The sequence below is a fragment of the Salmo salar genome, chromosome ssa06, assembly GCF_905237065.1.
Source record: "Salmo salar chromosome ssa06, Ssal_v3.1, whole genome shotgun sequence".
Taxonomy (NCBI): Eukaryota; Metazoa; Chordata; class Actinopteri; order Salmoniformes; family Salmonidae; genus Salmo; species Salmo salar.
In genome coordinates this window covers 66956625-67028713 of record NC_059447.1, presented here as the reverse complement: position 1 = coordinate 67028713, position 72089 = coordinate 66956625, and the positions used below count along the sequence as shown (strand labels likewise).

General features: G+C 41.5%; 4 protein-coding genes and 1 non-coding gene across 7 annotated transcripts; 4 read left to right on the top strand and 1 right to left on the bottom strand.

Moving 5' to 3' along the window:
* Positions 1-21481: 21481 nt before the first annotated feature.
* On the top strand, positions 21482-24066 carry LOC106607880 (alpha-1,6-mannosyl-glycoprotein 2-beta-N-acetylglucosaminyltransferase). Its single transcript, XM_014205344.2, has 2 exons — positions 21482-21599; positions 21706-24066. Exon 2 carries the CDS (start codon positions 21968-21970, stop codon positions 23210-23212), a length of 1245 nt encoding a protein of 414 aa, XP_014060819.1. The 5' UTR covers positions 21482-21599; positions 21706-21967; the 3' UTR covers positions 23213-24066.
* Positions 24067-24373: 307 nt separating this feature from the next.
* Positions 24374-39199, top strand: LOC123743479 (BRO1 domain-containing protein BROX). Of its 3 annotated transcripts, none has more exons than XM_045720893.1 (13): positions 24374-26057; positions 26745-26875; positions 32014-32120; positions 32292-32388; positions 34668-34763; positions 34924-34996; positions 35299-35404; positions 35614-35703; positions 35840-35925; positions 36026-36107; positions 36215-36365; positions 36460-36619; positions 36801-39199. In XM_045720893.1, exons 2-13 carry the CDS (start codon positions 26775-26777, stop codon positions 36885-36887), a joined length of 1236 nt encoding a protein of 411 aa, XP_045576849.1. In that variant the 5' UTR covers positions 24374-26057; positions 26745-26774; the 3' UTR covers positions 36888-39199. The 3 variants fall into 3 exon arrangements, with proteins under 3 accessions (XP_045576849.1, XP_045576850.1, XP_045576848.1); XM_045720892.1 differs by lacking the exon at positions 24374-26057 and adding an exon at positions 26064-26620; XM_045720894.1 differs by lacking the exon at positions 26745-26875.
* A 344-nt stretch (positions 39200-39543) lies between these two features.
* On the top strand, positions 39544-41731 carry cn024 (CN024 protein). Its single transcript, NM_001146434.1, is given in 5 exon segments — positions 39544-39661; positions 39971-40108; positions 40212-40266; positions 40346-40440; positions 40805-41731. Coding segments are annotated over 5 exon segments (495 nt in total). The 5' UTR covers positions 39544-39640; the 3' UTR covers positions 40991-41731.
* trnas-gcu (transfer RNA serine (anticodon GCU)) lies at positions 41473-41554 on the bottom strand. Its single transcript has one exon. It is a non-coding gene; the product is annotated as a tRNA-Ser (tRNA).
* Positions 41732-41985: 254 nt separating the features above from the next.
* LOC106607882 (uncharacterized) lies at positions 41986-43447 on the top strand. The gene is made up of 2 exons (XM_014205347.2): positions 41986-42396; positions 42785-43447. Exons 1-2 carry the CDS (start codon positions 42261-42263, stop codon positions 43282-43284), a joined length of 636 nt encoding a protein of 211 aa, XP_014060822.1. The 5' UTR covers positions 41986-42260; the 3' UTR covers positions 43285-43447.
* The last annotated feature ends 28642 nt before the right edge of the window (positions 43448-72089 follow it).

Below are 72089 nucleotides of genomic sequence, written 5' to 3'. Positions count from 1 at the left end.
TGCACAGATAATTAGAAGAGCAGATATAGACCCAGACATAACAGAGTTGCTGAAGGAGGATACAGATATAGACCCAGACATAGCAGAGTTGCTGAACTAGGATGAGGATGCAGATATAGACCCAGACATAGCAGAGTTGCTGAAGGAGGATGAGGATACAGATATAGACCCAGACATAGCAGAGTTGCTGAAGGAGGATGAGGATACAGATATAGACCCAGACATAGCAGAGTTGCTGAAGGAGGATGAGGATGCAGATATAGACCCAGACATAGCAGAGTTGCTGAAGGAGGATGAGGATGCAGATATAGACCCAGACATAACAGAGTTGCTGAAGGAGGATGAGGATGCAGACATAGACCCAGACATAGCAGAGTTGCTGAAGGAGGATGAGGATGCAGATATAGACCCAGACATAGCAGAGTTGCTGAAGGAGGATGAGGATGCAGATATAGACCCAGACATAGCAGAGTTGCTGAAGGAGGATGAGGATGCAGATATAGACCCAGACATAGCAGAGTTGCTGAAGGAGGATGAGGATACAGATATAGACCCAGACATAGCAGAGTTGCTGAAGGAGGATGAGGATGCAGATATAGACCCAGACATAACAGAGTTGCTGAAGGAGGATGAGGATGCCATCATAGACTAATGTATCCTTCGATGGCACTAGGCACAAGAGACAATTCACTTCCAACTACGGGATTGGTGTGTTTTTTATTTATTTTTATTTCACCTTTATTTAACCAGGTAGGCCAGTTGAGAACAAGTTTTCATTTAAAACTGCGACCTGGCCAAGATAAAGCAAAGCAGTTCGACACACAACAACACAGAGTTACACATGAAATAAACAAATATACAGTCAATAATACAGTATTGTGCATTGGTGCTGGTACCAGGGAACCATAGAAAATGGTAAAGATCCACCATGTCACAAAAACCTTGTAGGCCATACATTTTTTAATAGAGAGGTTGCACAGAACATGGTACCTGTATATCATAGAATGTGAAATGATAACGTCCTCAAAAGACTGTAGCACCCAGAATGAAAATGAATGTCTGAACTCTGTAGTATGGTCGCGATGCCCCAAAACTGTCTTCGTGGGCAAAAGCCGCATTGACGGAGCAGCCCGTATGGCAGTAGCCACGTTCAATGAGGGAGCCACTGCTATAACAAATGTGATGAACAAATTGTGTCTTGACACCACTTTGGTGACACTGGTGCAATCAGAGAGGAGTTGTGAGAGCTGATGCTGCTTCAACAGAGTGTGCCAAGCGTAGGTCCCATGACACAGTCAAGAAAGTAAAGTGTCACCAGCAACAACTCAGAGGGCCTTACATATGGGGCAGGCATAGCTGATGTAATGTTCTGCACATTTCAACAGCCAAACAAAATCCTTTTATGTGACAAATTGAGCAAAGTGATATGAGAATTTTGCCCAAAACTGCATATTTGCCCAACAGACCAGTATTCAAGCATATGCTCTATTGCTTGAAACAAATGTATTAAACGTGCTAATGTATTTGTAAAAGGTATATTTTATGTTTATTTGTCAGTTTCGAAGTGATATATGAATAAGAAATGAATTACTGTGATATAAATGGTCATATTTATGAAAATTACATTTTAATTGCATTAGCCCATCTTTACCGGCCATTTTCTGAAAATTACATTCCCGGTGCGCCAATTCATTTTTCTCAGTCTTCAAAGGACGTACTTTCCCATTATTCCACACACAGGTTCTTAGGTCTTATAGTCAGACTTATACTGAGGATTGTTTTTTATATCTTCTGTTGTTTTGATTTCAAGTGTAATTTTATCTGTAAATATACGCAAAATTGTCGTGACTTCCACCGAAGTTGGCTCCTCTCCTTGTTCGGGCGGCGTTCGGCGATCAACGTCACCGGCTTTCTAGCCATCGCCGCTCCATTTCTCATATTCCATTGGTTTTGTCTTGTTCCCATTACACACCTGGTTTTCATTCCATAATTACTGCATGCATTTAGTCCTCTGTTCCCCTCCATTGTCTTTGTGTGTAATTGTTTGTTTGTTATGTGGATTATTGTCAGGCGCTTTACTTTTGCTATGTTCCGTGTTTTTGGCACGTTATTGTTTTTATGTGCTGTCATTTTTGGAACGGAATTAAAGTGTGCCTGTTCACTACACTCTGCTCTCCTGCACCTGACTTCGCCTCCCGTACACACCCTTGACAAAAATATGCATCTGTCATACATGTGAATAGTGTTTTTTTTAAATAATTCCATGAAATGGCAATATTTTGATGAAAGAATCTATAAAAGTCTCTGACCATTGAGTGTCTTATCACAACAAAACAAAAAAAGAATTCTGCCTTGAAGAAATGTTTTGGAAAAACAGATTCTTGTAATATGCAAATTAGCACATATTTAAGGACGGTTTGCCACATTTGCATATTCAATTTTTTTAATAAATTGAACTTGTAATACAATAATATCTTGTATTTATGCATACTGTCAAGGGGTGAGTGTAGCTGGTGCATGGGAGTCAGGCGCAGGAGAGCAGAGATGAGTGAACAAAGCACTTTACTGAGGCAATCATAATAACAGAACGCAACCTCGTCACAAAACGAATGCCCAAAGAACAAGAGAGGCAGCACAAAGTACAAAATAACAAAGTACAAAGTACCGGCTGCCACAAAGCACAGGTGTAAAACAAAACCCGGCGCAAACCAGCCGGAAACGTGCCCACCTGACAATAAACAATTTCACACACAGACATGGGGGGGAACAGAGGTTTAAATACACGACAAGTAATGAGGGAAATGTAAACCAGGTGTGTGGGAAAACAAGACAAAACAAACGGAAAATGAAAGGTGGATCGGCAATGGCTAGAAGACCGGCGACGTCGACCGCCGAACGCCGCCCGAACAAGGAGAGGAATCGACTTCGGCGGAAGTCGTGACACATACTTTCAACTGGTAAAGTTTCAGTCTAACGAGAGTAAAGAAAAAAAAAAACCTGTTAGCCTGTGGTGCCTGTATCAAGCTCTTTATTTTGTTGAGATTGACATATTGGTAGTCAGCATTCATACAGTAGTTATAATTCCTTCCAGATTACTAAAGTCTATAATCAACTTGACCGTCAATTCATTTAAGTGAGTTTTCATAACCAAAACGAGCTTAGGGTTTTTGGATCCCCTCCAGATCATGATGAATTATGAGAGTGGAGCTGTTGATGTTCAGTAACCTTGGCTGGTCTGGAAAGAGATGGCCGCTGGCCTACCACGCTAGTGTTGTGTTCTCACACAAGCCATGCATGTTCTGTAGAAGCTGGCATTTCCTCAACAGGGCCAGATGCTTCCTTCAGGAATCGTCCATCATCTGTCTCCTGATTTGCTGTTGAAACATTTGGCAAAATATCAATCCTAGGAAAGAGCAACGAGTTTACCTTTGCATCCCATTAACTCAAAGTAAACTCTGTTGAAGTGCGCCATGTGATGACACTTCACAAACTTACTGAGAATTTGTATGTTTATGCATTTGGTTCCTCAGGCCAACTGCAAGGAGAAATCACAAACACATAATCCATAATGTATCCATAAAGGACACTTCTCTATATAAGGAAATAGAACACTATCTCAGGGTTAAAAGGTGGCCGGTCTTTGACTGTCTGGCACAGAGTGGTAGAAGCTGTAACTAACTATACACCGGCCAGGCCTATGTAGTGAAGCTCTCCCACATACATACTGTATCTTAAAGGACCATGGCACGATTCATTGTAGCTACCTCAGTTACTCCCTCTTTATCTAAAATATTGGCTAGATGGATGCAGAAAAAAAAGTCCCCCAAAACATACAATAGCCTGTCAAAATGAGACAAATTGACAAGTGTTCTATGAGGTGTTTTAAATCTGGTTAGTTTGAACTTTTCTGTTATGTAATGTGACAGGTTACTACACTCTAGGGAAAGTCTGTTTGCTTGCCTACCCATTGTGAGAGCAAAATTGCAAGATTATATCATAATGCTGCAATTGCATCAAATGGTTGTTTTCTGCAACATAATAGAGGGTTCTTATAACTCTATTGTGTCTGTGTGAACTGAAAGTGGGCCTCTGGGAGATTTAACACGGACAGGAGATTTACCATGTCTTTGGGTGATACCGCATTCCAGAGCATGAGTTAATGTTTCTTTACTGGGGTACCAGGGGGAGATGGCTCCAGTATGGAGTTGGGGGACCAGACCCTGGTCTCTACACAATGAGGACAGTTTTTACTGCAGATACTGTCTGCTGTGAATTATAAGTATCTTTCATAATACTTTTAACCTTGTGACCCATTCCATACATCTGTTTTTTGTCATGTAGACTGAAGGAGGATGGACTTTGCTATAAAATGCTGTGGCTCAAACCAGCTGGTTGAGTTCTCAGTGATCACCTCCAGGGGTGGTTACCGACCAGCTCCATTACTGCACTAATTAAATAATAAAGTTTGATTGTTTTGAAGAAATCTAAAAGTCTCTCCTTTTGATTACAATAATTCCACCACACCATCCACATCGCTCTGGCCAAACTGACGTTTCTTCTCCACAATGAGTCTGGATTTGCCTTCCTCCCCTTTTTACTCACATTGGCCAGAAGATCATGGCAGAGGAGTTGCATTTGAGACTGACAAAGTTTGAACACAGATAGTCTTGCGGCGTGCAGACTATGTTATCCCACTCCCACACAGAAGTAAAGCTTAAAGTTTCCAGGTCCAGACAAGGTGACCTATCACGTGTGGTTTACTGAACCAAAATGCTAATGTATTCATCATATTCAATATGTTCAACATGTTAATTGAATTGAATGTATTTAATAAATGTCTAAAACCACAGTTCTTATTGGTCCTTCATTATGCCATCTCTAGAGTCTAGACAAATACTCAGTATTTGTACAGTACACCTGGATGAAGCTGTGTAAACACACAACAAACAAACTACACTTCTGTTTAGCTGTTACCAAGGAGAGTAACCATGGTCAAATTTGTCTTCTGTGACATCCGTAAGTGGATCTTCTTCTCTCAAGATCTGCTGCTCTCAATCCCCAAAATGTAATGTTCTTGTTTTCTTCACATTAGTCACACTGCTCCTATCTTCTGGCTTTAAACATTCCTCTCCCTCTGTGACTCATAAGACTGGGTAATAATTCAACATTGCTGTCTCACAGCTGTAGTAGTTTTAGTACACCAAAGAAGACCCATCTTGACAACAAGCCTACATGGCCTCATGTAGAGAGAGGGAGCAAATTCAAACTACATGTACCATCTCCATAACTCAGTACTGTTCTCTCTCTCGCTCTCTCACCCCAATTATACCTGGTTCTAAAATGCGTCCTTTGTCTTGATCTTGTCCACGTTCAGATTTTTCATTAAATAGCTTGTTAAATATGCATATATTTGCATATAGCACAACTACATTTTTCTAGACACTGGATGAAGTCAACAAATTATTTATGCTAAGACCCTCAAGGACTGGATTTGTCCAGAGCAGATTGTGGATGAATACTTTTTTCATCTTTCTGAAGTAGGTAAAATGCAATTTTGGTGAATTATTTCAAAGAAAATATTATCTAGAATACACAATTGACAACATTAACATTTCTCTCTGGGCAAGTCTGGAAATATATTTAAAGATAACCACACAAAAGTTGATGAATACAGATGCTGTCACACCCTGATCTGTTTCACCTGTCCTTGTGATTGTCTCCACCCACTCCAGGTGGCGCTTATTTTCCCCAGTGTATTCATCCCTGTGTTTCCTGTCTCTCTGTGCCAGGTCATCTTGTATGTTTTCAAGTCAACCAGCGTGCTTTCCCGTACTCCTTTTCTATTCTCTTTTTGCTAGTCCTCCCGGTTTTGACCCTTGCCTGTTTTCTGGACTCCATTCCCGCCTGCCTGACCATTCTGCCTGCCCTGACCTCGAGCCTGTCTACCCTTTGGTACCTCCTGGACTCTGAACTGGTACACATTTTAAGATACACAAGACTACAATGTGTGAAGAATTTTTGAGTAACCTGTATTGGCTGGTTGACTTCCCCTGGGCCGACTCTAGAGGGTGGCAAAGCCAGGCATGGACCTCCCAGATAGAATTTGTGCCCCCCCAGTTTTGTTTCCCGATGACCATAACAAATGGTATATGAGTTACCCTGCCCCGTTTTGCCAATGTAACGCTGTCTGGCCTGCCAGTAACACAGACCAGGACAACGACTATTTGCCAGGTGTGCGTTCATGATCTGAGGAGGGGTGAGGGAGGGGGGATGTAATAATGTAATATTTAGTAGTTAAAATCCAAAAATGTATTTTGATTGGGCACCTAGCCATGCAATGTCATAAGGTACCGCCTTCATTACCTTGTTTAGGAAGTTCATTGGATTCCTAACTACAGGTGGTTTTCCTCACAGAGAAGGGATTTTTTTCTTCCCTTTTGCAGACAGCTACAGCTAGCAATAGGCTAGCTAGTATCTACTTGCTTCGTTAAGTTTTGGTAGCGACGCGCTGAATAATTATAGTTAGTTGGCTAACTTTGATTAGCATGGATATCCGAAAATGGCTGGGCACTGTCAAGATAAAAAAAACTGAGGACCACCATGTCAAGAGCGATGCCAAGCTCACCGACCTGCCTGCAGCCGGCCTGACCACCGAGGTTGAGGAGCCTAGCATCAAATGTAATAACCGCCCATCCCCCTCGCTGCCTGCTGACCAACCAGATGGAAAAGAGCCAGAGCCTAGCGTCAGCAGCACGAGGGTAACATCACAACAAGCACCTGCACCTCCATTACCCCAGCAACTAGCAACTGACGAACTGAACCAGTGGAAGCAGAGTTTATAGTGGCTCGCACATTCTTGCGAAGTGAAGCCAGCAACAACCACAGCCAGCAACAACAGAAGAACCCCACTCAGTGTTCTTCAAAGATACAACGGGCGTTTGTCAGCAATGCCAACTGTTCCATTGGCACTGAAACATGATTAACATTTTGGGGGCATCTACAGCAATGTGTGAAAATTCTTTCTCCACCATGAAGAATGTATTCAGTGAACACAGACTCTGAACACAGAGCATGTTACATCAACGAAAAGCGAAGCTTGTTCAGCTTGCATTTGAGAGGGACCTGACAAGTACATTTTGCCAGGAAAGAGAATGAAATCAGAAGCTTCTCATGAGGTTCAACACAGCATCGAGGAGGCTGCAACTCTTCTAAATAGTAAGCTACAACCTTTATGGCTGTGGCCGCCGTGACAGAATTATTTATTCATTGGTTTTCCCTCATGTAAGCCTACTGGTTGTTTGGCCAAAAAAATGTATGTAATGTATAGCCTTTGCTTTTTACTTAATAGATTTATCTGTGATTCTTAACGTCATTAGGCTTCTTGTTTTTACGGGTCTAATTGCCATTGATAGATATACAGCTTTGCTTTATTTGAAGAGTATAGGGACAATGACCAATGTAGCCTAATTAGTTGTGCTCTGAGGTGAGCCCTGGTGCAGTGCTTCTGTTGTTCTGACTGTCCACTCCGGTGGTGCTGAAATTGGAAAGGAAAGGGGGATACCTAGTCAGTTGTGCAACTGAATGCCTTCAACTGGAATGTGTCCTCTGCATTTAACCAAACCCCTCTGCCTTAATCAACATCCACATCTTCGGCACCTGGGGAACAGTGGGTTAACTTCCTTGCTCAAGGGCAGAACAACAGATTTTTTACCTTGTCAGCTCGGGGATTCCATCCATCAACCTTTCGGTTACTGGACCAACGCTCTAACCACTAGGTTACCTGCCGCAGTGCATCTAACGTTATACTTTCATCTGACTGGCGGTAGCCTTCTGTCCATGGTCATGAATCAATGGTTACGGTGTGTGGTGTGTGCTGTTTTAATGAGCTTATCTTGGACTACCAGTCTTAGTGGGGCTTCTCTTCAACATTGTGTGCTTTCTTGTGTGCAAAATGAAAAGTTGTTGTGTATATGGCTGAATTTCAGAAAGGCCTAAATTTGTATGCATTTTGTACGCCGCAGTAGTAGGACCAATGCCGTGTGGAGCCTACTAAAAGAAGTACGTAGGCAAACGTTCACTCTTTTATCATTAATTTGCATTACACATTAGTTGTGTGATAGGCTACTGTAAAAGTGATGTCAATACTATGAAAACGCCCCCTCCCTGCTCTCTCGGTATTACGTGCGTGTGTTTGTGTGTGTGAAACTCTCACACAGAAAATATTGTGCACCTGGAGAAGTGGCGGCTTGGTTACGCTTATTGCGTAGTGTCACAAATTCAACAGCAATGTACAGTAGTAGCCTATAGTTCTAATTAAAGTTTAAGCTATGAAGCCTGTACGAATCTTTGATAGCATGCAATAGAAAGTATGTGCATTGTTCAAAAGACCCTTGAGATGAACAAGAAAACATCCATCAACACTGTTATACACATTATGAGAATGACTTGCTCTTTACTCACGTTTCAGTTGCTCTCTGACGATATTAAAGTGATATCCCCACCTAAACACTGAACGTGCACACACACACACACACACACACACACACACACACACACACACACACACACACACACACACACACACACACACACACACACACACACACATTCCCCTTTCCCAATATCCTGGTGCAGGTACAGGGCAAGTGTCAGAAGGACACGTCTCCAGCTGTTTCAACTCAGCTCAGCTTTCCACCACCCCGCCGTTTTCCGTGTGGCTCGGTGCTACTCTGTGGCCCAGTTCCATCCACAGTTTTCTCTCTGGTTGGCTTGCTTAGAGACATTTCTGACTAGAAACAGCTGTTTAAGTCCAAAGAGAATGCCACACACTGTAGGATACGTTTGTGGTATTGTGCATGATGAGTTCGCCTCCATCACCATAAGGCCCTGTGGAAAATGTATTATTTGGAAAGACGATCCACCGCTGTGGCCTCTGGATCTATTAAAATCTTCCATTCACTCTTTCGGGGTTCACTCTTTTCAGGGTTACTGTAAATCCATTCATGTATAGTAAAATAGCTTGCCATGAGCTTGATGACATTACATTTAATGTGGTGATCTCTGAACTGTCCTTTTTTGCAATTGAATGATTATTTTACAAATACTATGTAATAACACTGTTGTTACTATAGTAATTACATGGTTACTACACAGGTATAAGAGCAACTAATATTGAAAAATATAGTGTCAATCAAAGCCAAATTTGTATATGATCAGAGGAATAACAGTCAGAGGAAATAACAGTCAAAGAGAATAATCAGTTCAGTTTGAAGTCGCGCATGACTGATCAGAACTCAATTCAAGTTACAATTAAAGAACTACCTGAATCAGCAGATGATAGTGTTGTTTCGGGACTAGCTAAAGCTGGATGTAAGGTGGTGGGGAGGGTGATGAGGTGCATGATAAGATACAAGGGTCAACTTACAAACTGCTCCAATGGAGATCGTTTTGTATATGTTGAAGCAGCACCCATCATTCCTATAACACGGTTTGTATAGATGGGCCCTCACTGGATCAAAGTATTTTATGTTGAACAAGGTCCTGCGTGTAGACAGGACTGGCTGACACAATCCCACGCTAGAGGGGGTCAGGAGATGGTAGAGTGCAGTCCTACTACACTGGACAACATAAGGTGCATAGAGGAAACGTTTTCACACTATGTACAGGACAACAGTTCGGTACCCATGAGTAATGCAGACGTATCACATATCTCAGCTGAAATGACTGAACGTGAGACTGAGATTGAAGAGGATAATTCCTTGGCTCCCAAGGACAAAGACGGAGAGAATGAAACATTGGAGTTGATACCTGGAGTCTGCAACAGTGACCTCTCATTCCAAGAAAAAAAATAAGAATAAGAGGAAAAATGCTAAAAATGAAGCTGGGAAAGTGGCTACTGAGACCAGTGACAATCATAACCCAATAGAAAACCTTGAGGTTAATAAGGGACCCCGAAGGCGGTGCAGCTCTCTGGGGAATACAAAAGAAGGCAGCCAAACATCAATGCTGGCCTTCATTCAAACAATCCGGAATCAACATACACCCAAGCGGCCCAGGGTACCAAGCTCCCCATCAGAGTCTGGAGTTAGGTCACCTGCAGAAAAAAAGGCTGATATGGAAGATGTACTGTAATTCTGGGAGAAGTGGAGAAAAGTCCCCCTAATTAGCCATCCAGACTGAAATCGTTGATGAACGATTGAAATCATCTATATTTGAGTAACCTATATTATCTGGTTCAGAGAAGGACATTCTGTGTATGTGAGCATAACTTCTGTCGCTAACATAGCTTTTCAAGAGAATGAGTGTCACGTCCTGACCATAGTAAGATGTTATTTTCTATTGTAGAGTAGGTCAGGGCGTGACGGGGTGTTTTGTGTTTTTCTATGTTTTCTATTTCTATGTTCCTAGGTTCTAGTTTTCGTATTTCTATGTTGGCTTATTTGGGATGATCTCCAATTGGAGGCAGCTGGTCCTCGTTGTCTCTAATTGGAGATCATATTTAAGTAGGGGTTTTTCTTCCTGGGTTTTGTGGGTGATTATTTTTGAGTAGTATTTTTTCTCCTCTGTGTCACGGTTTGTTGTTTTTGTCAAATTCAGTTATTGATGTATTGCATAAGTTTCACAGAGTAAATAAAATGTGGAACTATTCACACGCTGCACTTTGGTCCACTACTCCTTTCGACAGCCGTGACAGAATCACCCACCACCATCAAAGGACCAAGAAGTGTGCCCAGGAGCAACAGAACTGGACCTGGGAGGAAATCCTGGATGGGGCAGTACCCTGGACAAGGCCTGGGGAGTATCGCCGTCCGCAAGAGGAGATAGAGGCAGCAAAAGCAGAACGACGATACTATGAGGAACAAGCACAGCAACAACGGAAGCCCGAGGGGCACACGGGGAGATTGGCGGAGTCAGGGTGGAGACCTGAGCCAAATCCCCGTGCTTACCGTGGAGAGCCGAGGGGTAAACCAGAGCCAGTCAGGGAGCTCGACGCAAGATTCCAGAGAGAGCTGCTGGCGTGGAGAGCGCTGAGGAGCGGGCGTGCTGAGGAGTGTGACATCAGTCCGGTGCGTCCTGTGCTACCTCCCCGCACTCGCCCTGAGGTGCGTGTCATCAGCCCGGTGCCACCTGTACCGGTCCCACGCATCAGACCTCCAGTGCGCCTCCTCAGTCCAGTACGTACTGTGCCTGCTCCCAGCACTCGCCCTGGGGTGCGTGTTATTAGTCTGGCATCACGTGTGCCAGCCCCATGCATCAGGCCTCCGGCGACAGTTCCCAGTCCAGAGCTTCCGGCGACAGTTCCCAGTCCAGAGCTTCCGGCGACAGTTCCCAGTCCAGAGCTTCCGGCGACAGCTCCCAGTCCGGAACCTCCTGAGATGGCCTACAGCCCGGAACCTCCGGCGGCGGCCTGCAGCCCGGAACCTCCGGCGGCGGCCTGCAGCCCGGAACCTCCGGCGGCGGCCTGCAGCCCGGAACCTCCGGCGGCGGCCTGCAGCCCGGAACCTCCGGCGATGATCTACAGTCCGGTTCCTCCGACCACCATCCATGGTCCAGTGGTACAGAAGCAGAGGGATCTGCGGGCGGAGGTTACGCCCGGGCGGGGGTTACGCCCCGAACCGGAGCCGCCTCCTCTGCTGGAGGATCCGCTGGATAGTAAGTTTCTGTGTACTGCACCAGAGCCGCCATAGACAATTGTCACCCACCCTACCCTCTTGTTTTTTTGTTTTTTTGGGGGGGGGTTTGTTGTGTTTAGGTGCGGTCGGAGTCCGCACCTTTGGGGGGGTACTGTCACGTCCGGACCATAGTAAGATATTTTCTATTGTAGAGTAGGTCAGGGCGTGACAGGGGGTGCTTTGTGTTTTTCTATGTTCCTAGGTTCTAGTTTTTGTATTTCTATGTTGGCTTGTTTGGGATGATCTCCAATTGGAGGCAGCTGGTCCTCGTTGTTTCTAATTGGAGATCATATTTAAGTAGGGGTTTTTCTTCCTGGGTTTTGTGGGTGATTAGTTTTGAGTAGTGTTTGTTCTCCTCTGCGTCATGATTTGTTGTTTTTGTCAAATTCAGTTATTGATGTATTGCATAAGTTTCACAGAGTAAATAAAATGTGGAACTATTCACACGCTGCACTTTGGTCTGCTACTCCTTTCGACAGCTGTGACAATGAGCAATCAGCTGATAATTTAATTTTAATGCCACCTCTTGATACATGTCCCAAACAAACTCAGTTCCCTTAACCCAGATATTAGAAAACATTGTACCATTACACTTTTTCAAACCATTAATCAGGCTAAAATGATCTGGGACCCTCATTCCAAGGCTAGAGCAATATTGGGAGAACATCTGAATATTCGTTGCTGTCACGTCCTGACCAGTATAAGGGTTAATTGTTATTGTAGTTTGGTCAGGACGTGGCAGAGGGTATTTGTTTTATGTGGTTCGGGGTGGTGGTTTTTGTAGAAGGGCATTTGATTTAGGTATTCTGGGGTTTTTGGGCACTGTTTTATGTTTATGTATTTCTATGTTTAATCTAGTGAATCTGTTTCTATGTTTAGTTAATTGGGGTGGGGACTCTCAATTGAAGGCAGGTGTTGTCGATTTGCCTTTGATTGAGAGTCCCATATATTAGGGTGTGTTTGTAATTTGTGGGAGATTGTTTCTTGTTTAGCGTGTGTGAGCCTGACAAGACTGTTTTGTTGATCATGAGTTCGTTGTGTTTATTATTTTGGTGTTCACTTTTGAGTTAAAATAAACTTCAAGATGAGCATCCACATTTTGGTCCTCCTTTCCCGACGACAACCGTAACAGTTGCATTATTTCTAAGTGAACAGGTAGAACATTTATTGAACGACTCTAATCTGGATTTTTTCTGTTTCTCTGAGACATGGCTGAAGAAATCTTCTCCTATTTCTGCCCTTAATGTCTCTTGATATCCCATATTAAGGAGGGACTGAAGAGGGCAGAGGGGTTGGATTGCTTATGTACATGAAAGATAACTTTAAATGCAATCGTATCATATGGAAACATTTCAATGACATTGATTGTATTGGGCTGAATGTCTTCCTCTCCCCTCATATGTCTCTCACTATTATTGGATTATATCAACCACCAACATCTGATATCTCATTTTATGACCATCTACATGCCATGCTTAAAGAATGTGATCATAAGGAGATCATCTTCATGGGCGATTTCAATTATAACTGGGAAAATAAAACTTGCAGGAAAAAACTGAAAGATCACAGATGATTTTAACCTGACTCAAAAAAATACAAGGTTAAACCAGAGTTAGTCATCCCAGACTCAAATTGATCTGGTGTTTACTAACAGACCTGATCGAATAATTAAGTCCAGTAATTTATTAACTTTTTATCTGACCACAATGTTACATTGGTGGTTAGAAAGCTTACCAAAAAGAGATTTAAGAAGCATATTAATGTGTAACACTACGACAAAAAAGAAATCCAGAAAAGTGAGCAGAGTAACTATGATGCAGCTATAAGTTAAATTGACTGGTTTGATGTGTTAAGCAATGAAGACCCAGAGTCTGGATACAGAACATTTCTGTCAGCTATTGACAAAGTGGATGCCTCTTTTACTAGGAAATTTTTACGTAAGACGGAAAACCTCTCTACCATGGCTCAACGAGGACCTCTGGAAGCAGATGAGAGAATTAGATTTTTCCTTGAAAAATGCACAAGTCTGGTAAGAATGATGACAGATGTATATTTGCATCACTGAGAAATAAGGTGGTTAAGAATTAAAAAAAAAGCAAAAGCAGAGTTCTTTCTTTGAGTGAGCAATGAAGCTAAAGGGAATGGCAAAGTGATTTGGGAAAATCTCAACAAACAGGGAGAAGAGCTGAAAAGTTAAAAAAAAATCCTGAATTAACGGTTAGTGGGATTCTAATTCATATCTTTAACAATTTTTTTGTTGACTCTGTCAGGGAACTGGCTCAAAGATTTTCAACCAAGACCACAGTTCTCACTCCCATAGAAAATAAACCAACATTCAAAATTCTTAATCTCAACGTCAGCAGTGGACAGTATTATTAGCTTCTTCAGGACCTCTAGAACAAAATATGTATTTGGTCTAGACACTGTATTCCCGAAGAGACAAATATTCTCTGATTACCCCCATGGTACATCTAGTTAATCTGTCCATCAAATATGGGTTCTTCCCCAATGCTTGGAAGTCTGCTGCAGTGATACCTGTTTTAAAATCTGGTGACCCAACACTGGTGAAAAATTACCAACCTGTAAGCATTCTTCCAGTGCTATCAAAAGTAGCTGAAAGATGGGTGGCTGATCATCTGACAAACCTATCCAAAACTGTACACATGATTTATGTGGTTCCTCATATGTTAGACAACAGTTGATGATAGTGTTGTTGTTAGAATAATATATTCAATGTATTTGTATTTTGTGTTGTTTTAGTGAGTATTTGTATTGTGACTGTGTAATTGTCCTTAGCTGCCCTGGGACTACGGGTGCAAATGAGCTTTTAGCTAACCCCGGCACATTTACATGGATGTTGAATTATTGTAATATTGATTAATGTGCATTGTCCCCTATAAATAAAATGTCAAATGTTTGCTGATGTCATGGGTGTCATAAGGATTGGACCAAGGCGCAGCAGGTAAAGTGCTCATCTTCTTAATTTATTAAAGAAAACACTTAAACCAAAATACACAAACGACGGAAACAGTTCCATAACGCACACAGGCTATACAGAAGGTAACCACCCACAAAACACAAGTGAAAACAACCCCAACTAAATATGGCCTCCAATTAGAGACAATGACAACCAGCTGCCTCTAATTGGAGGTCATTGCCAAAAACCTAACATAGAAATAGAAAAACTAGATAAACACATAGAAATAGAGAACATAGAACATAACACCGAAACACACAAAACAAACACCCCCTGCCACACCCTAACCAAACTACAATGACAAATAACCCCTTTTACTGGTCAGGACGTGACAGCTGATCCTTACAACTTTGATCAGTTTGGGTTTTTATTACAAGCAGTTTACAGTCATGCACGTTTTAGACTATAGAAGCATTGTATTTCTACACTAGTGTTTGCCAGTAATGTCCTTGGCTCTCCAAACAATCATTACATTACAATAAAAACCTAAATGTTAACCAGTAAATGTTGAACATTATTTTAGTTTGTAAATAACAGCTCAATAATATTTTCCAAATGCTGGCAGTGGCAAGTTGTCACGTCCTGACCATAGAAAGCTTTTATTTTCTATGGTAGAGAAGGTCAGGGCGTGACAGGGGTTTTTGTTTAGTTGATTTATTTCTATGTTGGTTCTAGTTTCTTTTTTCTACGTTGGGTTTTTTGTATGATTCCCAATTAGAGGCAGCTGGTTATCATTGTCTCTAATTGGGGATCATATTTAAGTTGTTGTTTTTCCCACTAGGTTTTGTGGGAGATTATTTTGAGATAGTGTATGTTTCACCTCTTCGTCACGGTTTGTTATTTTGTTTAGTAGTTGATTTGTATGTCTTGCATAGTTTCACAGTTATAATAAAATGTTGAACGATACACACGCTGCGCCTTGGTCTCCTTCGTACAACAAACGTGACACAAGTGTTTTGTGCTTAAATGTTTCCAATCACTGCCTCTCAATTATTTACTGAAATACAGTATACTGCATTGGGTGTAGTTATAAAAATGCGTGTGTAGCTTAGAGCGGCCTTGAGGTGAGAAAGCATAAGTACTACTAGTAGAGAGAAGATCATATATATATATATGAATATTGCTGATCTGTTTTGTTTCAGTCCATGCATATCTGTAAACAAAAGAAAGACAGCAACATTTTGGGATAAAAGGCCTTCATTTGTTACCTTAAAATTGGGGTTTGGTTCAACTAAAAACGAAATGATCCAGAGAGCCTTTATACACAAAATTCTTAATGGTCATTAAGTATGATCTGTTTCATCTCTTGTCCGCACAATAGCAGAATGTGGCATTAATATAGGCATACAAGTGTTAGGATGTGTTTGGTTTGGAAAGATTAGCATAAAGAATGCTGGTGCCTCTGAGGATATCATGACACAAGGTGAGACCCAGATGCAGACAAACAGGGCAGATGGTTGGAGTCTAAGATGTTTAATAATCCAAAAAGGAGTAGGGAAGAGAATGGTCATGGACAGGCAAAAGCTCAAAACCAGTTCAGAGTCTAGGAGGTACAGAGTGGCAGGCAGGCTCGAGGTCAAGGCAGGCGGGTACAGAGTCCAGAAACAGGCAAGGGTCAAAACCGGGAGGACTAGAAAAAGGAGAATAGCAAAGACAGGAGAATGGGGGGAAAAAAACACTGCTTGACTTGGAACATACAAGACGAACTGGCACAGAGAGACAAGAAACACAGGGATAAATACACTGGGGAAAACAAGCGACACCTGGAGGGGGTGGAGACAATAACAAGGACAGGTGAAACAGATCAGGGTGTGACAGAGGAAAAAAATGCATTTGCAATTTGGCCCCAGAGTCAGTGAAACCATTGCTTCATACCCATGTAAATAGAGATACAGGATTACATAATTGGGAGAAAAAAATCCAACATAGATGTTTTCTCTTGATTAATGCTATGTTTATTTGCTTTGGGAGTTAGGAGGTGAAATCACATTTTTTGGCAGAAGGAAGTCGTGCATGATTGTGCCTTGTGGTGATTGTTCGATGTATTTTCTCAAAAAGTCACGGGATGGAACTGCCTTTTGAACAATGAAAACAGTTAAGCTGTTTCCAAAACATAAACTCAGAGAGAGATGTAGAGAGAGAGAGAGGTGGAGAGGGAGAGATAGAGAGAGAGACGTGGAGAGAGAGAGAAAGAGAGAGAGCGAGAGAGAGAAAGAGAGAGAGAGAGAGAGAGAGAGAGAGGGGACATTGTGTACTTATACACTTAGATGTTTGGAAGGTGGAACTAATCAAAAACAGGTTTTTAGAAATGTTTGCAAACCCCCCCCCGGAAATATAACATTTACATAAGTATTCAGACAAAGGGTACTTTGTAGAAGAACCTTTGGCAGCGATTACAGCTTTAAGTCTTCTTGGGTATGACGCTTCAAGCTTGGCACACCTGTGTTTGGGGAGTTTCTCCCATTCTTCTCTGCAGATCCTCTCAAGCTCTGTCAGGTTGGAGGGGGATCGTTGATGCACAGCTATTTTCAGGTCTCTCCAGAGATGTTAGATCGGGTTCAGGTCTGGGCTCTGGCTGGGCCACTCAAGGACATTCAGAGACTTTTCCCGAAGCCACTCCTGCGTTGTCTTGGCTGTGTGCTTAGGGTCATTGTCATGTTGGAATGTAAACTTTAACCCCGTCTGAGGTCCTGAGTGCTCTGGAGCAGGTCTTCATCAAGGATCTCTCTGAAACTTTGCTCTGTTGATCTTTCCCTCGATCCTGACTAGTCTCCCAGTCCCTGCCGTTGAAAAACATCCCTACAGCGTGATGCTGCCACCACAATGCTTCACCGTAGGGATGGTGCCAGGTTTCCCCCAGATGTGATGCTTGGAATTCATGCCAGAGTTCAATCTTGGTTTCTCATCAGACAAGTGAATCTTGTTTTTAATGGTCTGAGTCCTTTAGGTGCCTTTTGGCAAACTCCAAGCGGGCTGTCATGTGCCTTTTACTGAGTAGTGGCTTCCGTCTGGTCACTCTACTATAAAGGCCTGATTGGCAGAGATGGTTGTCCTTCTGGAAGGTTCTCCCATCTCCACAGAGGAACTCTGGAGCTCTGTCAGAGTGACCATCAGGTTCTTGGTCACCTCCCTGACCAAGGCCCTTCTCCCCCGATTTCTCAGTTTGGCGGGAGGCCAGCTCTAGGAAGAGCCTTGGTGGTTTCAAACTTCTTCCATTTAAGAATGATGAAGGCCACTGTGTTCCTGTCAACCTTCAATGCTGCAGACATTTTTTGGTACCCTTCCCCAGGTCTGTGCTTCAACACAATCCTGTCTCGGAGCTCTACGGACAATTCCTTCAACCTCATTGTTTGGTTTTTGCTCTGACATGCACTGTCAACTGTGGGACCTTATATAGACAGGTGTGTGCCTTTCCAAATCATGTCCAATCAATTGAATTTACCACAGCTGGACTCCAATCATCTCAAGGATGATCAATGGAAACAGGATGCAACTGAGCTCAATTTCGATTTTCATAGCAAACGGTCTGAACACTTATTTCTGTTTTTATTTTTAATACATTTCCAAAAATGTCTAAAAACCTGTCTTCGCTTTGTCATTATAGCATATTGTGTGTAGATTAAGGCTGTAATGTAACAAAAGTCAAGGGGTCTGAAAACTTTCCGAATGCATTGTATATCATTACAAATCATTACATTTTTATTGCAGAATCGATTCCTTACTGCTGTTTAACCAGCTAGGTATAACACATTTTTTCTGTTGGCTATGATAACCAATGCAGTTGATTCATGCACATGAATGAATGCTTATAATGAGAACAATAAGTCATAGTACAGAACACAAGGAGCTGGATCCCTGGTTAGAAACAAAAAGTAGAGTAATGGGGAAGTGGATAACAAAATGTGGTACAGCAATGTATAACGGGTCTAGGTACTGTACTTGCTGTCTACTGTTGCCATCTACAGGTGAAAGTTATGAACAAGTTTACTTAGCAACTTATGATTCATGTAAATGTTTTAGGCTTGAGTCTGACCCGGAAAGTTGGTTATATGGGCGAGGGCTGGTACCTCTGCTGTGTGACCATGCTGATTTGGTCTGGGTGGGGGAAAGAGACAAATGACAGCGGTGCCAGGTGGGGTTAGGCGTTAACAGATCCACCCCAGATCCCCTTTCTGTTATGGGATCCAAAACAAAACTCCATGTAAATGTTTGTGTGGTTATTATCAGATGGATATGGGTGTTTCTCTGCCCTCTGGAATGTCATCAAACTGTGGAGAGAATTTCACAGCCGCCTGGTGGAAAACCCTATGTAATAGACTAGGTAATAGACTAGTGTGGAAGGCTACAAGTGCACAATAGCATACATATACCATGACATAGTTGAATGTTGGATTGAATGCTTAAAGGTGCTTCTAGTTTGACGAGAGAAGCGTTTGTCTTTGGAACATTTCGTGACAGCTTAAACAGTTGTGTTTTCATTTTGTAACCCAAACAAGTATGTTTAGGCACCTAACTACTGTAATCAACAACCCATAACACATACATTCCATGTGGGTGTGGCACATGTCTCATTCATAACAGCCAGGCAGCTTTAACCAGTCCAACCTGATTGAAGAGATCCTTGTACAAGCCATAGCCTGGACTGGTGGCGACCTGTCATTTAGAGCATCACATATAAAAATTGGTGGGGAAGAGCCTGTTTTGAGCCCCACCTCTTTGGTTTGTTGTTGCCTATTTTGCATATTGTTTTGGCATTAATACGTGTCACATATCAGTTTGCAAACAATGTAAGAAATATATATATCATTGAGTTAATAAAGCTGCATACAAACATGGTCTCTTTTTTGTTTTCTTGAGTAAGTCAGCTCCAAAATGCAGGTGTTTCAGCCTTGTTCAGTGCTTTCTTTGGTGGTGGGGCAAGCCAGAAGAAAATACGGAGCGTTGCACTGTGATTGTCTCAGTGTTCTGTCACTCATGGGGACACTATGTCACCGCCTAAGGGTAGACCTTGAAAAGATTCTAGCCCCTTGGGTACTGCCATAAAGTTACAGTAGAAGTGTCCATCCAAGAAGGCTCAAGGTCATTGGCCACAGATAAAACAACGTCTAATCACGTTATATCTACAGTAGCTTTGATTGGACTGATCATGTCAACATCATACTTTCAAAATCTTAGCTATCAGTCATCATCATGAATCAAGTCGACAATCTGCTGGCAAATCCTTTTTAATCCTTGTCATATGAAAATAAATAATCAAGAGAAATTATAGATAAACCGTATCGGTGCTCATTGGCCATTCGACATAAACATTACACAACAAGTTGGAAATCGCAAATTCAACAATGAGTGGTTTGGAAGGAATCAGTGGCTAACTGCAAGCGTTGCAAAGCAATCATTAGCCTCCTATTCAGTGGAGTGGCTGTGTGGTCCCAAATGTAAGATTAAGGGTCTTTTTTCCTAGTTTAAAATTATAAACATTCAATATTGGCCATGCTGTCAATGATGCATGATTTGTGCCGCGCTCAAAACAACTGTTAACACAGAACTGAAAAATCTAATTTTTGTGAGTTCAAGACAACTGAGAACTTGGGAAAAGTGAGCTATGACTGGGAAAATACGTTTGAAACTTTTATCCAACTCGGAATTGTAAATTGGGAACTCGGGCCTCTTTCTAGAGCTACGACCTGAAGATCACTGATGTCATCATGATTCAACCTTCTGTTTTTCGAGTTCCCAATTGTCTTGAAAGCACCATAAATCCAGAGAATGCCAGACTTCGATGACAAAGTTTGATGACAAAATATACCCACAAATGACCGCCGCACCACCTTCCTGTTCAAGTGGCCACAGCACAACAAGGTCTGTATGTCCAAAAATGTCTTGTATGCTGCTGCATATATTATGTAATATGCCAGAGAGATATGTATATGGTAGCTAAGAAAGTAATACTAAGTGTATATTGTGTAGTAAGCTGTTAGTAGCCCATGTGCCTCACCCTAATAATTTGGTCTATTTTCTCCTCTTAATTTCCCTTCCTGTTCTGACTTGGTGGTGCACATGTAGCCTATAACCTTTTTTTGAGAAATGTAATCATCGGATATTGTAAGAGCTTTCATTGTCTGCTTATATGCCCCTTTTATTTATCCTACGGTTCTGACTTGGTGTACAGAGAGAACACTATAGGAACAGCCCGTGTTCTGAATTCTGTCGCTGTACATTTCAAAAGTGCTGAACAAATAGTTATATTGACTACGTCTGTCCTAGCTCGCTCATGAAGGATTTAATCATAATTACGGATTGATTGCCTCTTATCCGCTTGTCGTCCCCTTATGCCATAGTATGTACATCTCAATTGTCATTAGAAACCACATTTGTTTAAGCCAGTCAGCCATATCAGCTATGTTTTTTTTAAAGGCAGTAAATGAGGCTGAATGAACTGTTCTGCTGCCAGACAAGGCTCCGCTGATAGCCAGGGTTAGCAGTGGTATAGTGCAATTCATGTATTTATTGTTTAGTGTTGTGTTGTCTTGTGTTGTGGCTTTGCTGGCATGGATCCCACATATTTTTTGGGGGACCCCACCAAGATGTACATGCTAAAATCGCCACTGGCCTGGACATAAGAAAGAACATGCCCAAATTATCCAAAATGTAATATTCTGATTACTGGAAACTCGTTCTTAATTGAATTAATATAACACTGAATAGCATAAACTATACCATTACTCTCAACAGATCTTCTCCAAAGTCATGGATGTTGGCTATAGTGTAGGTCCCGTAATACACAAGCATAGATAGGCCACTGATTCGTTCACCAAGAATTCTGCCTGTTCCTGTTGGCTGAATAGGACACGTCAGCACTCAATTTTGTTACACGTTCACTATATGGCAGGCCAAAGTCCTAAAACACTCTTCCGGATTGCATTGTAGTGATACATGACACCTCGCTCTTGGTAAGTCAACTCAACCACTGTAAATTAACTTCATGAATGGAAACAAATCTAAAATGTCTGACATAGGGAATAATACATTATTTCATAATCTTGTTACTTTTCACAGGCGATTACAGCCGATCGCTAAACTTCTAAACAACAATAGCAACAGATGATATCGATCAACCGAACTGGCAGATCCGTGTCAGCAAAAGGAGTCATCATCAACGAACGATTTCTTCGCGTGTCAGTTTGTAACGTTCTGCGGAAACTGCTGCATTTGGGTTCCATCGAAAATGGCAAATGCAAACAAGACGAGGACGCTTTCAATAGTCAGGTGATTCAAACCATCATTATTGTATCCAAAGGTTGCCTTTAACGTTACGAAAATGAGGCTACGTTTTCTCAAAAAGAACCTGCTCATTATCCTTGGTGTTTCTTTTATTATTGCCACTGTCATGATCACAACACGTGTATTCATTTATGATGAAGTCACGGGTGTTGTCGCTCAGGAAAACATGTTGTCTGATGACATGGCAAAGTTTCAGTACAGTTCTGTTCCAGAATTGATAAAGTCCATTTACAATGCCAATTACAAGCAATACGTTCAGAATGCGGACAAGTATCCTGGGGAGCCTAAATTGGTCCTGGTTATTCAGGTTCACAACAGACCAGACTACCTCAAAATACTCATCAAGTCATTGGAAAATGCAGCTGAGGTCCACAACTTACTGCTGATTTTCAGCCACGACTATTTTTCAGAGGAAATCAATTACATAGTGCAAGGGATAACTTTCTGCAAGGTCTTGCAAATATACTTCCCCTACAGCACACAGCTCTATCCCAGTGAGTTTCCTGGGCAGGATTCACGGGACTGTCCACGAGACATATCCAAGGACGATGCTTTAAAAACAGGATGCCTCAACGCTGAGCATCCAGATTCGTATGGTCACTATAGGGAAGCCTCCATCACACAGACCAAACACCACTGGTGGTGGAAACTTCACTTTGTGTGGGAGCGAGTGCAAGCTCTGCAAGGTTACAGTGGCTTTGTTGTCTTCCTCGAGGAGGATAACTTCATCTTGCCCGACCTCTACCACCTCTTCAAGGAGATGGTTGGATACAGGAAGAGCAGCTGCACTGACTGTGACATGTTGGCACTAGGCAACCACAACGGCCTGGCAGAATTTGATAAGCTCAGCAACAAGGTGCAGACTGCCGGGTGGATGTCTACCAAGCACAACATTGGCATGGGCATCTCCAGAGAGGTGTACTACAAGCTAATGGGGTGCAACAATGACTTCTGCTCCTACGATGACTACAACTGGGACTGGACCCTCCAGCACCTGTCAGGGACTTGCATCTCCAAGCCACTCAAAGTGCTGGTGGCACAGGGGTCCAGGGTTCTCCATACTGGTAACTGTGGGCTGCACCAGAACAAAGAGGCCTGTCGCCCTGAGCTGGCCCTAAAGAAAGCACAGGAGTCCGTTAAGCTTGCCAAAGCCTCCCTCTTCCCTCAGTCCCTGGCCCTAACAAACGCAGATTCAGTGGAGCACAAGGCTCATATGAAAAACGGAGGGTGGGGTGATATCCGTGACCATGTCCTTTGTAATAACTATGCCAAACGTCTATAAACAATGAACTTCTCATTCTCATCTTTTTGATGTACTGAGAGGTTTGAGGAAATAAGTGCCATTAAAATGTTCAGGGTTCCAAAGGCTGCATTGTGTTATATTTTTGGTGTTTTTAACATTTGGGGGGGTATGTTATGGTGTGTATGCAGCAGTGTGATTTATAGCTTGGTTGTTATTTCTCTTATTACCAAAAGTAACATGATTGCCAAATATTTTCTTTATTTTTCAAAACAGAATATACAAGCTGATTATTTTTGCTTTCTCTTTTTATGTAACCGGGTTTGCTTTTTATTTCTTAAAAATGAAGACAAATTTTAGTTAAAGTAAAGCATTGCGATGTTATACTTCATAAAAAAATAACACAATATTTCAGCACCAGCAGTTAATTATTATGGTACACATAAATGACTTTACATAGAAAACAAAACTGAATCAGCGTTATACATCCTTGACTTCTATTACATGTTAGATCATTGCCATTTGTATACATTCTTCAGAACAGATTAGAGAGTTGAGCCGTTTGTCCAGCTTCAGAATCCCTTACCCACCCACAATTATAATAGTTGTGCTTTAAATGATATGTGGTGCATACAGTACAAATAGAAAAACAACAGCAAAAGTCATTGTTTGATATGTAATGCACACAGCTATAGGTTATATTGTATATAGAAAGTGACAATCATGAAATGTCTTGTTATATATATGCCACTGAACCAATGATCACTTTGTATCTGACAATTGGTTTTACTGGGGAATTACTTACTGTACATAACCTACAGTATGACATTTGTTTGACTGAAATGTGTGGTTAAAAAAAAAAAGTTTTACATTGGAACAACAGGAATTGACTGATATTGGTGTGTGTTTGCTTTCTCATCATTAAGACCTTACAAAGATTACCTATTTTTGCTTTAGCAAATATTTTTCATAGCCTTGCACGATATTCCTCTTCCCTCCCCTACACACAATTTGCCTAAAAGGGAAATCTGTTTATTTCCATCTCCTATGCCTTTGCATTTGACAATGCACCTGTTTTTTTTTAAACCGGCTGACATCCTTGGATCTGTTTTAAAATACAGGTATAAATGTAACCTAAGGTGCATTGATGAGTTTCCCTTCAGTAGTGGAAATGTGTAGGATGCAGTTGCTTCTTTTATTTGATTATTTAATGAATCAGTACCTTGTAGACATTCCCCTTTCTGCTGGTTATACCATGTGTAGTTTAAGATCTCATATGCAATATACACTGAGTATACCAAATATTAGGAACACCTTGTTAATATTGAGTTGCCCCCCCCCCACCACACACACACACTCCCCTTTTGGCCTCAGAACACCCTCAATTTGTTGGGGCATGGACTCTACAAGGTGTCGAAAGCATTCCACAGGGAGGCTGGCCCATGTTGACTCCAATGCTTCCCACAGATGTGTCAAGTTGGCTAAATGTCCTTTGAGTGGTGGCCAATTCTTGATACACCCGGGAAACTGTTGTGTGAAACCCAGCAGCGTTGTAGTTCTTGACAACTGGTGCACATGGCACCTACAACCATACCCCTTTCAAAGGTACTTAAATCTTTTGTCTTGCCCATTCACCCTCTGAATGGCACATATACACAATCCATGTCTCAATTGTCTAAGGCTTAAAAATACTTCTTTAACCTGTCACCTCTCCTTCATCTACACTGATTGATGTGGATTTAACAAGTGACATCAATAAGTGATCATAGCTTTCTCCTGGATTCACCTGGTTAGTCCATGGAAAGAGCATGTGTTGTTGATGTTTTGTATACTCATTGTATATTTCTATGACAAATGAATGCTGAATGCCATTGAATGGTTACTCCAATGGTTATTCCAATCTGGCTTTAAATTGCCATGTACTCTTATAATCCACCTGGCACAGCCAGAAGAGGACTGGCAACCCCTCAAAGCCTGGTTCCTATCTAGGTTTCATACATGGTTCCTGCCTTTCTAGGGAGTTTTTCCTAGTTACTGTGCTTCTACATCTGCATTGTTTGCTGTTTGGGGTTTTAGGCTGGGGTTCTGTATAGCACTGTGTGACATCTGCTGATGTAAAAAGAGCTTCATAAATACATTTGATTGATACTCCCCCACCTTTTATTTTAAAGCACAATATTTTGTAGATTTCTTTGTTAAAACTGTTTCTTGTTGGTTAACTGATCCAAATGCTGCATTCACATGCTAGTCGGAACTAGGAAACTCTGAAATGTCCGACTTGCTAACTGGTTGAACGCGGCACCTGTATAACTACAACCAGGTAGCAAGTTGGCCATTTCGGAGTTTCCTAGTTCCGACTTGCACTTGAACGTGGCAATATTCCTATTGGGAAATGTTAATTTGATTTGTGAAATTATGTTTAGACAAAAGCTTGAAATAGTGTTTCTGCCCATGTTTTACTTTATATTACAATAGCCATACATAAGCATTTGGATAGCATATCTGTCTATTTGCTCTGGTGTTGGTTTTTATTCTCCAAAGAAATGGAACTACAGTATGAGATGGTAAGACAAAACGTAGGCTGTGATGCCAATCTTCAGAAGTCATGGTTTGTAAATGGGCTGGTTATGAATGTCATAGGTCCATGTGAGCAAATTAAATGCCCAAAGCTCTCAGTCAATAGTTTTACCTGGTCTGTGATAAGTTATACAATTTTAATTCAAATTAATTAACATTACAGCTAAAGCAGAAAAGCGGATACTAGACCTGTCCCGAGAAGCAGCAAGTGGTCACATGACTCAATACGCTTTTTCCACTGGTCAAGATCCATTCTGTGCCTTTATTTCCGGAAGTGCATCTTCAGATTGTCAAATATCTCAGATCCAAGGTTCGTAAACATCACTTCCATAATATTGTACAAACTTGACTTGTGGTTGTAGATTTCCGTTCTTCGTATTTGTGCATTAGGCAATTAGAAAGCTAGTTCGCTAGGTAGCTAACGTTAGCTAGCTAATTGGGAGTTGCTGCTGTCACATTTGGGTGGGTATTCATTAGTCGTATACCGTTGCAAAACGTCTTTGCAAAGGAAACCGTTTACTCCAAACGTGAAGCGTTTGCAACGAAAACGAGAGTTTATATTGGACATATTCAGTAAAGGCTGTCTTCGTCTCGTTCTGTTTGATTCCTAGCGTAAACCAACGGAATCCGACTAATTTACCCCCCCATCATTTAGTTTACGTTAGTAATATTCACGTCTATTTAGTTGAGTTGGTAGCTATCTAGTAACATTATACGAACAATGTAGTGTGGAAGAGGTTTACAATACGTCTAGCCTACATAGTGAGAAGCTAGCTAAGTTTAGCTATTGCAGTTGTGCTAGCTGCTAGGCCATCAGTGTACACGTCAAAGCAAGACCGTCATTGATTGTTGTCATCAAGCCACAGCCAACAAGTAAGATACGTTTACTGTCATATCACCAGTCTTTTATTTGTAGATAATCAGGCCAATTTATATGCAATTATGTATGTTTGAATATTGTTAATTGATGTCCCTGTCCCTATGCTTCATCTATCAGACATCCAGCTTTTACCATCCAAGCCACAGAATGACTCATTGGTTCCACCGAAACCCATTGAAAGCAACTGCACCTGTTTCCTTCAACTTCTATGGAGTTGCTGGTAGCCCATCAGCAAATAAGATATGCAAGTATGTACATGTGTACACTTTGCAATTGATATTTGCAATTGATATCCATTCTATGACAATTGACCCTTCGCTAAGCCCCGCCCCCTCACTTTGGTTACTCTTACAACCTCTGACAACATGTTTCCCTGGAAGCCCAATAGAGCTTGCCAGCTTGCAGGAAATTAGTTGCCTCAGGTTCGTTCAGCCTATCTTAAGGTGGACTCAGGTTTTGGGGTAAATGCAGAAAATAAGTGAGGTTAACACAGGCTTAGGAGATCTTATACGTTTTGTCCTATGAGATAATATCAGTCAGTTAACATGGCCTTTATGAATTATGAAGCCTTTATATGCTTTTTTTAATTACTTAAATTCTTAGCTGATATAGATTTTCTCATAGAACATCACGTATAAGATCTCCTAAGCCTGTGTTTAGCACAGACCTTATTTTCTGTGTTTATCCAAAAACGGCATTCATTTCCAAATGGGCTTTGTCCAACAAGCCATGGCGTCTTTTGTGGGCACTAACTCCGCCATTACTATTTCTCTCTATTCCTGAGTCAACCGCTGGCGAAATCCCCTGACAATGATCTCAAACTGTGTTTCTAATACACAATGAAATTGAACTCAGACTACCCCTTGCTAATCAGGAAACATTTGGGTATGTTGTGGTGGACTGGTATTACAATTGGTTCACGGGAACCTGGTAAAATTATGTTTGTATTATACAACGGGTGGGTCTAATCCTGAATGCTGATTTGGTTAAAAACGCATTCCAGCAGGTGTCTATTCCACAAGTTACCACCGGCTAAATCTATGACTTTAAATTGCCTATTTACTCTGTTCCATCTGACTCCGCAATCCACTCTCTCATCAGCCCAGCCAGGCAATTTATAAACTTGATCTCCACTATAAAAAGCCTCTAGACATTATTTTACATTTATTTTAGACTAACATTTAGTTTCCAACAGCGGAGATTTGTACAAACCTTGCTGTCTGTTTCTCCGACATTTACATGTTTCAATATTGAAATTCGATCTCCAGCTGTCCCGTAGTAATGAACGTGTCAGTAGGTGAAAGACAGACAGGTAGGCAGCTTTAGTCAGCCAGTCGAAACCATGAGTCATCATAATTTCATGGGTATATATAAAGAACTATCGGTAGAAAACAGGTAAAATGAAACGAAGTGCAGGTAGTTTGAGGTCTTTCCAGCTTTAGTTTGAAGTGATTGTGTTAGCTGTGTTGTAGGCTCGCTCTGTAGCTTAAATTGCTGGGAGATTACACATGGAGTGTGCGACTTTCTTTATTTTGATAGTTTATAGTTTATTCGCCGTTAGTCAGCACCTCCACACAAACTATTTTCTGGGTGTGCGCCAGCTCATGTTTTTTTTTTTTTTGGCCATCTCTCGAACAAAAGTGTCCTGACGAGAATGTACATTTTATATGACAGGTGAAATCGCACATCATTAGCTTATTGTTATGGATGTATCCAAATAAATGTCACTTGAAAACTGCTTATGCAAATGCAGCTACTTTGTTGTTCTGGCTGCACTGTTTGATGTGACTGTAAGTTAGCCATAGTTGGCTAGCTAGCATGCAAGGGATAAGAACGTTGGCAGCCAGTATGGCATTGGATCATTTAGAACGAACAACTGGGTCACGTCCATAGATACGGAACAAAAAGACTGAACGACTGGGTCACGTCTCTGGCAATGGAATCGATAAAACGAACTACCAGCCGGCTTGGGTAGCAACCCTAGATTTGTGTCGGGAATACAGTACCAGTCAAAAGTTTGTACACACCTACTCATTCAAGGGTTTTTCTTTATTTTTACCATTTTCTGTATTGTAAAATAATAGTGAAGACATCAAAACTATGAAATAACACATGGAATCAATGTAGTAACCAAAAAAGTGTTAAACAAATCAAAATATATTTTATATTTGAGATTCTTCATAGTAGCCACATGACATCTTTGCACACTCTTGGCATTCTCTCAACCAGCTTCATGAGGTAGTGACCTGGAATGCATGTCTTGTTAATTTGTGGAATGTCTGTCCTTAATGCATTTCAGCCAATCAGTTGTGTTGTGATAAGGTAGGGGTGGTATACAGAAGATAGCCCTATTCTACAATGTAGAAAATATAAAAATAAACAAAAACCCTTGACTGAGGTGTCGAAACTTTTGACTGGTACTGTATATCTTGTCGAAGGATGAAATGGCATGAATACATTCATAAAAATAATGTTTTTAGCAGAAAATATATCAATCATTATTATTTTGCATAAAAGTGATAATGCCCTCGAAGCCGGTGTTTGGAGGATATATTGGCATGGTTTGTCGGCCCTCAACTTCGTCTTGTGCCTAACAACACCCGTGCCAATATATCCTCCAAGCAACGGCTTCTCTGGCATTATCACTTAAGTGTAGCAAGTAGAGGTCGACCAATTATGATTTTTCAATACCGATTTATTTGAATGTATTATTTATTTTCTTTATCTATCTCTATCTCACTACACTACAATTTCGAAAAACAAAATACGGAACCGTTCCATATTTTATCTAACGGGTGGCATCCATAAGTCTAAATATTGCTGTTACATTGCACAACCTTCAATGTAATGTCATAATTATATACAATTCTGGCAAATGAATTACGGTCTTTGTTAGAAAGAAATGGTCTTCACACAGTTCGCAACGAGCCAGGCGGCCCAACTGCTGCATATATCCTGTCTCTGTTGCACAGAACGCAAGAGAAGTGACACAATTTCCCTAGTTAAAATAAATTAATGTTAGCAGGCAATATTAACTAAATATGCAGGTTTTAAAAAATATGCTTGTGTATTGATTTTAAGAAAGGCATTGATGTTCATGGTTAGGTACACATTGGTGCAACTTGCACTTGTTAAATCATCACCTGTTTGGCGAAGTAGGCTGTGATTCGATGATAAATTAACAGGCACCGCATTGATTATATGCAACGCAGGACAAGCTAGATAAACTAATAATATCATAAACCATGTGTAGTTAATTAGTGATTATGTTAAGATTGATTGTTTTTTCTTAGATAACTTTAATGCTAGCTAGCAACTTACCTTGGCTCCTTGCTGCACTCGCGTAACAGGTGTTCAGCCTGCCACGCTGTCTTCTCGTGGAGCGCAATGTAATCGGCCATACTCGGCATCCCAAAATGCTAATTACCGATTGTTATGAAAACTTGAAATCGGCCCTAATTAATCGGCCATAACTAGGAAGTCGGGGCACCAAGGAAAATCTTCAGATTACAAAGTTAGAATTTTCCTAATATAACCTTTCAGATATTTTAATATCTGATCAATTAGTCTTCTAATTAATGAATTATTCTTTACCTCACGTTAGTCTCATTCCAAACGTTGTAAATTGTTGGTTATCTGCACGAACCCAGCCTTCACTATGAGTCATCCATACATCAATTGTCTTAATGATTTATTTACTAACTAACTAAATAATCACAGAAATGCATTAACAAACAAACAAAGTAGATATGGTTACAAGGAAATGATAGGGGATGTGTAAACCAATATGATGCTTGGTAGGCAAAGGGACTGAGAAGGGCGCGAAAGACAAAAGACACTACACAGTTGATAATTATAATAATTGAAATGCTAATCCTTTGCACATGAACGCTCACTCATTCGGGAATAATTGCAATCAATATATATATATTTACGCTCAGTGTGTCTGTCTGGAATCGTCCGTCTTTCTGTTGGAAAGTTCATCTGAACTTCTCTCTCTCCCATGAACTCTTTCGTTGCTAGAATGGATACTTTAGAGTCCCATTCAGAAATGTTCTTATAGAATAGATGTTTCGGCGGTTGTCAGTCTTCACATTGAGTTTGCATAAATTCTAGCTGCAGACTAGTAATTAGTATCGAAGATTTGCTCTTATTCTGTCGGTATTGATAGTCTCAGAGTTGAACCATTTCCACCAGTGTAGCCAATGTTCCATGTGGTGTGGTTTGGTTAGGAATTCAACAACCGAAGAATGCATGGTCTCTACTCAAACCTTAGCCCTCTCGGTAATCGAGGTACTCTTGGTCTGGAGTGGGCTTCTCCAGGTGGGGTTTATATTCGGAACAGCAGAAAAAGGCTGTCCTATGATGCCAGATCAATGTCTGTGCTCATGGGGCGGGCCAATGACTTAGTTACATTTTAAAGGGAATTGGATTCCTTTTCATTAAACAGTTTAAAATCACATTACATTATTTCACAAATAGTTTCATCTTTACTCATTCATTTTATACAATAATTAGATGCAATTCTCATAACGGAGACTCTTGTATAAACAGAGTTATGGTAATGTGGCTGTATTGTCTCTCATGATGTCACACACATTAGACAAAATGGACCGGTCGTAGCTGAATTCTCCACCGACCGTTTAAACATTCTCCACAGCCTGGATATTGTTCAGTTCTCAAGTTCTGTGAGGTAGAAGTTGTTCCTTTGTACTACTGTGAACCCTCTCTCTATACTGCATGGCCGGGGGGGGAAGCGAGCTTCTAGTAATTTACGACCTGAAATAACAGAGCCTGGGTGTAGGGGGAAAAGAGATGGTGAAAGAGAGGGGGATGGTACTCGCTATACCCAAAGAGGGCCACGTCATGACACCACTTTTGGAGCTAACTAGTGCTCTCAAATTGTATTATGATGTCGACAATATGGGAGTTGTATTCATAACATTAACTTAGCTAGCTAACATACATTTTGAGAAAACAAGTTATATAAGTGGCTAGCTAGCTAGCATTAGCAACGTTTGGCAGTCAATGAGACAGAGCTAGCTAACCAGCTGAGGTGGCAAACAATGTAACAAGTATAATTTCGAATTCAAAAAATACTCTGCATTTCAGGAATCAGAGTAGCAAGTACTCCTGGTGCACTGTTCAACTATTTAGCCATTTAAACATTTATTTTTAAAGAAAACTCTCTGGTTTTGCCATACCCCTCACTGGCTTTCGTGCGATTTTTAAAACATGAGCTTATCCAAGGTGTCTGACTCGACAACATTTGCTCTCCATTGGAGCACTGCGATTGGTTGCCCAAAATTCTGCTGCGGGGCTTAGCGAAGGGTCAATTGAGAACACATGATTGCTTGACCGTTTACATTTCTCTCCTTCTGAATAGTGACTTGAGGACATCGAGGGCCAGACTCTTGGAGATGTTCACAGATACCACCTGTGATCCCGAGATCATGAAAAATGCCACAGATACTTATTTCTCACTCTTACAAGGTGAACTTGTGCTGTTTGTTTATGCCTTTTCTCCTCTGTCTTAAACAGTGCTCACTGTTTTGTAGTGTTTTTTTTGTGTGATCTTTCTACACGCTGCTCATCATGCATCACTATTCCTTTTTTTCTATTAATAATCAGTTTATGGTCTTTTGATTGCTTGACATGACATAGGATTCATTGCATCTCTGGATGGCACCAAACAAGAGAACAAGCTTCGGTTCATGCAGAACTTCAAGTGGACTGACACTTTGCAAGGAAACACCCCAAGGTAAAGCCTTCTAGCCCATAGGTGGTTTCACAGAGGTGGTTAGTTACCTCCATCAGCCCCACAGTCAGAGCTCTACACATACAACATACAGTAAATGTAAGTCAAGGTGTTAGTTACAGTACAATAGGTCGTTATCAATACAACGCCACAATATGGTGCAGAGTGTTCAGTTTGCCTGCTGCGGGGAAAGGAGACTCCCAGCTCTGCTAAAAACATTGACAACTGCGTGTCATTTAATGGATTGTTAAATAAATGTTCACTATTTTATTGTAATATCACCTCTTGAAGAGCGTAGTCAGAACTACACATTTCTGATTATTCCATGCAAAACAATTCGCAAATTTTGCTCTTTCATCAGAGTTATACAGCAAAGAACTGCATTCTTTTCATGGTCAGTAAACATCAAATGATCAAGTAATTTCAGATACATCAGTGTAGCCTCACGATATACAGTACCAGTCAAAAGTTTGTACACACCTACTCATTCAAGGGTTTTTATTTATTTTTTACTATTTTCTACATTGTAGAATAATAGTGAAGACATCAAAACTTTGAAATAACACATATGAAACCACGTAGTAACCAAAAAAGTGTTAAACAAATCAAAATGTATTTTATATTTGAGATTCTTCAATGTAGCCACACTTTTCCTTGGTGATAGCTTTGCACCCTCTTGGCATTCCCTCAACCAGCTTCATGAGGTATTCACCTGTAATGCATTTCAATTCTCAGGTGTGCCTTGTTAAAAGTTAATTTGTGGAATTTCTGTAGATCTTAATGCATTTGAGCCAATCAGTTGTGTTGTGACAAGGTAGGAGGTGGTATACAGAAGATAGCCCTCAGTGGCGGTTCTAGACCATTTCAACTGGGGGGGCCAAGCTGGGGCCAGTTGTACTGTTAGTGGGGCCAGTTACATTAGACGTTATTGTTGTCGTTTTCTTCACTGCGTTGCAGGCAAAAGACCATGTTCATAATCATCATCGTTGCCACTGTCTAATAAAGGATGTAAAAAAAGAACGATAGCAAAAATGTTTTATGTAAAAATGATTTCATACTCCACATTTAGGGGGGCCACAAGGGTGGTCCAAAAATGTTGTCACAGGGGCACTCATTTTTTTCGGTACTGAGCAGGGGGGGCTTTGGATGACTACTGGCTGTATGCGAACGAGTGATGAGCGTTTAGAGCAATACTGGCTGTATCCAATTATCAGCCAATCGTTCACATAACAACAGAATGCAGCATGCGACTGAAGAAAGAACAGACAACCAATTTGCTAGTTACAGCATCAGCGTGCACTCTGGAAAGACAGCGGGAGAGTGGAATGGCAGTCTGACAGTTAACTAACAGCAGTGCTTCCCTTGAACGATAACTAAGAGGTAGGTGAGAAGCCTAACCACGGAGACAGAGGTGAGAAGGTGATGAAGTGTACTTCATGAGTTTTTATTTTACACACAGACTGATCATTTAGATCATATTATTTGTTGTTTAATTAGTTAAAACCTGCATTTTCCCCTAGCAAGCATTTTTTTGCATGTTTCAGTGCACAAAAAAGAGTCACCATTTTGCATCCCTGATTATTACAGAGAATCAGACAAATTATGCTACCCTCTGCCTATTGGCTACTTAACTTATACTTAACTTATTCAAGCTTGTCTCAAATTTCAACACTGCCCCTTTCAAGACAAAAAAAAAGTTCTTTACCTGACTTGCTTTTCAAAGATGTCTCGAAATGTACATGTTTTGTGCTCTTGTAGGAAGCAATCGACCCTCCCCATCCAACCTGACAGAGCTTGAGAGGATCTGCAGAGAAAAGTGGGAGAATACAGGCGTGTCAAGCTCGTAGCGTCACAAAATGTGGAAAAAGTCAAGGGGTCTGAATACTTTCCGAATGCAATGGATAGGCTATCCTCACGAATCAAATTTTACAAGATCAATTTATGTTTACTGAACATGAAAAGCATGCTCTGATGATAGAGCTAAATGTGGAATAATTGGAAATGTGTAGTTCTGACTATGCTCGGGGTCTCCTTGCCACCCAGCAACTAAATCAAATGCTCTGCACTGTGTTGTAATGTTTAATTGAGAACTACTTATAGCCTTGTCTTGGTTCTTTTGTATTTCCAGCTGACATTTTATAAATGTGTTATTACATCATTACTCAGGCTCAACATTTTATTTAGTTCTCTCACCTCAAACAGATGTTTCCGTCCATTATTGAAACACAGTCTCTCTCCAATACTATTATTGTTATTAACATCCTGTCCCATTGTCCCTTTAGTGCCCAACAAGATGCTATTTTTGAACTGGTCTCCATGGCCTTCAATGTTGCAATTTGGCACACCAAGTTTGCCTCAAGACTTGCAGGAAAGGAAAAGTATGTGTTTATTTTCTGCTTTACTAATTTATTCTCATACAATATATCTGATTTTGCAAGATGGGTAATTTATGACCTTGATGTAATTTCACACTTGTTCCATTGACATATCAATATTGTAAAGGGAACATATTAACATTCAAATTTCACCCCTTTTCAGTGTAACTGAGGAAGAAGCAAAAGATGTCCACAGGAGCCTGAAATTTGCTGCTGGGATTTTCAAGCACCTCAAGGTGATTAGCTCATTGTCTCTGTATAACGACAATAATTATATTAATATGTTTTATTTTAAGTGCTTTTCAAGACACCTAAAGTCACTTTGCATAGTGAGATAATCAGCAAGTAAACAAAAAAAAACACACTGATAAACCCATTAAATATGGTTCCCATGTTGCCCACTTTACATTAACCTCAACACATGGTGAACAATGTGAATACATTACAGTATCATCAACCTGAACACAAGTTGCTGGTTGTTGGTGCATGGTTGTTTCTGGCAGCAGACCCGTCCTCCTCTCTGGTCTCTCCCCTGTAGGAGGTCCACATCCCCCGCCTCATCACCCCAGCGGAGAAGGGCCGGGACCTAGAACCCAGAGTCATGGACACCTACATGGTCCAGTGCAAAGCAGAGGCACAGGAAGGTAGCTACGCTGGACTCAATCAACTTCTCTGCGTAATTATTAGGGTCAGGACCTGACAACGTGTCTTGGCTTGGAAAAACTCTGGAGTCTTATGGCAATCTCATGGCAGTGTGTATGTGGGATTACACTGAGTGAGAACAGGACTTACAATATCATAATGCTGTAAAATTATATCAGCAGTTGTTAACCTTAATTTTTTATGTTTGCAGTGACGATTGCCAGAGCGATTGAACTCAAGCATAACGCCACTCTCATTGCAGCCTTGGCCTTCGAGACCGCAAACTTTTACCAGAAAGCTGGTAAGTATTTAGGGGTTTCCTGTCACATCCTGACTTTGTTGCATTTTTGTAATGATCTTATATAGGAATGTCTCGATCTAACCACTGTTGGTCCTCCTGATCACTCAAAATAATGTTATCCTCTCGGTCTTCACAGACCACACACTGAACACCCTGGAACCAGAGTGCAGCAGTAAGTGGAGGAAGTACCTCCAGCTGAAACAGCACTTCTACATGGCCTATGTATGTCCTTGAGCAGTCTAGACTGTTGAGAGTTTGTTTTTGATTGTTTTGTAAATACTAAGATACTAATTCTAATGATGCTATTATTTGTCACATCCAGGCATATTGCTACCATGGACAAACTCTCCTCGTGAGCGACAAGTGTGGCGAGTCAATAAGATCTCTCCAAGAAGCAGAAAAGTGTTGGTATTTCTGTGCAAGATTGTGTTTTGCATTTTTGAAGCACTACACAGATGTCTCTTCATCTTAAGAATTGTAAACACTTATAGCGCTTGCTTGCTGTGTTTAGGCTACTCCAGAGCCGAGGCTCTGTGCAAAGAGTACCGTCAGACCAAAGGGCCGGGTAGCACAGCCAAACCCTCTGAGCAGCTCTTCTTCACCACGCTGGGTGGCCTGATCAAAAATACATTGCAGAAGTGCGAGAGAGAAAATGGATTCATGTGAGTCACACACACATCCAGAATAACATTTATTTCTGTATAGTAAATAACAGTAAGTAGTTGTAGCATTTATACACACGTTTCATTTCTCCAGATACTTTCACAAGGTCCCGGCCGAGGTGCCCCAGCTAGAGCTGAAGGCTAGCTATGGCCTGGCCGAGCCAATATCCTTTGAGTTCCCAGCCCTCAGCGAGCAGTGCACCCCTGAAGTCTATACCACTTTTGACCTCACCAAGGGGGCCAAAGCTGAGAAGGTAATGCTGCTCAGACATTTGGCACTGCAACAGATAACTTGGTTACTGTAGCTTTGTCTTCACATATTTTGTCTTGTTACTGATAATAATCATGTAAAGACACAAAGGATTTTGTTAATTTGCTTGTCTGGTTCTGGAACAAATGGTTTTACATTTTTCCCTCTCGCCATTTTGATTGCAGGCCAAACCCAAGCAGGAAGAAGACGTTAAGCCAATGAAGGAACCAGATTTGAAGCCTCAGAAAGATACAGGCTGCGTCATATCATAAACAGAGATGACGGGGGTTGACAAGGACAAGAAAAACATGACTGCGTGGATTTATTGATGCATTGGCTTGTTTTATCTGTAGTGTTTTATGATCAGTGATTTACAGTATCATGACCATCTGTTGTAGTTCATTTTATACATAGTTGTTTTCTATTTTTTTATGTTCATGATCAAATATTATTGGGTCAGACTTTATATTTGAAATGTTCTCTCACTAGTGCTGTTGGGGATTTTGGATCTTTATTTATTGCTGTCATTTAAGAAACGGACAATTAATATAGTAAGAACTTATAACACTCCACGATGAGTATCCAATCATTTGTAGAAAGAAATCGTATGTTTTCAATTTTATTTTTCAATCGCTGAGATTCTCTTAATTGAATCAGTTTTCTTGCAACTGAAAGGACACTGTACATACAGTATCACATTATTCATACACAAGGCTAGTCATTGCTGGGTATGGCCTGTATTTATGATAATAACCATTGTTTAATATCCCCCTCTTTATTGGAGACTTGAGGACTAGGCGGTGCTTGTATTGGGTCAGAATAACCTGAACAAGGCTGGCTGTTCAGTAGGAACATGGAATAACATCTGGGAAGTTCTCAGGAAAGCTCGATGTTCTGAACGTTCTAAATCGAAATGTCACGCATGACTACTCTGCATGAGAGAGGAGCAGGCCTGTTTTACACGAAACCTTTGAACGTTCCATAACATTGCCATATGGAAGGTGATGTAGGTCTTCCTGACGCTCAGAAAACTGTTGTAAAAAAAACTAAGACTAGTAGCCATGGTTTCTTTTCTAAAGGATCGGTGTCCCGCTAGTGGGACAACTTCCGGTGAAACTGGAAGGGCGCAATACAAAATATTTTTCCACCGGCACAGGTTTCATACGTTCACATATAACGGTTAAATATTCACTTTTTGAAAATATTCCTTTGATTTGTCATCCAAAGGGTCCCAGCTATAACATGTTATGTCGTTTTGTTAGATAAAATCCTCCTTTATATCCCAAAAGGTCAGTTTAGTTGGCACCATCGATTTGAGTAATCCACTCGTTCAACTTGCAGAGAACGGAATCTGAAAATCTACCCCTAAACTTTGTTTCAACAAGTCAAAATATGTTTCTATTTACTCCTCAGAGACCGTAAAATGTAATCAAACTATAATTTTTATTTCGTAAAGAAGTATGTCCAATAGGAAACCAGTTTTAGCAGGTGCGTAATGTCTTCATGGCGCGTGCAAACACGAATTTCCAAGACGGTGACCTTCTAAAACCGATATTTCTCATTCCTTTTTGAAGTTACAAGCCTGAAACCTTGAACATAGACTGCTGACACCCTGTGGAAGCCAGGAATTGCATCCAGGGAGCTAAAAAAAAAAATCTGGTTGGTTTTTCTTAGCATTTTCTCCTACCTTATCTATTGTGTTATATTCTCTTATATTATTTTAACATTTCTACAGACTTCAAAGTGTTTTCTTTCCAATGGTACCAATTATATGCAAATCCTGGCTTCAGGGCCTGAGCTACAGGCAGTTTACTTTGGCCATGTCATTTAGACAGGAAGTGGAGAAAAAAGGGGCCTATCCCTAATTAAGACTGGATTTATCAGTGATTGACAAGTGCAGGAACACTAGAATAATGGTTAATGAAGAAAGAAATGGACTTGACAATCTGATGTCATTCAAATATGATGTCAATCATAAACTGCTTAAACCATTTCATTGAAGGGAGTAATGTTGTACTTTGGCGCATTATTTTACACATGGAAAATTGTTGGATGAAGTAGCCTACTATGTCTGTAAATTAGTCAAATGAATTACAAATGTTTGTTTTATCTGTAAATGACAACGATATACATATTACTGTAGTTTTTAGAGTACTGATTTGCTGTAATTGCCTAAGAGTTGTTTTTGAAAATATGTTAATGACAGCTAGCATCTACTGAGGAGGTACAATAGGGGAAAAAGTAACCTCCAGTATGGTATACTAACTTGCCAATCAATTAAGAAAATTGTGCATTCTTTCTGTTCAACCTCAAAGCACATTATAATGCCTTTGCACTTTAAATCTTATTAGTCACACAGAAATTAAGAACATATACAACATATATTATCTCTACAATACCTTTTTATTCTTGGAACAATTAATTTTCACATTTAAGGACCAATTATATTTATTTTTAATTAACACGTTTATGAAAACAGTTTGCTGTATCATAACAATGTTTACACAAGTCAACCTGAAGGTCATTACTCTTCATCTAATGGTGCCCTTCATGGAAAATGTTTCAAATAAAAATGTCAAGAAACCTTGGGTTACTATTTTATGTCGCAATCAAACACTTATTTTCCTGATGTAAGAACGGGGTGTGTGTGCTGCACTCAAGTATCATTAGCCAGAGGAACAACATCACTGCATATAGCAGTTAACAATAAACCTTGAAATTCTACACAGTGGAACAAGCCCAACCCTCAGCCTTACAAGAAAACTGAAATTAGTAGCCTGTCATCCAATGACCGCAGTCTCTGACTGGTGTACACAGTAAGCATGACTACAACGTGTTTCTGGTGTGTTGAGTGTCAGGTTTCAAACTAATGTTGGACCCAGTATCTTGCTTTTTTTCGGTTGCCTTGATTGACCATTCCAGTGCCATCAGAGTGGAGGAAATGTATGTACTCTGAGCTGAGAAAACATTTTTGCTCTACAGGCAGCAGCACAAGGAAAGGAAAACCATTTATTCAGTGTGAAGAATGAGCGACAGTTTCAAGGAAGTAAGTGCTGTTCATATGTAGGCTAAAGGGTTTACCTGTCAAAGTTACAGACATTTCTTTATAAATACGTCTTCAGTATCTCTCAATTCAGAGCTACCTTTATGATTGCTTCCTGTATGGAACAAGACTATCCCTTGGCAAATAGATGGCGTCAGTAGAAATGGCTTATTATAAGCTAATGCAGTACGCACCCACACCATTATCAAGCACAACCACAGACCTTATGTTTTATGAATTGTTTATACAGGATGGGTATGAGAGGATATGGGGTCATTAACAGTGTGTGTCTCTCGGGGTCCTGACATTCAGGAGACACAGTTCAGGGGTCCTTCACTGTCCCTGCAGAGGAGGGTCATCCATTTCTCCAGCGGTGAGACTCTGGAGGAAGATGACAGTGAGGAGGAGGATACATTACAAGAGGAGGTGTTTAGGGAGCCTGAAGACATGGTAGGGAAGTGTTCAAACAGTTAAGATTTTGATTCTTAGTATAAATAACATTTAGTCCATGAGCACAGTTGGAATGCAGCACTGATCTGTGTGTGTGTTTTAGCCCAAATTCCCATGGAGAGCTTTTACTTGGTCTCTGGGCAGGAAGTCATTGCGCAGTAAGTTGCATTCCATTCATGTGTGCTCTTGAAACAATTTAAAAAAGCATTGTCTTACATAACATGTTTTTGCCTTTAGCTTGTGATTTTCTTGGGGAAAAACTGGCTGGTGTACTTGGCCTCAACACTGCCAAATACCAGTATGCTGTAGATGAACATCAGCGTGACAACAAGGTAAGGTACATACAACATTACACACACATACGGCCAGGAGTCTTTCTTGACCACATAAGAGTCATGAGTTTTTCCTGACCATGTGAGCTGACTAGGTACAACCTGGTGATAGGCACTAAGCCCCAGAGTTGTTCTCTGGTCAGGTAAAGTGGTCAGGAAAAGTTTCTGGACCTACACATAAAGCCTGCACAACATAGTCAGAAATGTAGACCACATATGCATTTGTTTCCAATCTTCAGTCAAATTCTTAGCTCTTGATTAAACATACACCAACTTTAATAATTTAGCAGTCACACTCAAACAGAACTCTTTTTCTAAACCGATATTGCAAAACGTTTAAGCTATCGGTTTTGTTCCCTTCTAGAACACAGGCAGTAAAGACACCGAATGCTCCTATGAGAAAAGAAGGGAGAGAATCCACGTTTCTTCGAGGATGAGCAGTGAATATGGTGCCACAAGCTCCCACAGAGTCCCTGCTGGTTCTCAAGCCACTGAGCACAGAACTACAGGATCCCACAACATGGGTTATCAAGATGATAATGAGCATTGAAAAAGAACTAGGCTAATAAACAAATCAAATGTTATTTGTCACACTGAATACAACAGGTGTAGACCTTACCGTGAAATGCTTACTTACATTTTTTTTTGCATTGTTTGTTAAGTTGTAAGTAAAAAAAAAAGCTAAATCAACTAAAGGAAAAATAGTAACACAATAGTATGCATTGAACGCATTAAACTTGTTGTGCTAACAAACTAAGAGAGCAAATATTTATATTGCTGTGTGTATTTGTTGGTGTTCCTCTGTGATTTCTACTGTATTGCACTTTATCTGACTATATTAATACAATTCTGAAATGTTAATTAAAAACATGCAGTATACATTTTCCATGCATGCCTTCAATTTAGTTGAATTTCTGACTAAATGAGTTTTGTACATTATGCGTGCAAATATCGAATAAATGTTCTGGATAGCACAGAGCATAGATAATTGCTGTGTATAACTGATCACTTTGGCTAGGTATAAAAAATAATCGACGAGGATGGGATTCGAACCCACGCGTGCAGAGCACAATGGATTAGCAGTCCATCGCCTTAACCACTCGGCCACCTCGTCGTAGTGCTTCCTGTTTTAAAACAGTTACCCTTATCAAACCACATGAACTACATCATTTTTACCTGACTGCAAATACTACTGCATGTTTGTATGTTCTGTATTTTTCGCAACATTTAACGTTGCATTTTAGAATTGTTCTGTTTTGATTTTCATAAATAAAATGTATTTGTTTTAGCTAGCTAGTTACATCTGTCTCAAGCATTGTGGTAGCTAATTTAAAGCCAACTTATTCTTCATCCGAATTGTGGTGGAGGCACCGCATGAATGGTGTGACGCAATTATAGAGCCTCTGGAGGCATGCAGAGGCCATATTGAGCTCTGTACCGCATCGCTGTGCGCCTCTCAAATTTAGTAACAATGTGGATGGCTCCGTATAGCTCCGCATTGACATGATTGGTTGACGGCAGGTGAGTGTAGGAGGTCCTGTATAAACACAAACTCACTTCCTTGTCAACTTCCTTCACGACAGCTCTGCGCTGCTCCGCGGAACGCAAGAAGTGTGAATGCCCTGACTTCCACAGAAGCCATATCTTCGTAAATGCTGCACAGCCAATGCAGAGATTGGACTGACCATGTAAAGCCTTTTAGCCAGCAAGCAAGCGTTTCAAGTTTGACCTAACAGCGTTTGGAAAACATTTGATACGCATGCGCACTGTCTTTGAATTCAAAACCCATAGTAGCAGCAGCGAGTGCTTTGAAAGCTAACATGCAAATGGCTGACAGAATCATTTCGGCTGTTTCGGATTACCCCGAGTTGTATAACATAACTTTAAACTCATACAGGGACTCACAGAGAAAGGCAAGGGCATGGAGGGCTGTAAGTCTGCAAGTAGAAATGCCTGGTAAGGTCAGCTTGCTTCTAGCAATAGCTTGCTAACTACCCAGTTAACGTTAGCTAGTAAACTAGCCAACTAGCTAGCTATAGCTACGTGAACTGTTGTTGACCAAACTTTCTCTCACCTAGGTAGCTACGTACCTAGCTACATCCTTAGCTAGATAGCTACCTGCCAATTGTTATCCCCCAAATAAAACAACAATGTGAACCCTGCAATAAGGTAAATTATGAATAAATACATGTTTACATAACATTCAAGAAATGTCATGTGTGTATTTTAATCATGGTCAGACTATCCATAGGTCAGATTGAGATTGCTCTATTTGTGTTAGTTGCAGATATCCTGACCCCACTTCCCTCTTATTTTTGTGTTACGTCTCATTTGGGGTGTTTAGTGGATGACTGTCGGAATAAATGGAAGAACCTGAGGGACACTTTTGTCAAATTCAAGCGGGCTAAGCAGCAGAGGAGAGCATCTGGGGAGCTGGACATAAACAAGAAGACCTGGATGCACAGCAGAAGCATGTCCTTCCTTACCCCCTTCATCCAGGCCAAGGGCTTGCAAGGAGACACCACAGATGAGGAGGAGGAAAGGGAGAGGAACAGAGAAAGTACCACAGAAGGTGTGGATGATAAATCACCCTACATTATCCATGAGATCGAGGGGGACCAGGCAGACGATGAGGATGCTCCCTCTCCTGCCCCTGTGTCCGGATCCAATGAGCCCAGGAGGAAGAGGAGGTGGCAGATGGATGGGATGGACGGACTGGAGGACATAGAGGATGAGATGTTCTTCTTTAGTTTGCTCCCGTATCTTAGGAAGCTCCCCCATAGAAAGAAGAGTGCTGTAAAATTGAAAATACACCAACTTCTACATGAAGCAGCATTCCAATAACCCACTGCCCAGCCCCTGCCCTCAATTCTGTTTCCACGGTTTTGTAAAGCACAAGCCTTCATTTTGTCCTGTTATCAACTATTGTTCTATATTCAGTTTGATACTATGCCTGTTTATGGTTATTGCAAAGTCAATTGTTAACAAATAAATGCTTTCAACATTTGAGGGCCTGAATTGACTACTTTGTCTGAGCAATTCTCCCACATGCTCAAAATAATAAAACATTAAAGTCTTCACCCTGGGCTGATGCGATTGGAAACCGTTAGCAATGGTGATGCTACCAGTTGAGCAAGGTTAAACATTATGCGAATCATTGAAAAATCCAGGAGGTGAGGGAAGAAGTGCCAACACAAGTAGTATTTGTTTTGAATGCAGAAGCAGAGAGGGGTACTTTTCAATACTTACCAGGTGGGGGCAGTCACAGTCTCACTGTCAAAGAACAAAAGTTATTTCTCCAGCCAAGGAGTGTTGTCCACCATCAGTTTCCTTTATGGACTGAGCTTAACCTGTTATTGTTAACTAACACTGATTTGCATGGGAAGGCACTCTGAACTGGTTATGTAGCATCCCACATGTCAGCAGCACTGTAGAGTCTACCATTGCAGAAAACCTTTATCAAGTGCTTAAGGGCCTCTCTGGTTTACTTGGACACTTAAACCAATCTACGGCACTGCTTCGGTATGTACCAGCTCAATCCCAATGCCTCTCTATAGCCCCGTTTATACCTGGTGCTAACATGGGTTCTCTATCCTGATATTGTCTACATTCTGATTATCCATTCTGTTATCCATCCACTGTGTCTGCATTGTGACCAGATGTCCTGGTCCCTTCTTTATGCAAATTATTTCACAGCTATTCATTCAAAATATGATTTATTTAATGTAAGACACATATTGATGTAACCAATCAATGGTGCCACCTGTCAATGAGGGTGGAAGAATTTTGATTTAAATGGTTTCTCTGTCCAGATTGGTCTACACTTGTAAGATATTCCTGCCCACCTCTGGAGGTGGGCAGGATGATCTGATCACAATCAGATCACAGTGTGTCTTTTGATTGTGCCCACATTTTTAGACAGTTGTAGACAATCAGAATGTGAACTTTTCAGACAGACCATTTCACTCTCCAAAATTCTAGCAACCGGGGCCGGCTCTACGGGTTGGCTAAGCTGGGCATGGACCCGCCCAGATAGAATTTGTACCCCCCCCCCAGTTTTAGTTTTGTTTCCCCATAAACATAACAAATGGTATATGAATTACCTTGTTTGGGTTTGCCAGTGTAGTGCTGCCAGTAGCACAGACCGGGACAGTGTGCTCTCATGATCTGAGGAGGGGTGAGGGAGAGGGATGTAATAATTTCATTGTAGTTAAAATCCAAAAACGAATTCTGATTGGGCACTTAACCATGCAATGCCATAAGGTACCGCCTTCATTAACTTGTTTAGGAATCTCATTGGATCCCAGGGCGAGGGGGTTTTTACTCACAGAGAAGGGGGAAAATGGTTCAATTTTGCAGACTGCTACAGCTAATAATAGACTAGAGATGGAGTGCGGAAGCCCACTCAATCCATTCTATTGTTTTTTAATGAAGAATCTCTCCCTTCTCACATGTATTTGGGTTGTATGAGATTCCTTATGAGAGCCTTCGTGCCCAAACCCATGCAGTGTGATAAATGTTAATTATTTTGTCAGGTGTATGTAGACGGGAGGAGTATTATATGCCAGCTGAGCCTAAATGATGCAATTGTTGTGGTGAACATGCACCCGAATTACTGAAGTGTCCTGTTAGGGTGAAAGAGATGGAGGTGGCAAGAATAAGGGCTGTCCAATGTCTCCTATCCTGAGGCGTTCAGAACAGTGGAAGAAAGGTTGAATAAGTTGAATAAGTAATGGTAGGAGTAGAGACACAAGATTATATTCCTTGTCATTAGAGGGATCCTGATATATTGCATGTTACGAAGGTGGACTTTGTAGCGTTTATCACTTTGGTTATCAACTGGACAGCGCAAACAGAGAGGACATCTGTGAAAATAGGCATTGTGAGTGCAGCTGAGCGTTTTTGTGATTCAGGAATTTTTCTGCAGAGGCATTTCCAGGAATCCTGTCAACGAATGCTCTGTCCTCACAGGCACCTGAGCCTGTGTAAGGATTTGATTTCAATGTGACTGAAGGAGTGAGATGGTTGTTTGATTCATTTTTGTATTATGTCGTCCCCCCCTTCCCACAATGGAATATTTTTGTTTCAATACCCCGTAGAGTAGGTAGCGGCAATACACCAATAGGTGTAGTCTGCCATACAACTTTAAAGAAGAAGAATAGGCTAGCTAGTAGCAACTAGCTTCGTTGAGTTTTGGTAGCGGCCCGCTGAATAATTATAGTTAGTTGGCTAAGCTTTGATCAGCATGGGATATCATATGATATGATAATGGCGCAGGAGGAAATGGCTTCCGTTTTACGGGCTCTTATCCAATTGTGCTATTGTGTGTGTTTTTTTGCGTTATTTGTAACTTATTTTGTACATAATGTTTCTGCCACCGTCTCTTATGACTGAAAAGAGCTTCTCGATATCAGGACAGCAATTACTCACCTCGTACTGGATGAAGATTTTTTATTTAACGTGTTGGACTCAAAGGATTTACTTCAGACACCCAACAAGGCCCAAATCACCATCATTCGCATGAAGAAGAGATTAAGATATCGGGGACGTAGGTCGGGGTGCCTTGTAAGGATCCAATGGCAAGTGGGTAATCTGCCTCTACCATCAGTCCTATGAGTCAATGTAAAATTATTGGATGACAAAATGGACGAGCTACAGTCATGAATATCCTACTAACGGGACATTAAAAACTGTAATATCTTATGTTTCAGCTAGTCGTGGATAACATACAGCTGGTGGGGTTTTCAAAGCATCAGCAAGATAGAACAGCTGCCTCCGGTAAGACAAGGGGTGGTGGTCTGTGTATATTTGTAAACAACAGCTGGTGCACGAAACCTAGTCTTGAGGTTTTGCTCACCTGAGGTAGAGTATCTCATGATAAGCTGTAGACTACACTATTTACCAAGAGAGTTTTCATCTATATTTTTTGTAGCTGTCTATTTACCACCACAAACCGATGCTGATAGTAAGACCGCACTCAATGAGCTGTATAAGGCCATAAACAAACAGGAAAACACTCATCCAGAGGCTGCGCTCCTAGTGGCCAGGGACTTTAATGCAGGGAACAAATCCATTTAACCTCATTTCTACCAGCATGTTAAATGTGCAACCAGAGGAAAAAAACTGTAGACCAGCTTTACTCCACACACAGAGACACGTACAAAGCTCCCCCTCGCCCTCCATTTGGCAAATCTGATCATAATTATATCCTCCTGATTCCTGCTTACAAGCAGGAAGCACCAGTGACGCGCTAAATAAAGAAGTGGTCAGATGATGCAGATGCTAAGCGACAGGACTGTTGTGCTCGCACAGACTGGAATATGTTCCGGGATTCTTCCGATGGCATTGAGGAGTACACCACATCAGTCACTGGTTTCATCAATAAGTCCATCAATGACGTCGTCCCCACAGTGACCGTACGTACATACACCAACCAGAAGCCATGGATTACAGGCAACATCTGCACTGAGCTAAAGGGTAGAGCTGCAGCTTTCAAGGAGTGGGACTCTAACCCGGACGCTTATAAGAAATCCCGCTATGCCCTCCGACGAACAATCGAACAGGCAAAGCGTCAATGCAGGACTAAGATTGAATTGTACTACACCGGCTCTGACGCTCGTCGGATGTAGCAGGGCTTGCAAACTATTACAGATTACAAAGGGAAGCACAGATGCGAGCTGCCCAGTGACACAAGCCTGCCAGACAAGCTAAATTACTTCTATGCTCGCTTCGAGGCAAGCAACACTGAAGCATGCATGAGAGCATGAGCTGTTCCAGACAACTGTGTGATCACGCTCTTCGTAGCTGATGTGAGTAAGACTTTAAACAGGTCAACATTCACAAGGCCGCACAGCCAGACGGATTACCGGTACATGTACTCCGAACATGCGCTGACCAACAGGCAAATGTCTTCACTGACATTTTCAACCTGTCTCTAACCGAGTCTGTAAAACCAACGTGTTTCAAGCAGAACCCCATAGTCCCTGTTCCCAAGAACACCAAGGAAACCTGCCTAAATGACTACCGACCCGTAGCACTCACGTTTGTAGTCATGAAGTGGTTTGAAAGGCTGGCTCACATCAACACCATTATCCCAGAAACCATAGACCCACTCCGTTTGAATACCGCCCCAACAGATCCACATACTTCGCAATCTCTATTGCACTCAACAGTGCCCTTTCCCACCTGGACAAAAGGAACACCTGCATGAGAATGTTGTTCATTGACTAGAGCTCAGCGTTCAACAGCATAGTGCTCTCAAAGCTCATCACGAAGCTAAAGACCCTGGGACTAAACACCTCCCTCTGCAACTGGATCCTGGACTTCCTGACGGGCCGCCCCCAGGTGGTAAGGGTAGGCAACAACACATCTGCCATGCTGATTCTCAACACGGGGGCCCCTCATGGGTGTGTGCGTAGTCCCCTTCTGTGCTCCCTGTTCACCCATGACTGGGTGGCCAAGCATGACTACAACACCATCATAGAGTATGCCGATGACAGGCCTGATCACCGACAACGATGAGACAGCCTATATCGAGGAGGTCGACAACAACCTCTCCCTCAACGTGATCAAGACAAAGGAGATGACCGTGGACTACAGGAAAAGGAGGCCCGAGCACACAAGCATTCTCATCGACGGGGCTGTAGTGGAACAGGTTGAGAGCTTCAAGTTTCTTGGTGTCCAAATCACCAACAAACTATCATGGTCCAAACACACCAAGACAGTCGTGAAGAGGGCACGACAATGCCTATTCCTCCTCAGGAGACTGAAAATATTTCCAATTGGTCTTCAGATCCTCAAACGTTATACAGCTGCACCATCGAGACCATCCTGACTAGTTGCATCACCGCCTGGTATGGTAACTGCTCGGCCTCTGACCGCAAGGTGCTACAGAGGGTAGTGCGTAATGTGAGAGCAAAATTGCAAGATTATGTTATAAATACTGTTATTGCATCAAATGGTTGTTTTATGAATATGACAGGAGTTTCTTAGAACACTCTCATCTGTGTGTGTTCTACTGAGAATGGGCCTCTGGGTGCTTAATGCTGACAGAATATTTACGATGCCTTGGGTGATAAACCTAACAAGACCGCATTTCGTAGCATGAGTTGGTGTTTCTGTTCTATGAGGTACCAGGGTGGAGATGGCTCCAGTATGGATAAACTGGAAAGGAACTTTGTTTTGGGCGCCAGACCCTGGTTTCTACACAATGAGAAGTCTTTACAGCAGATACGGTTTGCTGTGAATTATTAGTATCTTTCGGACGAATCCTAACCTTGTGACCCATTCCATACATCTGTTGTTTGTCATGAACATTCAGGAGGATGTACTTTGCTATAAAATGCTGTGGCTCAAATCCACTCTTTGGGCTCTCAACGAATCACCTATTGGTGGGTCGTTGACAAGCTTCATTATTGCAATAATTAATCAATGTTACTAATACGTTTTGAATAAAGTAATATCCTGATTGGTGATTGACCTTGTCTCTCCTCATTATTGATTAGAATTTCCACAACAGAACGGCCCAGTACATCGCTGGGGCCAAGCTTCCTGCCACCCAGGGCCTCTATTCCAGGCGGTGTCAGAGGAAGGCCCTAAAAATTGCCAAAGACTCCAGCCACCCTAGTCATAGACTGTTCTCTCTGCTACCGCATGCAACGCGGCACCGGAGCGCCAAGTCTAGGTCCAAAAGGCTTCTTAACAGCTTCTACCGCCAAGCCATAAGACTGCTGAACAGCTAATCAAATGGCTACCCGGACTAATTGCTTTGACACCCCCCCTTTCTTTACACATGTGCTACTCGCTGTTTATTATCTATGCATAGTCACTTTACCCCTACTTACATGTACTGTACATATTACCTCAATTACCTCAACTAACCTGTACCCCCCACATTGACTCGTACCGGTACCCCCTGTATATAGCCTCGTTATTGTTGCTCTTTTATTTTTCACTTTAGTTTATTAAGTAAATATTTTCTGAACTCTTATTTTTCTTAAAACTGCATTGTTGGTTAAGGGCTTGTAAGTAAGCATTTCACAGTAAGATCTACAATTCTGTGCATGTGACAAATACAATTTCATTTGATTTGATTTCTGCTCCATGCGACACTGTACACAATCACCTTTTTTATGTGACTTGTCATCTTATACAGGGGTGTCTGTCACTCTGCTTACAGTGTATCAATGAAATTCACATAATGAGTGGAATATATTGTCATATATACAGTAACCCAGGTATTTCAGCAGTGCTTTGTACGCTACATTATAATTCCAAATGGTAGCACATAGTGACTCTTTCCACTTTGTCTTATGATGTAGTATTTATAGCCACATCTACATATGATTTAGTTTGACCTTTTCAACATAAGTTGATGCCAAATCAATGCATTTATGAAGTAAAAATATAAAAATGTACAGTGTTCAGCAGTTATCAAACTATATAATGTATGTTAGCTTGGCACTATATCATAATGGTTCAGAAGTTATCAGTTTTGAGCAGTTTGATGATAGTGATAGTTATTTGTATTGTTAACATGTGTATCAATGAAATTAAGATAATGAGTGGAATATATTGTTATATAATGAACAAAAATATAAGCGCAACATGTAATGGACTGTAACTCAGTAAAACCATTGAAATTGTTGCGTTTAATATTTTTGTTCAGTATAGTTTGATAATTCCTGATGTCAAATGATGTTGGAGGCAGTTTATTGTAGAGAAATTAACATTAAATTCTCTGGCAACAACTCTGGTAGACATTCCTGCGGTCTGCATGCCAATTGCACGCTCTATCAAAACTTTAGACATCTATGGCAATGTGTTGTGACAAAACTGCCCATTCTGCCTAAGTGACCTTTTATTGTCCTCAACACAAGGAGGACCTGTGTAATGATCATACTGTTTAATCAGCTTCTTCATATGCCACACCTGTTAGATGGATGGATTATCTTGGTGAAGGAGAAATGCTAACTAACAGGGATATAAAACAATTTGTGCACCAAATTTGAGAGAAATATGCTTTTTGTGTGTAAGGAAAATGTTTGGAATCTTTTATTTCAGCTCATGACTCATGGGACCAACACTTTACATGTTGCATTTATATTTTTGTTCAGTTTATTTACGTTAACTAGGCACTACAACATTTTGATTCAGTAGTCACCAGCTTTGAGCAGTTTGATTAAGTTATAGCTAATTGTATTGTTAACATGACAAGAAAATCATATAAAAAATTAAGTGAATATTGAAAAGCAGATACTTAGAATGGATATGTATCCAAATTGAAATAGTGGTTTGGTGCAGTGAACAAATGATGTTCTGAATTTGTTTGTTGTACTCAGTCATTTGAAAATATCCTTAGAGTATTGAAACATGAGCCGTTTTGATTATCTCTTTTGATTTTGTGCTTTGAATTATGAAAATGTACCACACACTTGTGAAAATTGCACAAAAGTGATTGAAAAAGAAAGATGTTACTTCCAAGACCCCTAACCTGTTTGAATACACTGAGGAGCCCATCAAACATCACCAGCCAATTATTTATGCTAAGGTGAGAGCCTTTGTGAAGGTCTGTGACATAGATTTCTGCCTACAGGAACAGTCATGTAATATACAGTGCATTTGGAAAGTATTCAGACACCTTGACTTTTTCCACGTTACAGCCTCTAGAATAGATTAAATTGTTTTTTCCCCTCATCAATCTACACACAATACCCTATGATGAAAAGGAAAAACAGGTTTTTAGACATTTAAAAAAATTCAGTTGAAATATTACATTTACATAAGTATTCAGACGATTTACTCAGTACTTTGTTGAAGCACCTTTGTCAGCGATTACAGCCTAAAGTCTTCTTGGGTATGACGCTACAAGTTAAGCATACCTGTATTTGGTGAGTTTCTCCCATTCTTTTCTGCCGATCCTCTCAAGCTCTGTTAGGTTGGATGGGGAGCGTCGCTGCACAATTATTGTCAGGTCTCTCTAGAGATGTTAGATCGGGTTCAAGTCTGGGCTCTGGCTGGGGCCACTCAAGGACATTCAGTGACTTGTTCTGAAGCTCCTCCTGCGTTGTCATGGCTGTGTGCTTAGTGCTCTGGAGCAGGTTTTCATGAAGGATTTCTCTGTACTTTGTTCCGTTCATCTTTCCCTCGATCCTGACTAGTCTCCCAGTCCCTGCCGCTGAAAAACATCCCCACAGCATGATGCTGACACCACCATGCTTCACCGTAGGGATGGTGCCAGGTTTCCTCTAGACGTGGCGCTTGGCATTCAGGCCAAAGAGTTCAAACTTGGTTTCATCAGACAAGAGAATCATGTTTCTCATAGTCTGGTCCCGTGTGGCTCAGTTGGTAGAGCATGGTGTTTGCAATGCTAAGGTTTTGGGTTCGATTCCCACAGGGGACCAGTACGGAGAAAAAATATATGAAATGTATGCATTCACTACTGTAAGTCGCTCTGGATAAGAGCGTCTGCTAAATGACTAAAAATGTAAATGAGTCCTTTAGGTGCCTTTTGAAAAACTCCAAGTGGGCTGCCATGTGCCTTTTACTGAGAAGTGGCATCTGTCTGGCTACTCGACCATAAAGGTCTTATTGGTGGAGTGCTGCAGAAATGGTTGTCCTTCTGGACGTTTCTCCTATCTCCACAGAGGATCTCTGGAGCTCTGTCAGAGTGACCATCGGGTTCTTGGTCACTTCGCTGACCAAGGCCCTTCTCCCCCGATTTCTCAGTTTGGCTGGGCAGCCAGCTCTAGGAAGAGTCTTGGGGATTCCAAACTTCTTTCATTTTAGAATGATGGAGGCCACTGTGTTCATGGGGACCTTCAATGCTGTAGAAATGTTTTTTTTCCCTTCTCCAGATCTGTGCTTCGACACAATCCTGTCTCTGAGCTTTAAGGACAATTCCTTCGACCTCATGGCTTGGTTTTTGCTCTGACATGTATTGTCAACTGTGGGACCTTATATAGACAGGTGTGAGCCTTTCCAAATCATGTCCAATCAATAGAATGTATGACAGCTAGACTCCAATCAAGTTGTAGAAACATCTCAAGGATGATCAATGGAAACAGGATGCACCTGAGCTCAATTTCGAGAATCAAGGTAAGGTATTTCTGTTTTTTTATTTTTAATATATTTGCAAATATTGCTAAAATCCTGTTTTTGCTTTGTCATTATGGAATATTGTGTGTAGAGTGATTAGGGGAAAAAACGATTTAATACATTTTAGAATAAGGCTGTAACATAACAAAATGTGGAAAAATTCAAGGGGTCTGAATACTTTCCGAATGCACTGTATATTGTAGGTTAACAGCAAGGATAAACTGATATCACAATACGCCTTGCTCTTATCGATAAAAAGATATCAACATTATATTGAAATAGCTATACTGGTGCCCACACCTAAAATGTGCACGTTGAGAAGTAATTGTATTTATCATCACATTCTTGTATGTTTAGCTTTGTGTTTAGCTTGAGTGCTTGTTTTTCAAACAACAGTATTGAATGGGGAATTGTAGCAGATACATATCCTTCTATGTTTAAATTACCAATGCTGTATTGAGATCAGAGAATTTCCAGATCACGATATGCCTTGTTCATATTGATATCAAAATATTGAAATAGCGATATTGGGTCCCACCACTAATATCTAGGATGTAAAATGTAATCCTTAATTTTAGAAAACTGATGTCCGCAGCATAAGTGAATATAATTACGTGTTTGTGTGTGTGTGTGAGAGAGAGAGATCCTTATTGATCTTAAAAATGTAATTTAATAATTACATCTGATGTGTTCATAGTAATCAAAACCAGGCTACAGCTACAAGTGAAGACACACCACCTCCCAATTACAAAGGGTATAGAGAGGGGCCGTCTTGTTTTAGGGTGAAAGCGAATCACTAATGTTTAATGCAGATTTAACACCTGCAAAGCCTTCTGGGGTGATGTACTGTACCCCGTGAGTCCAAATGTGCACTTCACATTTCCATATCATAAAACTCATGTCATATACAGTGAAAAGTTTTAATCACTAGGTTTGATGTACTCGGTCAATTGAAAATGTGCTTACAGTTTTGAAGTATGAGACATTTCAATGATCTGATTTGATTTATGTGCTTTGAGTTGTGAAAATGTTCCACATACTTAAAAAATTGCACCAAATTGATAAAAAATATAAAAATAATTCCAAGCCTCTGTGAAGTCCAGACAACTGCATGTTGATTCCCAATTGGGCCAGGAATGAATGCTCTGGGAGGCCTAATCCTACTCCCACCCAGTTTGATTACATTGTTGGATTTCGACCCAGACCCCCAAAACACACCCCATTCAAAACACTTTCAACAGGCCCCCAACCAAACCCCTACCCTCAACACCAAAAGGTTTCAACATGTCCAACCAAACCCCCCTCTTCTCCACCCACAAACTTGATCAGAAGTCATAATAGACCTTTGGCTCCCCAAATAGCATCACACACTACCACTGATCAAGGGCATAAAAGCATCCTTGTCCCACAATTGACCAATGACTTTACTTGATGAAAATCACCAAGTCTTCTGTCTTACATAAAGTCCAATACACTACCCCCAAGGTCACAACAAGTCCCTCACATGTCTTCATGGAGAGAAAAAACCCACAGACACTGAAATTTTCCACTCGTGCCCCAACATATCTGGATGTATCTGAAGAACTCATGCCAAATTTGGAACTGGTTTCTTGGGCGCTGACACATTCCTTGTGTCTTCATCATTCGGTCATACGCCCTTGATGGTACTGGGTAGACCAGACCTGTTGATAGATTTCTCAGGTGCTTCAGCCTCAATAGCAAATGATTGGCTGACCTCCATGGCTGCTGTTTGACTGGGTACAAATAGTTTCAGTCAGAATTGTCTAAACTACAGTGCATTCGGAAAGTATTCAGACCCCTTGACTTTTTACACATTTTGTTATGTTACAGCGTAATTCTAAAATTGATTAAATAATTCCCCCCCCCCTCATCAATCTACACACAATACCCTATAATGAAAAGCAAAAATAGGTTTTTAGAGTTTTTTGCAAATGCATTCCCAACCCCAAAACAGAAATATCACATTTAAATAGGTATTGAGACCCTTTACTCAGTACTTTGTTGAAGCACCGTTGGCAGCGAATACAGCCTCAAGTCTTCTTGAGTGTGACACTACAAGCTTGGCACACCTGTATTTTGGGAGTTTCTCCCATTCTTCTCTGCAGATCCTCTCAAGCTCTGTCAGGTTAGATGGGGAGTGTCGCTGCACGGCTATTTTCAGGTCTCTCCATGGATGTTCGATCGGGTTCAAGTCCAGGCTCTGGCTGGGCCACTCATGGACATTCAGAGACTTGTCCCGAATCCACTCCTGCTTTGTCTTGGCTGTGTGCTTAGGGTCATTGTCCTGTTAGAAGGTGAACCTTCACCCCAGCCTGAGGTCCTGAGCAATCTGGAGCAGGTTTTCATCAAGGATTTCTCTATACTTTGCTCTGTTCAGCTTTCCTTCGATCCTGACTAGTGTTCCAGTCCCTGCCACTGAAAAACATGCCCACAGCATGATGCTGCCACCACCATTCTTCACTGTAGGGATGGTGCCAGGTTTCCTCCAAAACTTGACACTTGGCATTCAGGCTAAAGAATTCAATCTGGGTTTCATCAGACCAGAGAATCATGTTTCTCATGCTCTGAGTCCTTTACATGCCTTTTGGCAAACTCCAAGTAGGCTGTCATGTGCCGTTTACTGAGCAGTGGCTTCCGTCTGACTACTCGATCAATGAAAGTCTGATTGGTGGAATGCTGCCGACCGAGATGGTTGTCCTTCTGGAAGGTTCACCTCCCTGACAAAGGCCCTTCTCCCCCGATTGTTCAGTTTGGCCAGGCAGCCAAATCTAGGAAGAGTCTTGGTGGCTCCAAACTTATTCCATTTAAGAATGATGGAAGCCACTGTGTTCTTGGGGACCTTCAATGCTGTAGAAATGTTTTGGTACCCTTCCTCAGATCTTAGCCTCGATACAATCCTGTTTCGGAGGTCTAAGGACAATTCCTTTAATAACCTCATGGCTTGGTTTTGGCTTTGACATGCACTGTCAACTGTGGGACATTATATAGACATCTGTGTGCCTTTCCAAATCATGTCCAATGAATGGAATTTACCACAGGTGGATACCAATCAAGTTGTAGATACATCTCACGGATGTTTAATGGAAACAGGATGCACCTGAGCTCCATTTTGAGTGTCATAGCAAAGGGTGTGAATACTTATGTAAATAAGGTATTTCTGTTTTTTATTTTTAATATATTTGCAAATATTGCTAAAAAACGGTTTTCGCTTTGTCATTATGGGATATTGTGTGTAGAGTGATGAGGGAAAAAACTATTTAATACATTTTAGAATAAGGATGTAACGTAACAAAATGTGGAAAAATTCAAGGGGTCTGATTACATTCCGAATGCAGTGTATAGTGTAGGTTAACAGCAAGGATAAACTGATATCACAATACGCCTTGCTCTTATCGATAAAAAGATATCAACATTATATTGAAATAGCTATACTGGTGCCCACACCTAAAATGTGCACATTGAGAAGTGATTGTATTTATCATCACATTCTTGTATGTTTAGCTTTGTGTTTTGCTTGAGCGCTTGTTTTTCAAACAACAGTATTGAATGGGGAATTGTAGAAGATAAATGTCATTCTATGTTTAAATTACCAATGCCGTATAGAGCTCAGAGAAATTCCATATCACAATATGCCTTGCTCATATCGATATCAAAATATTGAAATTGCGATATTGGTGCCCACCCCTAGTATCTAGGATGTAAAATGTAATCTTTAATTCTGGAAAACTGATTTCTCTAGCATCAGTGAAAATACTTGTGTGTGTTTGTGTGTTTGTGTCTTTGTGTTTGTGTGTGTGTGTGTGAGAGAGAGATCCTTATTGATCTTAAAAATGTAATTTAATAATTACATCTGATGTGTTCATAGTAATCAAAACCAGGCTACAGCTACAAGTAAAGACACACCACAATTTTAAGCATGATCCATTTTGATGATCTGATTTTATTTATGTGCTTTGAGTTGTGAAAATGTTCCACATACTTTTAAAGATTACACCAACGGGATACAAAAACAACTGCAACTTCCAAGCCTCTGTGAAGTCCAGACAACTGCTTGTTGATTCCCAATTGGGCCAGGAGTTAATGCTCTGAGGGGCCTAATCCTACTCCCAACCAGTTTGATTACATTGTTGGATTTCGACCCAGACCCCCAAAACACACCCCATTCAAAACACTTTCAACAGGCCCCCAACCAAACCCCTACCCTCAACACCAAAAGGTTTCAACATGCCCAACCAAACCCCCCTCTTCTCCACCCACAAACTTGATCAGAAGTCATAATAGACCTTTGGCTCCCCAAATAATCTCATACACTAGCACTGATCAAGGCCATAAAAACATCTTTGTCCCACAATTGACCAAGGACTTTACTTGATGAAAATCACCAAGTCTTCTGTCTTACATATAGTCCAATACACTACCCCCAGGATCACAACAAGTCACTCACACACGTCTTCATGGCAACAAAAAAAGAAACACAGATAATCGCCCGTTGAATTTTTCTCCTTGTGCCCCAACATGTCCCTCACACGTCTTCATGGAGAAAAAAAACCCCACAGACACTGACATTTTCCACTCGTGCCCCAACATATCTGAATGTATCTGAAGAACTCATGCCAAATTTGGAACTGGTTTCTTGGGTGCTGACACTTTCATCGTGTCTTCATCATTCGGTCGTACGCACTTTATGGTACTGGGTAGACCAGACATTTGATAGATTTTTCAGGTGCTTCAACCTCAGCAAATGATTGGCTGACCTCCATGGCTGCTGTTTGACTGGGTACACCTAGTTTCAGTCAGAAAATTCTAAACTGCAGTGCATTTGAAAAGTATTCAGACCCCTTGACTTTTTACACATTTTGCTACGTTACAGACTTATTCTAAAATGCATTAAATCGTTTTTTTCCCTCGTCAGTATACACACAATACCCTATAATGAAAAAGCAAAAACTGTTTTTTAGAGTTTTTTGCAAATTTAGTAAAAAACAGAAATACCTTATTTACATAAGTATTCAGACCCTTTGCTATGAGACTCGAAATTGAGCTCAGGTACATCCTGTTTCCACTGATCATCCTTGAGATGTTTCTACAACTTTATTGGTGTCCACCTGTTGTAAATTCTGGAAAGGCACACACCTGTGTGCATGTCATAGCATGTCACAGCAAAAACCAAGCCATGATGTCAAAATTAATTGTCTGTAGAGCTCAGAGACAGGATTGTGTTGAGGCACAGATCTGGGGAAGGAGACAAAAATATTTCTGCAGCATCCCCATGAACACAGTGGCCTCCATCATTCTTAAATGGAAGACGTTTGGAACCACCTAGACTCTTCCTAGAGCTGGCCGCCCATCCAAACTGAGCAAACGGGGGAGAAGGGCCTTGGTCAGGGAGGTGAGCAAGAACCCGATGGTCACTCTGACAGAGCTCCAGAGCTCCTCTGTGGAGTTGGGAGAACCTTCCAGAAGGACAACCATCTCTGTAGCACTCCACCAATCAGGCCTTTATGGTAGAGCGGCCAGACGGAAGCCACACCTCAGTAAAAGGCACATGACAGCACACTTGGAGCCACCTAAAGACTCTCAGACCATGAGAAACATGATTATCTGGTCTGATGATACCAAGTTTGAACTCTTTGGCCTGAATGCCAAGTGTCATGTCTGGAGGAAACCTGGCACCATCCCTACGTTGAAGCATGGTGGTGGCAGCATCATGCTTTGGGCATGTTTTTCAGCGGCAGAAACAGGGAGACTAGCAAGGAAAAGATGAATGGAGAAAAGTATAGAGAGATTCTTGACGAAAACCTGCTCCAGAGCACTCAGGACCTCAGACTGGGGCGAAGGTTCACCTTCCAACATGACAATTACCCTAAGCACACAACCAAGATGACGCAAGAGTGGCTTCAGGAAAAGTCTCTGAATGTCCTTAGGTGGCCCAGCCAGTGCCCAGACTTGAACCCGATCTAACATCTCTGGAGAGACCTGAAAATATCTGTGCAGCGACGCTCCCCATCTAACCTGACAGAGGTTGAGAGGATCTGCAGAGAAGAATGGGAGAAACTCACCAAATACAGGTGTGCCAAGCTTGTAGCGTCACACCCAAGAAGACTTGAGGCTGTAATCGCTGCCAACGGTGCTTCAACAAAGTACTGAGTGAAGGGTCTGAATGGTTATGTCATTGTCATCTTACATTTTTTCATTTTTATACATTAGCGCTATGATGAAGCTGGCTCTCATGAGGACCGCCACAGGAAACGAAGACCCAGAGTTACCTCTGCTGCTTAGGATAAATTCATTAGAGTTAACTGCAGCCCCAAAAAATGCTTCACAGAGTTCAAGTAACAGACACATCTCAACATCAACTGTTCAGAGGAGACCGCGTGAATCAGGCCTTCAAGGTCGAATTGCTGCAAAGAAACCACTACTAAAGGACACCAATAATAAGAAGAGACTTGCTTGTGCCAAGAAACACGAGCAATGGACATTAGACCGGTGGAAATCTGTCCTTTGGTCTGATGAGTCCAAATTTGAGATTTTTGGTTCCAACAGCGGTCTAGCAGTGTCTTTTTGAGATGCAGAGTAGGTGAACGGATGATCTCCGCATGTGTGGTTCCCACCATGAAGCATGGAGGAGGAGGTGTGATGGTGTGGGGGTGCTTTGCTGGTGACACTGTCTGTGATTTATTTAGAATTCAAGGCACACTTAACCAGCATGGCTACCATGTCATTCTGCAGTGATACGCCATCCGATCTGGTTTGCGCTTAGTGGAACTATCATTTTTTTTCCAACAGGACAGTGACCCAAAACACACCTCCAGGCTGTGTAAAGGTTATTTGACCAAGGAGAGTGATGGAGTGCTGCATCAGATGACCTGGGATCCACAATCACCTGACCTCAACCCAAAAGAGATGATATGGGATGTGTTGGTGTCATGGTTGTTGTAAGGATTGGACCAAAACGCAGCGGGAATATGTATACTCATCTTCTTTTTATTTTGAAGAAGGAGAAACAACTAAATACGTATACAAAAAAGAAAAAACAAAACGAAACAGTCCTGTCAGGTGCAACAAACACTAAACAAGGAACAACTACCCACAAAATCCCATAGAATACACCCCTCTTAAATAGGACCTTCAATTAGAAGCAACTAGGAGCAGCTGCTTCCAATTGAAGGTCAACCCAACAAACACCACATAGAAATAGACATACTAGAACATAACCCAACAAACCCCGAAACACTCTAAACAAACACACCCCTGCCACGTCCTGACCAAACTACAATAACAAATAACCCCTTTACTGGTCAGGACGTGGCAGTTGGACCGCAGAGTGAAGGAAAAGCATCCAACAAGTGCTCAGCATATGTTGGAACTCTTTCAAGACTGTTGGAAAAGCATTCCAGGTGAAGCACAGTTCCCGCTCAGCCCAGTCAAAACTGTTCGCTGCTCTGGCACCCCTATGGTGGAACAAGCTCCCTCACGACGCCAGGACAGCGGAGTCAATCACCACCTTCCGGAGACACCTGAAACCCCACCTCTTTAAGGAATACCTAGGATAGGATAAAGTAATCCTTCTAATCCCCCCCCTAAAAGATTTAGATGCACTATTGTAAAGTGGTTGTTCCACTGGATATCATAAGGTGAATGCACCAATTTGTAAGTCGCTCTGGATAAGAGCGTCTGCTAAATGACTTAAATGTAAATGTAAATGTAAATGTAAGCTGGTTGAGAGAACGCCAAGAGTGTGCAAAGCTGCTTTGAGGAATCTCAAACATAACATCTATTTTGATTTGTTTAACACTTTTTTGTTTATCACTTCATGATTCCATATGTGCTATTTCATAGTTTTGATGTCTTTACTATTATTCTACAATGTAGAAAAATGTAAAATAAAGAAAAACCCTGGAATGAGTAGGTATGTCCAAACTTTTGACTTGTACTGTATATATATATATATATATATATACACTGCTCAAAAAAATAAAGGGAACACTTAAACAACACAATGTAACTCCAAGTCAATCACACTTCTGTGAAATCAAACTGTCCACTTAGGAATCAACACCGATTGACAATAAATTTCACATGCTGTTGTGCAAATGGTATAGACAACAGGTGTAAATTATAGGCAATTAGCAAGACACCCCCAATAAAGGAGTGGTTCTGCAGGTGGGGACCATAGACCAGTTCTCAGATCCTTTGCTTCCTGGCTGATGTTTTGGTCACTTTTGAATGCTGGCGGTGCTTTCACTCTAGTGGTAGCATGAGACGGAGTCTACAACCCACACAAGTGGCTCAGGTAGTGCAGCTCATCCAGGATGGCACATCAATGCGAGATGTGGAAAGAAGGTTTGCTGTGTCTGTCAGCGTAGTGTCCAGAGCATGGAGGCGCTACCAGGAGACAGGCCAGTACATCAGGAGACGTGGAGGAGGCCGTAGGAGGGCAACAACCCAGCAGCAGGGCCGCTACCTCCGCCTTTGTGCAAGGAGGAGCAGGAGAAGCACTGCCAGAGCCCTGCAAAATGACCTCCAGCAGGCCACAAATGTGCATGTGTCTGTTCAAACGGTCAGAAACAGACTCCATAAGGGTGGTAGGAGGGCCCGACGTCCACAGGTGGGGGTTGTGCTTACAGCCCAACACCGTGCAGGACGTTTGGCATTTGCCAGAGAACACCAAGATTGGCAAATTTGCCACTGGCGCCCTGTGCTCTTCACAGATGAAAGCAGGTTCACACTGAGCACGTGACAGACGTGACAGAGTCTGGAAACGCCATGGAGAACGTTCTGCTGCCTGCAACATCCTCCAGCATGACCGGTTTGGCGGTGTGTCAGTCATGGTGTGGGGTGGCATTTCTTTGGGGGGCCGCACAGCCCTCCATGTGCTCGCCAGAGGTAGCCTGACTGCCATTAGGTACCGAGATGAGATCCTCAGACCCCTTATGAAACCATATGCTGGTGCGGTTGGCCCTGGGTTCCTGCTAATGCAAGACAATGCTAGACCTCATGTGGCTGGAGTGTGTCAGCAGTTCCTACAAGAGGAAGGCATTGATGCTATGGACTGGCCCGCCTGTTCCCCAGACCTGAATCCAATTGAGCACATCTGGGACATCATGTCTCGCTCCATCCACCAATGCCACGTTGCACCACTGACTGTCCAGGAGTCGGCGGATGCTCTAGTCCAGGTCTGGGAGGAGATCCCTCAGGAGACCATCCGCCACCTCATCAGGAGCATGCCCAGGCGTTGTAGGGAGGTCATACAGGCACGTGGAGGCCACATACACTACTGAGACTCATTTTGACTTGTTTTAAGGACATTACATCAAAGTTGGATCAGCCTGTAGTGTGATTTTGCACTTTTATTTTGAGTGTGACTCCAAATCCAGACCTCCATGGGTTGATAAATTGGATTTCCATTGATTATTTTTGTGTGATTTTGTTGTCGGCACATTCAACTATGTAAAGAAAAAAGTATTTAATAAGATTTTTTCTTTCATTCAGATCTAGGATGTGTTGTTTAAGTGTTCCCTTTATTTTTTTGAGCAGTATATATATTTTTTTTGTTTTTTGTTTTTAATATATTTTACTTTATTATTTTCCCCTAACCCTACCACCCTTCCCATAATTGTCACGGTCGTGATAATGGACGGACCAAGGCGCAGCGTGATTTGAGTTCCACATCCTTTTATTAAGTGAAAACTTCTCAACAAAACAATAAACAAGCAACGAAACGTGACTTACGTGGTGCAACAAGCACAAACAAACAATATCCCACAAATGCAGGTGGGAACAGGGACACCTTAAGTATGATCCCCAATTAGAGACAACGATAATCAGCTGCCTCTAATTGGGAACCATACTCAAACCCAACCCATACTCAGACTTTTCAGATCACCCAGCAGTGCTATTTGCAGAGTTAACTCCAGGTAAATGTTTTGTGTTATTCTATAAAGTATTGGTTGATGTGTACGGCTACATTTCAGATACATTTTTGTACATTTGAACAGTAGTAGGACCAATCTACCTTGTTTTATTGGAGCTCTAAAGCAATACTAGTTGTGCCACCCCGCCCCCCACATGGATTTAAAATGCCCCCTCGGGGATGTCATCCTGGAGCCAGTCCTGGAATCAACTGTATGTAAAAAAAATATATGTTTATGTTTGGTTTGGACACTTGTAATTGAATATACATGCACTAAAACAACATTGTTGCAAGTTGCTCAAGAATAAAATAATTGTTTGTGAGATTTCTGTCACTTTATTTAATTGATTATGAGATGATTGAAAAAACACACACATACAGATAACAATGTAATAAATAATTATTAACATAGGGCTAGATTCAATCCAGACCACAGAAGGTCTGTGGTACAACGCGATTGACATTTAAAGGTGAATATTTAATAAATAAACGGAACATAATACAAAACAAGAAACACTAGCAGCACACAGACATGAAACTGAAACAGAAACAATAACGCCTGGGGAAGGAACCAAAGGGAGTGACATAAATAGGCCAGGAGAGGGTCAATAAGCGCTGGTGCGTGTGAGGATGGTGACAGGTGTGCGTAATAACCAGCAGTCTGGTGACCTAAAGGCCAGAGAGGGAGTATACGTGACATTTATCGTGAATGCAGTCTCCGGCTAATCACACTGTAACTCTGAACTTCCGTGATACGGATTTAATAGAGCCCTTAGTCTCATTGAGATTAAAAATGTACTTTGCAAGAGAGACCTGGTTAAAAAAGCATAACGCAAACATTTAAAAGATAAAACAAAAAGCACAAAAACTTCAGGTTACACATTGGTTTTGGGAGGCGGGGTTCAACTATGGCTTAAAATATTGACAGCCCCTAAATCATTTTTCACCATAGATTTTACTCTAGCTTTAAAATAAATAACAAATAGGCCAGGATTCAACAAAGGTGCGTTGTCTACAAGTGCACAGCAATTGAAGTGCATTTGAAGCTAATTTCCCGCTCTGGATAAGAGCGTCTGCTAAATGACTAAAAATGTAAATGAGTCCTTTAGGTGCCTTTTGAAAAACTCCAAGTGGGCTGCCATGTGCCTTTTACTGAGAAGTGGCATCTGTCTGGCTACTCGACCATAAAGGTCTTATTGGTGGAGTGCTGCAGAAATGGTTGTCCTTCTGGACGTTTCTCCTATCTCCACAGAGGATCTCTGGAGCTCTGTCAGAGTGACCATCGGGTTCTTGGTCACTTCGCTGACCAAGGCCCTTCTCCCCCGATTTCTCAGTTTGGCTGGGCAGCCAGCTCTAGGAAGAGTCTTGGGGATTCCAAACTTCTTTCATTTTAGAATGATGGAGGCCACTGTGTTCATGGGGACCTTCAATGCTGTAGAAATGTTTTTTTTCCCTTCTCCAGATCTGTGCTTCGACACAATCCTGTCTCTGAGCTCTAAGGACAATTCCTTCGACCTCATGGCTTGGTTTTTGCTCTGACATGTATTGTCAACTGTGGGACCTTATATAGACAGGTGTGAGCCTTTCCAAATCATGTCCAATCATTAGAATGTATGACAGGTAGACTCCAATCAAGTTGTAGAAACATCTCAAGGATGATCAATGGAAACAGGATGCACCTGAGCTCAATTTCGAGAATCAAGGTAAGGTATTTCTGTTTTTTTATTTTTAATATATTTGCAAATATTGCTAAAATCCTGTTTTTGCTTTGTCATTATGGAATATTGTGTGTAGAGTGATTAGGGGAAAAAAGGATTTAATACATTTTAGAATAAGGCTGTAACATAACAAAATGTGGAAAAATTCAAGGGGTCTGAGTACTTTCCGAATGCACTGTATACTGTAGGTTAACAGCAAGGATAAACTGATATCACAATACGCCTTGCTCTTATCGATAAAAAGATATCAACATTATATTGAAATAGCTATACTGGTGCCCACACCTAAAATGTGCACATTGAGAAGTAATTGTATTTATCATCACATGCTTGTATGTTTAGCTTTGTGTTTAGCTTGAGTGCTTGTTTTTCAAACAACAGTATTGAATGGGGAATTGTAGCAGATACATATCCTTCTATGTTTAAATTACCAATGCTGTATTGAGATCAGAGAATTTCCAGATCACGATATGCCTTGTTCATATTGATATCAAAATATTGAAATAGCGATATTGGGTCCCACCACTAATATCTAGGATGTAAAATGTAATCCTTAATTTTAGAAAACTGATGTCTGCAGCATAAGTGAATATAATTACGTGTTTGTGTGTGTGTGTGTGAGAGAGAGAGATCCTTATTGATCTTAAAAATGTAATTTAATAATTACATCTGATGTGTTCATAGTAATCAAAACCAGGCTACAGCTACAAGTGAAGACACACCACCTCCCAATTACAAAGGGTATAGAGAGGGGCCGTCTTGTTTTAGGGTGAAAGCGAATCACTAATGTTTAATGCAGATTTAACACCTGCAAAGGCTTCTGGGGTGATGTACTGTACCCCGTGAGTCCAAATGTGCACTTCACATTTCCATATCATAAAACTCATGTCATATACAGTGTAAAGTTTTAATCACTAGGTTTGATGTACTCGGTCAATTGAAAATGTGCTTACAGTTTTGAAGTATGAGACATTTCAATGATCTGATTTGATTTATGTGCTTTGAGTTGTGAAAATGTTCCACATACTTAAAAAATTGCACCAAATTGATAAAAAATATAAAAATAATTCCAAGCCTCTGTGAAGTCCAGACAACTGCATGTTGATTCCCAATTGGGCCAGGAGTGAATGCTCTGGGAGGCCTAATCCTACTCCCACCCAGTTTGATTACATTGTTGGATTTCGACCCAGACCCCCAAAACACACCCCATTCAAAACACTTTCAACAGGCCCCCAACCAAACCCCTACCCTCAACACCAAAAGGTTTCAACATGTCCAACCAAACCCCCATCTTCTCCACCCACAAACTTGATCAGAAGTCATAATAGACCTTTGGCTCCCCAAATAGCATCACACACTACAACTGATCAAGGGCATAAAAGCATCCTTGTCCCACAATTGACCAATGACTTTACTTGATGAAAATCACCAAGTCTTCTGTCTTACATAAAGTCCAATACACTACCCCCAAGGTCACAACAAGTCCCTCACACGTCTTCATGGAGAGAAAAAACCCACAGACACTGAAATTTTCCACTCGTGCCCCAACATATCTGGATGTATCTGAAGAACTCATGCCAAATTTGGAACTGGTTTCTTGGGCGCTGACACATTCCTTGTGTCTTCATCATTCGGTCATACGCCCTTGATGGTACTGGGTAGACCAGACCTGTTGATAGATTTCTCAGGTGCTTCAGCCTCAATAGCAAATGATTGGCTGACCTCCATGGCTGCTGTTTGACTGGGTACAAATAGTTTCAGTCAGAATTGTCTAAACTACAGTGCATTCGGAAAGTATTCAGACCCCTTGACTTTTTACACATTTTGTTATGTTACAGCGTAATTCTAAAATTGATTAAATAATTCCCCCCCCCCATCAATCTACACACAATACCCTATAATGAAAAAGCAAAAATAGGTTTTTAGAGTTTTTTGCAAATGCATTCCCAACCCCAAAACAGAAATATCACATTTAAATAGGTATTGAGACCCTTTACTCAGTACTTTGTTGAAGCACCGTTGGCAGCGAATACAGCCTCAAGTCTTCTTGAGTGTGACACTACAAGCTTGGCACACCTGTATTTTGGGAGTTTCTCCCATTCTTCTCTGCAGATCCTCTCAAGCTCTGTCAGGTTAGATGGGGAGTGTCGCTGCACGGCTATTTTCAGGTCTCTCCATGGATGTTCGATCGGGTTCAAGTCCAGGCTCTGGCTGGGCCACTCATGGACATTCAGAGACTTGTCCCGAATCCACTCCTGCTTTGTCTTTGCTATGTGCTTAGGGTCATTGTCCTGTTAGAAGGTGAACCTTCACCCCAGTCTGAGGTCCTGAGCAATCTGGAGCAGGTTTTCATCAAGGATTTCTCTATACTTTGCTCTGTTCAGCTTTCCTTCGATCCTGACTAGTGTTCCAGTCCCTGCCACTGAAAAACATGCCCACAGCATGATGCTGCCACCACCATTCTTCACTGTAGGGATGGTGCCAGGTTTCCTCCAAAACTTGACACTTGGCATTCAGGCTAAAGAATTCAATCTGGGTTTCATCAGACCAGAGAATCATGTTTCTCATGCTCTGAGTCCTTTACGTGCCTTTTGGCAAACTCCAAGTAGGCTGTCATGTGCCGTTTACTGAGCAGTGGCTTCCGTCTGACTACTCGACCAATGAAAGTCTGATTGGTGGAATGCTGCCGACCGAGATGGTTGTCCTTCTGGAAGGTTCACCTCCCTGACAAAGGCCCTTCTCCCCCGATTGTTCAGTTTGGCCAGGCAGCCAAATCTAGGAAGAGTCTTGGTGGCTCCAAACTTATTCCATTTAAGAATGATGGAAGCCACTGTGTTCTTGGGGACCTTCAATGCTGTAGAAATGTTTTGGTACCCTTCCTCAGATCTTAGCCTCGATACAATCCTGTTTCGGAGGTCTAAGGACAATTCCTTTAATAACCTCATGGCTTGGTTTTGGCTTTGACATGCACTGTCAACTGTGGGACATTATATAGACATCTGTGTGCCTTTCCAAATCATGTCCAATGAATGGAATTTACCACAGGTGGATACCAATCAAGTTGTAGATACATCTCACGGATGTTTAATGGAAACAGGATGCACCTGAGCTCCATTTTGAGTGTCATAGCAAAGGGTGTGAATACTTATGTAAATAAGGTATTTCTGTTTTTTATTTTTAATATATTTGCAAATATTGCTAAAAAACGGTTTTCGCTTTGTCATTATGGGATATTGTGTGTAGAGTGATGAGGGAAAAAACTATTTAATACATTTTAGAATAAGGATGTAACGTAACAAAATGTGGAAAAATTCAAGGGGTCTGATTACATTCCGAATGCAGTGTATAGTGTAGGTTAACAGCAAGGATAAACTGATATCACAATACGCCTTGCTCTTATCGATAAAAAGATATCAACATTATATTGAAATAGCTATACTGGTGCCCACACCTAAAATGTGCACATTGAGAAGTGATTGTATTTATCATCACATTCTTGTATGTTTAGCTTTGTGTTTTGCTTGAGCGCTTGTTTTTCAAACAACAGTATTGAATGGGGAATTGTAGAAGATAAATGTCATTCTATGTTTAAATTACCAATGCCGTATAGAGCTCAGAGAAATTCCATATCACAATATGCCTTGCTCATATCGATATCAAAATATTGAAATTGCGATATTGGTGCCCACCCCTAGTATCTAGGATGTAAAATGTCATCTTTAATTCTGGAAAACTGATTTCTCTAGCATCAGTGAAAATACTTGTGTGTGTTTGTGTGTTTGTGTCTTTGTGTTTGTGTGTGTGTGTGTGAGAGAGAGATCCTTATTGATCTTAAAAATGTAATTTAATAATTACATCTGATGTGTTCATAGTAATCAAAACCAGGCTACAGCTACAAGTAAAGACACACCACAATTTTAAGCATGATCCATTTCGATGATCTGATTTTATTTATGTGCTTTGAGTTGTGAAAATGTTCCACATACTTTTAAAGATTACACCAACGGGATACAAAAACAACTGCAACTTCCAAGCCTCTGTGAAGTCCAGACAACTGCTTGTTGATTCCCAATTGGGCCAGGAGTTAATGCTCTGAGGGGCCTAATCCTACTCCCACCCAGTTTGATTACATTGTTGGATTTCGACCCAGACCCCCAAAACACACCCCATTCAAAACACTTTCAACAGGCCCCCAACCAAACCCCTACCCTCAACACCAAAAGGTTTCAACATGCCCAACCAAACCCCCCTCTTCTCCACCCACAAACTTGATCAGAAGTCATAATAGACCTTTGGCTCCCCAAATAATCTCATACACTACCACTGATCAAGGGCATAAAAACATCCTTGTCCCACAATTGACCAAGGACTTTACTTGATGAAAATCACCAAGTCTTCTGTCTTACATATAGTCCAATACACTACCCCCAGGATCACAACAAGTCACTCACACACGTCTTCATGGCAACAAAAAAAGAAACACAGATAATCGCCCGTTGAATTTTTCTCCTTGTGCCCCAACATGTCCCTCACACGTCTTCATGGAGAAAAAAAACCCCACAGACACTGACATTTTCCACTTGTGCCCCAACATATCTGAATGTATCTGAAGAACTCATGCCAAATTTGGAACTGGTTTCTTGGGTGCTGACACTTTCATCGTGTCTTCATCATTCGGTCGTACGCCCTTTATGGTACTGGGTAGACCAGACATTTGATAGATTTTTCAGGTGCTTCAACCTCAGCAAATGATTGGCTGACCTCCATGGCTGCTGTTTGACTGGGTACACCTAGTTTCAGTCAGAAAATTCAAAACTGCAGTGCATTTGAAAAGTATTCAGACCCCTTGACTTTTTACACATTTTGCTACGTTACAGACTTATTCTAAAATGCATTAAATTGTTTTTTTCCCTCGTCAGTATACACACAATACCCTATAATGAAAAAGCAAAAACAGTTTTTTAGAGTTTTTTGCAAATTTAGTAAAAAACAGAAATACCTTATTTACATAAGTATTCAGACCCTTTGCTATGAGACTCGAAATTGAGCTCAGGTACATCCTGTTTCCACTGATCATCCTTGAGATGTTTCTACAACTTTATTGGTGTCCACCTGTTGTAAATTCTGGAAAGGCACACACCTGTGTGCATGTCATAGCATGTCACAGCAAAAACCAAGCCATGATGTCAAAATTAATTGTCTGTAGAGCTCAGAGACAGGATTGTGTTGAGGCACAGATCTGGGGAAGGAGACAAAAATATTTCTGCAGCATCCCCATGAACACAGTGGCCTCCATCATTCTTAAATGGAAGACGTTTGGAACCACCTAGACTCTTCCTAGAGCTGGCCGCCCATCCAAACTGAGCAAACGGGGGAGAAGGGCCTTGGTCAGGGAGGTGAGCAAGAACCCGATGGTCACTCTGACAGAGCTCCAGAGCTCCTCTGTGGAGTTGGGAGAACCTTCCAGAAGGACAACCATCTCTGTAGCACTCCACCAATCAGGCCTTTATGGTAGAGCGGCCAGACGGAAGCCACACCTCAGTAAAAGGCACATGACAGCACACTTGGAGCCACCTAAAGACTCTCAGACCATGAGAAACATGATTATCTGGTCTGATGATACCAAGTTTGAACTCTTTGGCCTGAATGCCAAGTGTCATGTCTGGAGGAAACCTGGCACCATCCCTACGTTGAAGCATGGTGGTGGCAGCATCATGCTTTGGGCATGTTTTTCAGCGGCAGAAACAGGGAGACTAGCAAGGAAAAGATGAATGGAGAAAAGTATAGAGAGATTCTTGACGAAAACCTGCTCCAGAGCACTCAGGACCTCAGACTGGGGCGAAGGTTCACCTTCCAACATGACAATTACCCTAAGCACACAACCAAGATGACGCAAGAGTGGCTTCAGGAAAAGTCTCTGAATGTCCTTAGGTGGCCCAGCCAGTGCCCAGACTTGAACCCGATCTAACATCTCTGGAGAGACCTGAAAATATCTGTGCAGCGACGCTCCCCATCTAACCTGACAGAGGTTGAGAGGATCTGCAGAGAAGAATGGGAGAAACTCACCAAATACAGGTGTGCCAAGCTTGTAGCGTCACACCCAAGAAGACTTGAGGCTGTAATCGCTGCCAACGGTGCTTCAACAAAGTACTGAGTGAAGGGTCTGAATGGTTATGTCATTGTCATCTTACATTTTTTCATTTTTATACATTTGCGCTATGATGAAGCTGGCTCTCATGAGGACCGCCACAGGAAACGAAGACCCAGAGTTACCTCTGCTGCTTAGGATAAGTTCATTAGAGTTAACTGCAGCCCAAAAAAATGCTTCACAGAGTTCAAGTAACAGACACATCTCAACATCAACTGTTCAGAGGAGACCGCGTGAATCAGGCCTTCAAGGTCGAATTGCTGCAAAGAAACCACTACTAAAGGACACCAATAATAAGAAGAGACTTGCTTGTGCCAAGAAACACGAGCAATGGACATTAGACCGGTGGAAATCTGTCCAAATTTGAGATTTTTGGTTCCAACAGCGGTCTAGCAGTGTCTTTTTGAGATGCAGAGTAGGTGAACGGATGATCTCCGCATGTGTGGTTCCCACCATGAAGCATGGAGGAGGAGGTGTGATGGTGTGGGGGTGCTTTGCTGGTGACACTGTCTGTGATTTATTTAGAATTCAAGGCACACTTAACCAGCATGGCTACCATGTCATTCTGCAGTGATACGCCATCCGATCTGGTTTGCGCTTAGTGGAACTATCATTTTTTTTTCCAACAGGACAGTGACCCAAAACACACCTCCAGGCTGTGTAAAGGTTATTTGACCAAGGAGAGTGATGGAGTGCTGCATCAGATGACCTGGGATCCACAATCACCTGACCTCAACCCAAAAGAGATGATATGGGATGTGTTGGTGTCATGGTTGTTGTAAGGATTGGACCAAAACGCAGCGGGAATATGTATACTCATCTTCTTTTTATTTTGAAGAAGGAGAAACAACTAAATACGTATACAAAAAGAAAAAACAAAACGAAACAGTCCTGTCAGGTGCAACAAACACTAAACAAGGAACAACTACCCACAAAATCCCATAGAATACACCCCTCTTAAATAGGACCTTCAATTAGAAGCAACTAGGAGCAGCTGCTTCCAATTGAAGGTCAACCCAACAAACACCACATAGAAATAGACATACTAGAACATAACCCAACAAACCCCGAAACACTCTAAACAAACACACCCCTGCCACGTCCTGACCAAACTACAATAACAAATAACCCCTTTACTGGTCAGGACGTGGCAGTTGGACCGCAGAGTGAAGGAAAAGCATCCAACAAGTGCTCAGCATATGTTGGAACTCTTTCAAGACTGTTGGAAAAGCATTCCAGGTGAAGCACAGTTCCCGCTCAGCCCAGTCAAAACTGTTCGCTGCTCTGGCACCCCTATGGTGGAACAAGCTCCCTCACGACGCCAGGACAGCGGAGTCAATCACCACCTTCCGGAGACACCTGAAACCCCACCTCTTTAAGGAATACCTAGGATAGGATAAAGTAATCCTTCTAATCCCCCCCCTAAAAGATTTAGATGCACTATTGTAAAGTGGTTGTTCCACTGGATATCATAAGGTGAATGCACCAATTTGTAAGTCGCTCTGGATAAGAGCGTCTGCTAAATGACTTAAATGTAAATGTAAATGTAAGCTGGTTGAGAGAATGCCAAGAGTGTGCAAAGCTGCTTTGAGGAATCTCAAACATAACATCTATTTTGATTTGTTTAACACTTTTTTGTTTATCACTTCATGATTCCATATGTGCTATTTCATAGTTTTGATGTCTTTACTATTATTCTACAATGTAGAAAAATGTAAAATAAAGAAAAACCCTGGAATGAGTAGGTATGTCC

What these genes read in the sequence shown, in the direction of transcription:
- LOC106607880 (XM_014205344.2), top strand. Translation starts at nt 21,968, where the DNA reads ATGAGGCTACGTTTTCTCAAAAAGAACCTGCTCATTATCCTTGGTGTT.
- LOC123743479 (XM_045720893.1), top strand. Translation starts at nt 26,775, where the DNA reads ATGACTCATTGGTTCCACCGAAACCCATTGAAAGCAACTGCACCTGTT. An exon ending in TCAGCAAATAAGATATGCAA is followed by an intron (nt 26,876 to 32,013) that starts GTATGTACATGT and finishes CCTTCTGAATAG; the next exon opens with TGACTTGAGGACATCGAGGG. An exon ending in AAACTTTTACCAGAAAGCTG is followed by an intron (nt 35,704 to 35,839) that starts GTAAGTATTTAG and finishes CGGTCTTCACAG; the next exon opens with ACCACACACTGAACACCCTG.
- LOC106607882 (XM_014205347.2), top strand. Translation starts at nt 42,261, where the DNA reads ATGCAAATGGCTGACAGAATCATTTCGGCTGTTTCGGATTACCCCGAG. An exon ending in TCTGCAAGTAGAAATGCCTG is followed by an intron (nt 42,397 to 42,784) that starts GTAAGGTCAGCT and finishes TGGGGTGTTTAG; the next exon opens with TGGATGACTGTCGGAATAAA.